This window comes from Oculina patagonica, chromosome 6 (genome assembly GCF_052425735.1).
Source record: "Oculina patagonica isolate OP01 chromosome 6, crgOcupat, whole genome shotgun sequence".
Taxonomy (NCBI): domain Eukaryota; kingdom Metazoa; phylum Cnidaria; class Anthozoa; order Scleractinia; family Oculinidae; genus Oculina; species Oculina patagonica.
In genome coordinates this window covers 36,049,539-36,121,627 of record NC_135763.1, presented here as the reverse complement: position 1 = coordinate 36,121,627, position 72,089 = coordinate 36,049,539, and the positions used below count along the sequence as shown (strand labels likewise).

Here is a 72,089-nt window from a genome sequence, read left to right as displayed (position 1 = left end):
CGCAAAAACGCGCTCTTTCTGTCACTTACTCATGTGGTTCTCAGAATCGTTACCATTTCAACTACTGAACTGTACCATTCCTTTTTGGTAACCGTCAAACAATAAACATTGAACAATAAACATTTCTCTTATTCGTTTTCAGAAGATATTTGGACACAGTCACAAAGTTCAAGGATGTGGCCAAAAAAGACAGAACAGGCAATAGAAAATGCCCGGCTTATGGAGGTAACTAACGAGTTTCTTGTTTTATATAATCACCAAATAATTTTTTTTTCTATGTTTAGACTCAGAACAAGACCATTCCTCTCGAAACGACAACTCGGGAAAGCTTATCTTAGAATAGTCATTTGGATTTTAAGAATTTAGTATTTTTATCCTATTGTAATTTTAAATATTTTTACTTGTAAGGGCATTGAGATTTTTAAAGGAGAAGTTCACTCCAGAATGGCCATTTATTTTCTTTACGCCAATAAAAAGTTTTAAAAAAATATGTTATTCACCAAAATTGCAGCTTCCAACGACGCTAAAACCCTACGAAATCTTTCTCTAAAGTAGCCCAAAATGCGACAACTGAACGCCGCCATCTTGGAGCTAGTAATGTATGCTTGACGTCAAAGAGCTTAGCCTGAAGTTTAAATACTCAAAACTCCTTGTTTTGTTTTGTTTGTCAAAATGCCTGTTTGTGTAGCTCCATGTTTCTCAAACAGAGCTCCAAGAGATACAAAAAACCTTTCACCGTCTTTCAATATCTAAAAGAAAAAATGCTCACGAATGGATTATAAGAATGGGCAGAAACGAAAAATTCCTGGCAAAGCGGACATAAATATTTTTGTGTTCCGAAAACTATACGGAAGACTGTTTGGAAGAAGATCACAGATACAGTCTCCTGAGTGAAAATACCCACAAAAAAGAAAAAGGCAGACGCAATACCAACCAATGTTACGATTATGCTATTTCACTTTTTTACTTTATTTCAGGGAGGATTTTTAATCAACCAGAGAAACTCTCTGTTATTGTTGTTGACTTCGTCGTATTTTCTCGATTAAACGCGGGTCCCCGATTAAACGCCGGCTTCATATAAACGCCGGGTCAAAACTGCTAACTTTTAAATAAATCCTGGGGGCGTTTGATCGAGGTCCCGGCGATTATTTTTGGTCAAGCAAACAAGTAAATATATTCTTTTCAGTAGCACTGCTACGACAAACTGGTACGGTCTGCTACTTTGGTAATTTTTTATAATGTTCAAGGAAACGTCCGGCGTAAAATAACTAGGATGGATGCTGTAAACAAAACGAAACAGCAATGTTCGCGTTCATGTCGTCATGACTGACGCGAACAGTAGAGGAGGACGTTTATTACCGCGAAGGACATTGGCGACATTGCCGTTTATGGACTTATTGGTTGTTTATGTTCTGTTTGTCACAAATCTTGATTGCAACATGCACGTACCGTATGCAATACTGCAACATTGGTAACATGATCATACTCGGAGACCCAGAGACAGATTGTCGAGCGGGACGACGAGAAAAATCGAGGGTCTCGAAGGATAGGTAATAATAGATCAACCTGAAAAAGTTGCAGAAAATTGCACTTCGATAATGAACTCGATCGGACCCCGATTTAACGCCGGAACACACAAATATTTGTGTCCGCTTTTGAGCAATTGTTCTTTAAATATTGAAAGACGGTGAAAACGGAAATACCTCTTTTTGTATTTCTTGGAGCTCTGTTTAAGCAAAATGGAGCTGCACAAACAGGCATTTTGACAAACAAAAGCCACTACAAAGAAACAAGGAGTTTTGAAGTAATTACAATTTTCTCGCTCAACTTCAGGCTGAGCTCTTTGACGTCACGCATACATTAACAGCTCCAAGATGGCGGCGTTCAGTTGTCCAGCAACTACCAGCAACTACCAGTAACTACTAATAACAACCAGCAACTACTAGCAACTACCAGTAACTACTAGTAACAACCAGCAACTACTAGTAACAACCAACAACTACCAGCAACTACCAGCAACTACAAGCAACTACCAGCAAATACTAGTAACAACCAACAACTACCAGCAACTACCAGTAACTACTAATAACAACCAGCAACTACAAGCCACTACCAGTAACTACTAGCAACTACCAGTAACTACTAGTAACAACCAGCAACTACTAGTAAAACCAACAACTACCAGCAACTACTAGCAACTACCAGCAACTACAAGCAACTACCAGCAACTACTAGTAACAACCAACAACTACCAGCAACTACCAGTAACTACTATTAACAACCAGCAACTACAAGCCACTACCAGTAACTACTAGTAACAACCAACAACTACTAGTAACAACCAACAACTACTAGCAACTACCAGCAACTACTAGCAACTACCAGCAACTACTAGTAACAACCAACAACTACCAGCAACTACCAGTAACTACTAATAACAACCAGCAACTACTAGCAACTACCAGTAACTACTAGTAACAACCAGCAACTACTAGTAACAACCAACAACTACCAGCAACTACTAGCAACTACCAGCAACTACTAGCAACTACCAGCAACTACTAGTAACAACCAACAACTACCAGCAACTACCAGTAACTACTAATAACAACCAGCAACTACTAGCAACTACCAGTAACTACTAGTAACAACCAGCAACTACTAGTAACAACCAACAACTACTAGTAACAACCAACAACTACTAGCAACCACCAGTAACTACTAGTAACAACCAGCAACTACTAGTAACAACCAACAACTACTAGTAACAACCAGCAACTACTAGTAACAACCAACAACTACCAGCAACTACCAGTAACTACTAGCAACTACCAGCAACTACCAACAACTACTAGCAACTACCAGCAACTACAAGCAACTACCAGCAACTACTAGTAACAACCAACAACTACTAGCAACTACCAGTAACTACTAATAACAACCAGCAACTACAAGCCACTACCAGTAACTACTAGTAACAACCAACAACTACTAGTAACAACCAACAACTACTAGCAACTACCAGCAACTACTAGCAACTACCAGCAACTACTAGTAACATCCAACAACTACCATCAACTACCAGTAACTACTAATAACAACCAGCAACTACTAGCAACTACCAGTAACTACTAGTAACAACCAGCAACTACTATTAACAACCAACAACTACTAGTAACAACCAACAACTACTAGCAACTACCAGTAACTACTAGTAACAACCAGCAACTACTAGTAACAACCAACAACTACTAGTAACAACCAGCAACTACTAGTAACAACCAACAACTACCAGCAACTACCAGTAACTACTAATAACAACCAGCAACTACTAGCAACTACCAGTAACTACTAGTAACAACCAGCAACTGCTAATAACAAACAACAACTACTAGTAACAACCAACAACTACTAGCAACTACCAGCAACTACTAGCAACAACCAACAACTACTAGTAACAACCAGCAACTGCTAATAACAAACAACAACTACTAGTAAGAACCAACAACTACTAGCAACTACCAGCAACTACTAGTAACAACCAACAACTACCAGCAACTACTAGTAACAACCAGCAACTACTAGCAACTACCAGCAACTACTAGTAACAACCAACAACTACTAGCAACTAGCGGCAACTACTAGTAACAACCAACAACTACCAGCAACTACCAGCAGCTACTTGTAACAACCAAAAACTACTAGCAACTACCAGCACCTACTAGTAACAACAAACAACTACTAGCAACTACCAGCAACTACTAGTAACAACAAACAACTACTAGCAACTACCAGCAACTACTAGTAACAACCAACAACTTCCAGCAACTACCAGCAACTACTTGTAACAACCAACAACTACTAGCAACTACCAGCACCTACTAGTAACAACAAACAACTACTAGCAACTACCAGCAACTACTAGTAACAAACAACAACTACTAGTAAGAACCAACAACTACTAGCAACTACCAGCAACTACTAGTAACAACCAACAACTACCAGCAACTACTAGTAACAACCAGCAACTACTAGCAACTACCAGCAACTACTAGTAACAACCAACAACTACTAGCAACTAGCGGCAACTACTAGTAACTACCAGCAACTACTAGCAACTACCAGCAACTACTAGTAACATCCAACAACTACCAGCAACTACCAGTAACTACTAATAACAACCAGCAACTACTAGCAACTACCAGTAACTACTAGTAACAACCAGCAACTACTAATAACAACCAACAACTACTAGTAACAACCAACAACTACTAGCAACTACCAGTAACTACTAGTAACAACCAGCAACTACTAGTAACAACCAACAACTACTAGTAACAACCAGCAACTACTAGTAACAACCAACAACTACCAGCAACTACCAGTAACTACTAATAACAACCAGCAACTACTAGCAACTACCAGTAACTACTAGTAACAACCAGCAACTGCTAATAACAAACAACAACTACTAGTAACAACCAACAGCTACTAGCAACTACCAGCAACTACTAGCAACAACCAACAACTACTAGTAACAACCAGCAACTGCTAATAACAAACAACAACTACTAGTAAGAACCAACAACTACTAGCAACTACCAGCAACTACTAGTAACAACCAACAACTACCAGCAACTACTAGTAACAACCAGCAACTACTAGCAACTACCAGCAACTACTAGTAACAACCAACAACTACTAGCAACTAGCGGCAACTACTAGTAACAACCAACAACTACCAGCAACTACCAGCAGCTACTTGTAACAACCAACAACTACTAGCAACTACCAACACCTACTAGTAACAACAAAGAACTACTAGCAACTACCAGCAACTACTAGTAACAACAAACAACTACTAGCAACTACCAGCAACTACTAGTAACAACCAACAACTTCCAGCAACTACCAGCAACTACTTGTAACAACCAACAACTACTAGCAACTACCAGCACCTACTAGTAACAACAAACAACTACTAGCAACTACCAGCAACTACTAGTAACAAACAACAACTACTAGTAAGAACCAACAACTACTAGCAACTACCAGCAACTACTATTAACAACCAACAACTACCAGCAACTACTAGTAACAACCAGCAACTACTAGCAACTACCAGCAACTACTAGTATCAACCAACAACTACTAGCAACTAGCGGCAACTACTAGTAACTACCAGCAACTACTAGCAACTACCAGCAACTACTAGTAACATCCAACAACTACCAGCAACTACCAGTAACTACTAATAACAACCAGCAACTACTAGCAACTACCAGTAACTACTAGTAACAACCAGCAACTACTAATAACAACCAACAACTACTAGTAACAACCAACAACTACTAGCAACTACCAGTAACTACTAGTAACAACCAGCAACTACTAGTAACAACCAACAACTACTAGTAACAACCAGCAACTACTAGTAACAACCAACAACTACCAGCAACTACCAGTAACTACTAGCAACTACCAGCAACTACCAACAACTACTAGCAACTACCAGCAACTACAAGCAACTACCAGCAACTACTAGTAACAACCAACAACTACTAGCAACTACCAGTAACTACTAATAACAACCAGCAACTACAAGCCACTACCAGTAACTACTAGTAACAACCAACAACTACTAGTAACAACCAACAACTACTAGCAACTACCAGCAACTACTAGCAACTACCAGCAACTACTAGTAACATCCAACAACTACCAGCAACTACCAGTAACTACTAATAACAACCAGCAACTACTAGCAACTACCAGTAACTACTAGTAACAACCAGCAACTACTATTAACAACCAACAACTACTAGTAACAACCAACAACTACTAGCAACTACCAGTAACTACTAGTAACAACCAGCAACTACTAGTAACAACCAACAACTACTAGTAACAACCAGCAACTACTAGTAACAACCAACAACTACCAGCAACTACCAGTAACTACTAATAACAACCAGCAACTACTAGCAACTACCAGTAACTACTAGTAACAACCAGCAACTGCTAATAACAAACAACAACTACTAGTAACAACCAACAACTACTAGCAACTACCAGCAACTACTAGCAACAACCAACAACTACTAGTAACAACCAGCAACTGCTAATAACAAACAACAACTACTAGTAAGAACCAACAACTACTAGCAACTACCAGCAACTACTAGTAACAACCAACAACTACCAGCAACTACTAGTAACAACCAGCAACTACTAGCAACTACCAGCAACTACTAGTAACAACCAACAACTACTAGCAACTAGCGGCAACTACTAGTAACAACCAACAACTACCAGCAACTACCAGCAGCTACTTGTAACAACCAAAAACTACTAGCAACTACCAGCACCTACTAGTAACAACAAACAACTACTAGCAACTACCAGCAACTACTAGTAACAACAAACAACTACTAGCAACTACCAGCAACTACTAGTAACAACCAACAACTTCCAGCAACTACCAGCAACTACTTGTAACAACCAACAACTACTAGCAACTACCAGCACCTACTAGTAACAACAAACAACTACTAGCAACTACCAGCAACTACTAGTAACAAACAACAACTACTAGTAAGAACCAACAACTACTAGCAACTACCAGCAACTACTAGTAACAACCAACAACTACCAGCAACTACTAGTAACAACCAGCAACTACTAGCAACTACCAGCAACTACTAGTAACAACCAACAACTACTAGCAACTAGCGGCAACTACTAGTAACTACCAGCAACTACTAGCAACTACCAGCAACTACTAGTAACATCCAACAACTACCAGCAACTACCAGTAACTACTAATAACAACCAGCAACTACTAGCAACTACCAGTAACTACTAGTAACAACCAGCAACTACTAATAACAACCAACAACTACTAGTAACAACCAACAACTACTAGCAACTACCAGTAACTACTAGTAACAACCAGCAACTACTAGTAACAACCAACAACTACTAGTAACAACCAGCAACTACTAGTAACAACCAACAACTACCAGCAACTACCAGTAACTACTAATAACAACCAGCAACTACTAGCAACTACCAACAACTACTAGTAACAACCAGCAACTGCTAATAACAAACAACAACTACTAGTAAGAACCAACAACTACTAGCAACTACCAGCAACTACTAGTAACAACCAACAACTACCAGCAACTACTAGTAACAACCAGCAACTACTAGCAACTACCAGCAACTACTAGTAACAACCAACAACTACTAGCAACTAGCGGCAACTACTAGTAACAACCAACAACTACCAGCAACTACCAGCAGCTACTTGTAACAACCAACAACTACTAGCAACTACCAGCACCTACTAGTAACAACAAAGAACTACTAGCAACTACCAGCAACTACTAGTAACAACAAACAACTACTAGCAACTACCAGCAACTACTAGTAACAACCAACAACTTCCAGCAACTACCAGCAACTACTTGTAACAACCAACAACTACTAGCAACTACCAGCACCTACTAGTAACAACAAACAACTACTAGCAACTACCAGCAACTACTAGTAACAAACAACAACTACTAGTAAGAACCAACAACTACTAGCAACTACCAGCAACTACTAGTAACCACCAACAACTACCAGCAACTACTAGTAACAACCAGCAACTACTAGCAACTACCAGCAACTACTAGTATCAACCAACAACTACTAGCAACTAGCGGCAACTACTAGTAACTACCAGCAACTACTAACAACTACTAGCAACTACTAGTAACATCCAACAACTACCAGCAACTACCAGTAACTACTAATAACAACCAGCAACTACTAGCAACTACCAGTAACTACTAGTAACAACCAGCAACTACTAATAACAACCAACAACTACTAGTAACAACCAACAACTACTAGCAACTACCAGTAACTACTAGTAACAACCAGCAACTACTAGTAACAACCAACAACTACTAGTAACAACCAGCAACTACTAGTAACAACCAACAACTACCAGCAACTACCAGTAACTACTAATAACAACCAGCAACTACTAGCAACTACCAGTAACTACTAGTAACAACCAGCAACTGCTAATAACAAACAACAACTACTAGTAACAACCAACAACTACTAGCGACTACCAGCAACTACTAGCAACAACCAACAACTACTAGTAACAACCAGCAACGGCTAATAACAAACAACAACTACTAGTAAGAACCAACAACTACTAGCAACTACCAGCAATTACTAGTAACAACCAACAACTACCAGCAACTACTAGTAACAACCAGCAACTACTAGCAACTACCAGCAACTACTAGTAACAACCAACAACTATTAGCAACTAGCGGCAACTACTAGTAACAACCAACAACTACCAGCAACTACCAGCAGCTACTTGTAACAACCAACAACTACTAGCAACTACCATCACCTACTAGTGACAACAAAAAACTACTAGCAACTACCAGCAACTACTAGTAACAACAAACAACTACTAGCAATTACCAGCAACTACCAGTAACAACCAACAACTTCCAGCAACTACCAGCAACTACTTGTAACAACCAACAACTACTACCAACTACCAGCACCTACTAGTAACAACAAACAACTACTCGCAACTACCAGCAACTACTAGTAACAACCAACAACTACCAGCAACTACCAACAACTACCAGCAACTACTAGTAACAACAAACAACCACTAGCAACTACCAGCAACTACTAGTAACAACCAACAACTTCCAGCAACTACCAGCAACTACTAGTAACAACCAACAACTACCAGCAACTACTAGTAACAACCAACAACTACCAGCAACTACCAACAACTACTAGTAACAACCAACAACTACCAGCAACTACCAGCAACTACTAGTAACAACAAAAAAGTACTAGCAACTACCAGCAACTACTAGTAACAACAAACAACTACTAGCAACTACCAGCAACTACTAGTAACAACCAACAACTTCCAGCAACTACCAGCAACTACTAGTAACAACCAACAACTACTATCAACTACCAGCAAGTACTAGTAACAACAAACAACTACTAGCAACTACCAGCAACTACTAGTAACATCCAACAACTACCAGCAACTACCAACAACTACCAGCAACTACTAGTAACAACAAACAACTACTAGCAACTACCAGCAACTACTAGTAACAACCAACAACTTCCAGCAAATACCAGCAACTACCAGCAACTACTAGTAACAACCAACAACTACTAGCAACTACCAGCAACTACTAGTAACAACCAACAACTTCCAGCAACTACCAGCAACTACTAGTAATAGCCAACAACTACCAGCAACTACCAGCAACTACTAGTAACAACCAACAACTACCAGCAACTACCAGCAACTACTAGTAACAACCAACAACTACCAGCAACTACCAACAACTACTAGTAACAACCAACAACTACCAGCAACTACCAGTAACTACTAACAACAACCAGCAACTACTAGCAACTACCAGTAACTACTAGTAACAACCAGCAACTACTGGTAACAACCAACAACTACCAGCAACTACCAGCAACTACTAGCAACTACCAGCAACTACTAGCAACTACCAGTAACTACTAGTAACAATCAACAACTACTAGTAACGACCAAAAACTACCAGCAACTATTAGTAACATCCAATAACTACTAGTAACGACCAACAACTACTAGAAACAACCAACAACTACTTATAACAACCAACAACTACTAGCAACTACCAACAACTACTAGTAACAACCAACATCTACCAGCAACTACCAGTAACTACTAATAACAACCAGCAACTACTAGTAACAACCAACAACTACTAGCAACTACCAGTAACTACTAGTAACAACCAACAACTACCAGCGACTACCAGTAACTACTAATGACAACCAGCAACTACTAGCAACTACCAGTAACTACTAGTAACAACCAGCAACTACCAGCAACTACCAGTAACTACTAGCAACTACCAGCAACTACTAGCAACTACCGGTAACTACTAGTAACAACCAACAACTACTAGTAACGACCAAAAACTACCAGCAACTACTAGTAACAACCAACAACTACTAGTAACGACCAACAACTACTAGAAACAACCAACAACTACTAATACCAACCAACAACTACTAGCAACTACCAACAACTACTAGTAACAACCAACAACTACCAGCAACTACCAGTAACTACTAATAACAACCAACAACTACTAGTAACAACCAACAACTACCAGCATCTACCAGCAACTACCAGCAACTACTAGCAACAACAAACAACTACTAGCAACTACCAGCAACTACTAATAACAACCAACAACTACTAGTAACAACAAACAACTACTAGCAAATACCAGCAACTACTAATAACAACCAACAACTACTAGCAACAACAAACAACTACTAGCAACTACCGGTAACCACTAATAACAACCATCAACTACTAGTAACAACAAACAACTACTAGCAACTACCAGCAACTACTAGTAACAACAAACAACTACTAGCAACTACCAGCAACTACTAGTAACAACCAACAACTTCCAGCAACTACCAGCAACTACTAGTAACAACCAACAACTACTAGCAACTACCAGCAACTACTAGTAACAACAAACAACTACTAGCAACTACCAGCAACTACTAGTAACAACCAGCAACTACCAGCAACTACCAGTAACTACTAGCAACTACCAGCAACTACTAGCAACTACCGGTAACTACTAGTAACAACCAACAACTACTAGTAACGACCAAAAACTACCAGCAACTACTAGTAACAACCAACAAATACTAGTAACGACCAACAACTACTAGAAACAACCAACAACTACTAATACCGACCAACAACTACTAGCAACTACCAACAACTACTAGTAACAACCAACAACTACCAGCAACTACCAGTAACTACTAATAACAACCAACAACTACTAGTAACAACCAACAACCACCAGCAACTACCAGCAACTACCAGCAACTACTAGCAACAACAAACAACTACTAGCACCTACCAGCAACTACTAATAACAACCAACAACTACTAGTAACAACAAACAACTACTAGCAAATACCAGCAACTACTAATAACAACCAACAACTACTAGCAACAACAAACAACTACTAGCAACTACCAGTAACTACTAGTAACAACAAACAACTACTAGCAACTACCAACAACTACTAGTAACAACCAACAACTACTAGTAACTACCAGTAACTACCAGTAACTACCAGCAACTACTAGTAACAACCAACAACTACCAGCAACTACCAACAACTACTAGTAACAACCAACAACTACTAGTAACAACCAACAACTTCCAGCAACTACCAGCAACTACTAGTAAAAAAACTACTAGCAACTACCAGCAACTACTAGTAACAACAAACAACTTCTAGCAACTACCAGCAACTACTAGTAACAACCAACAACTTCAGCAACTACCAGCAACTACTAGTAACAACCAACAACTACTAGCAACTACCAGCAACTATAAAATACCAACCAACAACACTAGTAACAACCAACAACTACAGAATACCAGCAACTACTAGTAACAACAAAACACAGCAACTACCAGCATACTAGTAACAACAAACAACTACTAGCAACTACCAGCAACTACTAGTAACAACCAACAACTTCAGCAACTACCAGCAACTACTAGTAACAACCAACAACTACTAGCAACTACCAGCACTACTAGTAACAACAAAAACTACTAGCAACTACTAGTAACAACAAACAACTACCAGCACTACCAGTAACTACTAATAACAACCAGCAACTACTAGTTACAACCAACAACTACTAGCAACTACCAGTAACTACTAGTAACAACCAACAACTACTAGTAACAACCAACAACTACCAGCAACTACCATAACTACTATGACAACCAGCAACTACTAGCAACTACCAGTAACTACTAGTAACAACCAGCAACTACCGCAACTACCAGCAACTACCAGTACTACTAATAACAACCAGCAACTACTAGCAACTACCAGTAACTACTGGTAACAACCAGCAACTACTAGTAACAACCAACAACTACCAGCAACTACCAGCAACTACAACAACTACCAGCAAATACTAGTAACAACCAACAACTACCAGCAACTACCATAACTACTAATACAACCAGCAACTACAAGCCACTACCAGTAACTACTAGCAACTACCAGTAACTACTAGTACAACCAGCAACTACTATAACAACCAACAACTACCAGCACTACTAGCAACTACCAGCCTACAAGCCTACCAGCAACTACTAGTAACAACCAACAACTACCAGCAACTACCAGTAACTACTAATAACAACCAGCAACTACAAGCCACTACCAGTAACTACTAGTAACAACCAACAACTACTAGTAACAACCAACAACTACTAGCAACTACCAGCAACTACTAGCAACTACCAGCAACTACTAGTAACAACCAACAATTACCAGCAACTGCCAGTAACTACTAATAACACCAGCAACTACTAGCAACTACCAGTAACTACTAGTAACAACCAGCAACTACTAGTAACAACCAACAATTACCAGCAACTACTAGCAACTACCAGCAACTACTAGCAACTACCAGCAACTACTAGTAACAACCAACAACTACCAGCAACTACCAGTAACTACTAATAACAACCAGCAACTACTAGCAACTACCAGTTACTACTAGTAACAACCAGCAACTACTAGTAACAACCAACAACTACTAGTAACAACCAACAACTACTAGCAACCACCAGTAACTACTAGTAAAAACCAGCAACTACTAGTAACAACCAACAACTACTAGTAACAACCAGCAACTACTAGTAACAACCAACAACTACCAGCAACTACCAGTAACTACTAGCAACTACCAGCAACTAGCAACAACTACTAGCAACTACCAGCAACTACAAGCAACTACCAGCAACTACTAGTAACAACCAACAACTACTAGCAACTACCAGTAACTACTAATAACAACCAGCAACTACTAGTTACAACCAACAACTACTAGCAACTACCAGTAACTACTAGTAACAACCAACAACTACTAGTAACAACCAACAACTACCAGCAACTACCAGTAACTACTAATGACAACCAGCAACTACTAGCAACTACCAGCAACTACCAGTAACTACTAATAACAACCAGCAACTACAAGCAACTACCAGCAACTACTAGTAACAACCAACAACTACCAGCAACTACCAGTAACTACTAATAACAACCAGCAACTACTAGCAACTACCAGTTACTACTAGTAACAACCAGCAACTACTAGTAACAACCAACAACTACTAGTAACAACCAACAACTACTAGCAACCACCAGTAACTACTAGTAAAAACCAGCAACTACTAGTAACAACCAACAACTACTAGTAACAACCAGCAACTACTAGTAACAACCAACAACTACCAGCAACTACCAGTAACTACTAGCAACTACCAGCAACAAGCAACAACTACTAGCAACTACCAGCAACTACAAGCAACTACCAGCAACTACTAGTAACAACCAACAACTACTAGCAACTACCAGTAACTACTAATAACAACCAGCAACTACAAGCCACTACCAGTAACTACTAGTAACAACCAACAACTACTAGTAACAACCAACAACTACTAGCAACTACCAGCAACTACTAGCAACTACCAGCAACTACTAGTAACATCCAACAACTACCAGCAACTACCAGTAACTACTAATAACAACCAGCAACTACTAGCAACTACCAGTAACTACTAGTAACAACCAGCAACTACTATTAACAACCAACAACTACTAGTAACAACCAACAACTACTAGCAACTACCAGTAACTACTAGTAACAACCAGCAACTACTAGTAACAACCAACAACTACTAGTAACAACCAGCAACTACTAGTAACAATCAACGACTACCAGCAACTACCAGTAACTACTAATAACAACCAGCAACTACTAGCAACTACCAGTAACTACTAGTAACAACCAGCAACTGCTAATAACAAACAACAACTACTAGTAACAACCAACAACTACTAGCAACTACCAGCAACTACTAGCAACAACCAACAACTACTAGTAACAACCAGCAACTGCTAATAACAAACAACAACTACTAGTAAGAACCAACAACTACTAGCAACCACCAGCAACTACTAGTAACAACCAACAACTACCAGCAACTACTAGTAACAACCAGCAACTACTAGCAACTACCAGCAACTACTAGTAACAACCAACAACTACTAGCAACTAGCGGCAACTACTAGTAACAACCAACAACTACCAGCAACTACCAGCAACTACCAGCAACTACCAGTAACTACTAATAACAACCAGCAACTACTAGCAACTAGCAGTAACTACTAGTAACAACCAGCAACTACTAGTAACAACCAACAACTACCAGCAACTACCAGCAACTACAAGCAACTACCAGCAAATACTAGTATCAACCAACAACTACCAGCAACTACCAGTAACTACTAATAACAACCAGCAACTACAAGCCACTACCAGTAACTACTAGCAACTACCAGTAACTACTAGTAACAACCAGCAACTACTAGTAACAACCAACAACTACCAGCAACTACTAGCAACTACCAGCAACTACAAGCAACTACCAGCAACTACTAGTAACAACCAACAACTACCAGCAACTACCAGTAACTACTAATAACAACCAGCAACTACTAGTAACAACCAACAACTACTAGCAACTACCAGCAACTACTAGCAACTACCAGCAACTACTAGTAACAACCAACAACTACCAGCAACTACCAGTAACTACTAATAACAACCAGCAACTACTAGCAACTACCAGTAGCTACTAGTAACAACCAGCAACTACTAGTAACAACCAACAACTACCAGCAACTACTAGCAACTACCAGCAACTACTAGCAACTACCAGCAACTACTAGTAACAACCAACAACTACCAGCAACTACCAGTAACTACTAATAACAACCAGCAACTACTAGCAACTACCAGTAACTACTAGTAACAACCAGCAACTACTAGTAACAACCAACAACTACTAGTAACAACCAACAACTACTAGCAACCACCAGTAACTACTAGTAACAACCAGCAACTACTAGTAACAACCAACAACTACTAGTAACAACCAGCAACTACTAGTAACAACCAACAACTACCAGCAACTACCAGTTTTTACTAGCAACTACCAGCAACTACCAACAACTACTAGCAACTACCAGCAACTACAAGCAACTACCAGCAACTACTAGTAACAACCAACAACTACTAGCAACTACCAGTAACTACTAATAACAACCAGCAACTACAAGCCACTACCAGTAACTACTAGTAACAACCAACAACTACTAGTAACAACCAACAACTACTAGCAACTACCAGCAACTACTAGCAACTACCAGCAACTACTAGTAACATCCAACAACTACCAGCAACTACCAGTAACTACTAATAACAACCAGCAACTACTAGCAACTACCAGTAACTACTAGTAACAACCAGCAACTACTATTAACAACCAACAACTACTAGTAACAACCAACAACTACTAGCAACTACCAGTAACTACTAGTAACAACCAGCAACTACTAGTAACAACCAACAACTACTAGTAACAACCAGCAACTACTAGTAACAACCAACAACTACCAGCAACTACCAGTAACTACTAGCAACTACCAGCAACTACCAACAACTACTAGCAACTACCAGCAACTACAAGCAACTACCAGCAACTACTAGTAACAACCAACAACTACTAGCAACTACCAGTAACTACTAATAACAACCAGCAACTACAAGCCACTACCAGTAACTACTAGTAACAACCAACAACTACTAGTAACAACCAACAACTACTAGCAACTACCAGCAACTACTAGCAACTACCAGCAACTACTAGTAACATCCAACAACTACCAGCAACTACCAGTAACTACTAATAACAACCAGCCACTACTAGCAACTACCAGTAACTACTAGTAACAACCAGCAACTACTATTAACAACCAACAACTACTAGTAACAACCAACAACTACTAGCAACTACCAGTAACTACTAGTAACAACCAGCAACTACTAGTAACAACCAACAACTACTAGTAACAACCAGCAACTACTAGTAACATCCAACGACTACCAGCAACTACCAGTAACTACTAATAACAACCAGCAACTACTAGCAACTACCAGTAATCACTAGTAACAACCAGCAACTGCTAATAACAAACAACAACTACTAGTAACAACCAACAACTACTAGCAACTACCAGCAACTACTAGCAACAACCAACAACTACTAGTAACAACCAGCAACTGCTAATAACAAACAACAACTACTAGTAAGAACCAACAACTACTAGCAACTACCAGCAACTACTAGTAACAACCAACAACTACCAGCAACTACTAGTAACAACCAGCAACTACTAGCAACTACCAGCAACTACTAGTAACAACCAACAACTACTGGCAACTAGCGGCAACTACTAGTAACAACCAACAACTACCAGCAACTACCAGCAGCTACTTGTAACAACCAACAACTACTAGCAACTACCAGCACCTACTAGTAACAACAAACAACTACTAGCAACTACCAGCAACTACTAGTAACAACAAACAACTACTAGCAACTACCAGCAACTACTAGTAACAACCAACAACTTCCAGCAACTACCAGCAACTACTTGTAACAACCAACAACTACTAGCAACTACCAGCACCTACTAGTAACAACAAACAACTACTAGCAACTACCAGCAACTACTAGTAACAAACAACAACTACTAGTAAGAACCAACAACTACTAGCAACTACCAGCAACTACTAGTAACAACCAACAACTACCAGCAACTACTAGTAACAACCAGCAACTACTAGCAACTACCAGCAACTACTAGTAACAACCAACAACTACTAGCAACTAGCGGCAACTACTAGTAACTACCAGCAACTACTAGCAACTACCAGCAACTACTAGTAACATCCAACAACTACCAGCAACTACCAGTAACTACTAATAACAACCAGCAACTACTAGCAACTACCAGTAACTACTAGTAACAACCAGCAACTACTAATAACAACCAACAACTACCAGCAACTACCAGTAACTACTAATAACAACCAGCAACTACTAGTAACAACCAACAACTACTAGCAACTACCAGTAACTACTAGTAACAACCAACAACTACCAGCGACTACCAGTAACTACTAATGACAACCAGCAACTACTAGCAACTACCAGTAACTACTAGTAACAACCAGCAACTACCAGCAACTACCAGTAACTACTAGCAACTACCAGCAACTACTAGCAACTACCGGTAACTACTAGTAACAACCAACAACTACTAGTAACGACCAAAAACTACCAGCAACTACTAGTAACAACCAACAACTACTAGTAACGACCAACAACTACTAGAAACAACCAACAACTACTAATACCAACCAACAACTACTAGCAACTACCAACAACTACTAGTAACAACCAACTACTACCAGCAACTACCAGTAACTACTAATTACAACCAACAACTACTAGTAACAACCAACAACTACCAGCAACTACCAGCAACTACCAGCAACTACTAGCAACAACAAACAACTACTAGCAACTACCAGCAACTACTAATAACAACCAACAACTACTAGTAACAACAAACAACTACTAGCAAATACCAGCAACTACTAATAACAACCAACAACTACTAGCAACAACAAACAACTACTAGCAACTACCAGTAACTACTAATAACAACCATCAACTACTAGTAACAACAAACAACTACTAGCAACTACCAGCAACTACTAGTAACAACCAACAACTACTAGCAACTACCAGCAACTACTAGTAACAACAAACAACTACTAGCAACTACCAGCAACTACTAGTAACAACCAGCAACTACCAGCAACTACCAGTAACTACTAGCAACTACCAGCAACTACTAGCAACTACCGGTAACTACTAGTAACAACCAACAACTACTAGTAACGACCAAAAACTACCAGCAACTACTAGTAACAACCAACAACTACTAGTAACGACCAACAACTACTAGAAACAACCAACAACTACTAATACCGACCAACAACTACTAGCAACTACCAACAACTACTAGTAACAACCAACAACTACCAGCAACTACCAGTAACTACTAATAACAACCAACAACTACTAGTAACAACCAACAACTACCAGCAACTACCAGCAACTACCAGCAACTACTAGCAACAACAAACAACTACTAGCACCTACCAGCAACTACTAATAACAACCAACAACTACTAGTAACAACAAACAACTACTAGCAAATACCAGCAACTACTAATAACAACCAACAACTACTAGCAACAACAAACAACTACTAGCAACTACCAGTAACTACTAATAACAACCATCAACTACTAGTAACAACAAACAACTACTAGCAACTACCAGCAACTACTAGTAACAACAAACAACTACTAGCAACTACCAGCAACTACTAGTAACAACCAACAACTTCCAGCAACTACCAGCAACTACTAGTAACAACCAACAACTACTAGCAACTACCAGCAACTACTAGTAACAACAAACAACTACTAGCAACTACCAGCAACTACTAGTAACAACCAGCAACTACCAGCAACTACCAGTAACTACTAGCAACTACCAGCAACTACTAGCAACTACCGGTAACTACTAGTAACAACCAACAACTACTAGTAACGACCAAAAACTACCAGCAACTACTAGTAACAACCAACAACTACTAGTAACGACCAACAACTACTAGAAACAACCAACAACTACTAATACCGACCAACAACTACAGGCAACTACCAACAACTACTAGTAACAACCAACAACTACCAGCAACTACCAGTAACTACTAATAACAACCAACAACTACTAATAACAACCAACAACTACCAGCAACTACCAGCAACTACCAGCAACTACTAGCAACAACAAACAACTACTAGCACCTACCACCAACTACTAATAACAACCAACAACTACTAGTAACAACAAACAACTACTAGCAAATACCAGCAACTACTAATAACAACCAACAACTACTAGCAACAACAAACAACTACTAGCAACTACCAGTAACTACTAATAACAACCAACAACTACTAGTAACAACAAACAACTACTAGCAACTACCAGCAACTACTAGTAACAACAAACAACTACTAGCAACTACCAGCAACTACTAGTAACAACCAACAACTTCCAGCAACTACCAGCAACTACTAGTAACAACCAACAACTACCAGCAACTACCAACAACTACTAGTAACATCCAACAACTACTAGTAACTACCAGTAACTACCAGTAACTACCAGCAACTACTAGTAACAACCAACAACTACCAGCAACTACCAACAACTACTAGTAACAACCAACAACTACTAGTAACAACCAACAACTTCCAGCAACTACCAGCAACTACTAGTAACAACAAAAAACTCTAGCAACTACCAGCAACTACTAGTAACAACAAACAACTTCTAGCAACTACCAGCAACTACTAGTAACAACCAACAACTTCCAGCAACTACCAGCAACTACTAGTAACAACCAAAAACTAGCAACTACCAGCAACTATAAAATACCAACCAAAACTATAGTAACAACCAAAACTACAGCAACTACCAGCAACATAAACAAACTAGAACTACCAAACAGTAACAAACAATACTACAACTCAGCAACTATATAACAAAAAAGGCAACTCCAGCACTATATAACAACAAAATATAGCAACTACCACAATACTAGTAACAAAAAAACATAGCAACTACTAGTAACAAAAAAATACAGCAACTACATAACTACTAATAAACAGCAACTACTAGTAACAACCAACAACTACTAGCAACTACCAGTAACTACTAGTAACAACCAACAATATAGTAACAACCAAAATACTAGCAACTACCAGCAACACTAGTAACAACCAAAATACCAGCACTACCAGTAACTACTAAACAACCAGCAACTACTAGCAACTACCAGTAACTACTAGTAACAACGCAACTACCACAACTACAGCAACTACCAGTAACTACTAATAACACAGCAACTACTAGCAACTACCAGTAACTACTAGTAACAACCAGCAACTACTAGTAACAACCAACAACTACCAGCAACTACCAGCACTACAAGCAACTACCAGCAAATACCAGTAACAACCAAAACTACCAGCAACTACTAGTAACTACTAATAACAACCAGCAACTACAAGCCACTACCAGTAACTACTAGCAACTACCAGTAACTACTAGTAACAACCAGCAACTACTAGTAACAACCAACAACTACCAGCAACTACTAGCAACTACCAGCAACTACAAGCAACTACCAGCAACTACTAGTAACAACCAACAACTACCAGCAACTACAGTACTACTAATAACAACTAGCAACTACAAGCCACTACCAGTAACTACTAGTAACAACCAACAACTACTAGTAACAACCAACAACTACTAGCAACTACCAGCAACTACTAGCAACTACCAGCAACTACTAGTAACAACCAAAACTACAGCAACTACAGTAACTACTAATAACAACCACAACTACAGCAACTACATAACTACTGAACGCAACTACTATAACAACCAAAAAAGACTACTAGAACACAGCAACTACTAGCAATACCAGCACTACTAGTAACAACCAAAATACAGCAACTACATAACTACTAAAACAACCGCAATACTAGCAACTACCAGTAACTACTAATAACAACCAGCAACTACTAGTAACAACCAACAACTACTAGTAACAACCAACAAACTAGAACCACTAGTAACTACTAGTACAACCAGCAACTACTAGTAACAACCAAAACACTAGTACAACCAGCAACTACTATACAACCAAAAACCAGCAACTACAGCAACACTAGTAACAACCAAAATACCAGCAACTACTAGTAACAACCAACAATACCAGCAACTACCAAAACTACTAGTAACAACCAAAACTACAGCAACTAATAACTACTAAAAAACAGCAACTACTAGCAACTACCAGTAACTACTAGTAACAACCAGCAACTACTAGTAACAACCAACAACTACCAGCAACTACCAGCAACTACTAGCAACTACCAGCAACTACTAGCAACTACCAGTAACTACTAGTAACAATCAACAACTACTAGTAACGACCAAAAACCAGCAACTATTAGTAACAACCAACAACTACTAGTAACACCAACAACACTAGAAAAACCAACAACACTATAAAACCAACAACTACTAGCAACTACCAACAACTACTAGTAACAACCAACAACTACCAGCAACTACCAGTAACTACTAATAACAACCAGCAACTACTAGTAACAACCAAAATACTAGCAACTACCATAACTACTAGTAACAACCAACAACTACCAGCACTACCAGTAACTACTAATGACAACCAGCAACTACTAGCAACTACCAGTAACTACTAGTAACAACCAGCAACTACCAGCAACTACCAGTAACTACTAGCAACTACCAGCAACTACTAGCAACTACCGGTAACTACTAGTAACAACCAACAACTACTAGTAACGACCAAAACTACCAGCAACTACTAGTACAACCAACAACTACTAGTAACGACCAACAACTACTAGAAAAACCAACAACTACTAATACCAACCAACAACTACTAGCAACTACCAACAACTACTAGTAACAACCAACAACTACCAGCAACTACCAGTAACTACTAATAACAACCAACAACTACTAGTAACAACCAACAACTACAGCAACTACCAGCAACTACCAGCAACTACTAGCAACAACAACAACTACTAGCAACTACCAGCAACTACTAATAACAACCAAAACTACTAGTAACAACAAACAACTACTAGCAAATACCAGCAACTACTAATAACAACCAACAACTACTAGCAACAACAAACAACTACTAGCAACTACCAGTAACTACTAATAACAACCAACAACTACTAGTAACAACAAACAACTACTAGCAACTACCAGCAACTACTAGTAACAACAAACAACTACTAGCAACTACAGCAACTACTAGTAACAACCAACAACTTCCAGCAACTACCAGCAACTACTAGTAACAACCAACAACTACCAGCAACTACCAACAACTACTAGTAACAACCAACAACTACTAGTAACTACCAGTAACTACCAGTAACTACCAGCAACTACTAGTAACAACCAACAACTACCAGCAACTACCAACAACTACTAGTAACAACCAACAACTACTAGTAACAACCAACAACTTCCAGCAACTACCAGCAACTACTAGTAACAACAAAAAACACTAGCAACTACCAGCAACTACTAGTAACAACAAACAACTTCTAGCAACTACCAGCAACTACTAGTAACAACCAACAACCAGCAACTACCAGAACTACTAGTAACAACCAACAACTACTAGCAACTACCAGCAACTATAAAATACCAACCAACAACTACTAGTAACAACCAACAACTACTAGCAACTACCAGCAACTACTAGTAACAACAAAAACTACTAGCAACTACCAGCAACTACTAGTAACAACCAACAACTACTAGCAACTACCAGCAACTATAAAATACCAACCAATAACTACTAGTAACAACCAACAACTACCAGCAACTACCAACAACTACTAGTAACAACCAACAACTACTAGTAACAACCAACAACTTCCAGCAACTACCAGCAACTACTAGTAACAACAAAAACTACTAGCAACTACCAGCAACTACTAGTAACAACAAACAACTTCTAGCAACTACCAGCAACTACTAGTAACAACCAACAACTTTCAGCAACTACCAGCAACTACTAGTAACAACCAACAACTACTAGCAACTACCAGCAACTATAAAATACCAACCAACAACTACTAGTAACAACCAACAACTACTAGCAACTACCAGCAACTACTAGTAACAACAAAAAACTACTAGCAACTACCAGCACTACTAGTAACAACCAACAACTTCAGCACTACAGAACTACTAGTAACAACCAACAACTACTAGCAACTACCAGCCACTACTAGTACAACAAACAACTACTAGCAACTACTAGTAACAACAAAAACTACCAGCAACTACCAGTAACTACTAATACAACCAGCAACTACTAGTAACAACCAACAACTACTAGCAACTACCAGTAACTACTAGTAACAACCAACAACTACTAGTAACAACCAAAACTACTAGCAACTACCAGCAACTACTAGTAACAACCAACAACTACCAGCACTACCAGTAACTACTAATGACACCAGCAACTACTAGCAACTACCAGTAACTACTAGTAACAACCGCAACTACCAGCAACTACCAGTAACTACTAGCAACACCAGCAACTACTAGCAACTACCGGTAACTACTAGTAACAACCAACAACTACTAGTAACGACCAAACCAGCCACTAGTAACAACCAACAACTACTAGTAACACCAACAACTACTAGAAACAACCAACAACTACTAATACCAACCAAAACTACTAGCAACTACCAACAACTACTAGTAACAACCAACAACTACCAGCAACTACCAGTAACTACTAGTAACAATCAACAACTACTAGTAACAACCAGCAACTACTAGTACAACCAAAACTACCAGAACTACTAGCAACTACTAGCAACTACCGGTAACTACTAGTAACAACCAACAACTACTAGTAACGACCAAAACTCCAGCAACTACTAGTAACAACCAACAACTACTAGTAACGACCAACAACACTAGAAAAACCAACAACTACTAATACCAACCAAAACTACTAGCAACTACCAAAACTACTAGTAACAACCAACAACTACTAGCAACTACCAGTAACTACTAGTAACAACCAACAACTACTAGTAACAACCAACAATACTAGCAATACCAGCAACTACTGGTAACAACCAGCAACTACCAGTAACAACCAACAACTACTAGCAACTACCAGCAATACTGGTAACAACCAAGTAACAACCAACAACTACTAGTAACAACCAAAACTTCCAGCAACTACCAGAAACTACTAGTAAAAAAAAAACTACTAGCAACTACCAGCAACTACTAGTAACAACAAACAACTTCTAGCAACTACCAGCAACTACTAGTAACAACCAACAACTTCCAGCAACTACCAGCAACTACTAGTAACAACCAACAACTACTAGCAACTACCAGCAACTATAAAATACCAACCAACGACTACTAGTAACAACCAACAACTACCAGCAACTACCAGCAACTACTAGTAACAACAAAAAACTACTAGCAACTACCAGCAATACTACTAACAAAAACAACTACTAGCAACTACCAGCAACTACTAGTAACAACCAACAACTTCAGCAACTACCAGCAACTACTAGTAACAACCAACAACTACTAGCAACTACCAGCAACTACTAGTAACAACAAACAACTACTAGCAACTACTAGTAACAACAAACAACTACCAGCAACTACCAGTAACTACTAATAACAACCAGCAACTACTAGTAACAACCAACAACTACTAGCAACTACCAGTAACTACTAGTAACAACCAACAACTACCAGCGACTACCAGTAAATACTAATGACACCAGCAACTACTAGCAACTACCAGTAACTACTAGTAACAACCAGCAACTACCAGCAACTACCAGTAACTACTAGCAACTACCAGCAACTACTAGCAACTACCGGTAACTACTAGTAACAACCAACAACTACTAGTAACGACCAACAACTACTAGAAACAACCAACAACTACTAATACCAACCAACAACTACTAGCAACTACCAACAACTACTAGTAACAACCAACAACTACCAGCAACTACCAGTAACTACTAGTAACAACCAACAACTACTAGTAACAACCAGCAACTACTAGTAACAACCAACAACTACCAGCAACTACTAGCAACTACTAGCAACTACCGGTAACTACTAGTAACAACCAACAACTACTAGTAACGACCAAAAACTACCAGCAACTACTAGTAACAACCAACAACTACTAGTAACGACCAACAACTACTAGAAACAACCAACAACTACTAATACCAACCAACAACTACGAGCAACTACCAACAACTACTAGTAATAACCAACAACTACTAGCAACTACCAGTAACTACTAGTAACAACCAACAACTACTAGTAACAACCAACAACTACTAGCAACTACCAGCAACTACTGGTAACAACCAGCAACTACCAGTAACAACCAACAACTACTAGCAACTACCAGCAACTACTGGTAACAACCAAGTAACAACCAACAACTACTAGTAACAACCAACAACTTCCAGCAACTACCAGCAACTACTAGTAACAACAAAAAACTACTAGCAACTACCAGCAACTACTAGTAACAACAAACAACTTCTAGCAACTACCAGCAACTACTAGTAACAACCAACAACTTCCAGCAACTACCAGCAACTACTAGTAACAACCAACAACTACTAGCAACTACCAGCAACTATAAAATACCAACCAACAACTACTAGTAACAACCAACAACTACAAGCAACTACCAGCAACTACTAGTAACAAAAAAAACTACTAGCAACTACCAGCAATTACTACTAAACAACAACTACTAGCAACTACCAGCAACTACTAGTAACAACCAACAACTTCCAGCAACTACCAGCAACACTAGTAACAACCAAAATACTAGCAACTACCAGCAACTACTAGTAACAAAAACAACTACTAGCAACTATATAACAAAAAATACAGCAAAATAACTACAATAAAACCACAACTACTAGTAACAACCAACAATATAGCAACTACCAGTAACTACTAGTAACAACCAACAACTACCGCACTACCAGTAAATACTAATGACACCAGCACTACTAGCAACTACCAGTAACTACTAGTAACAACCAGCAATACAGCAATACCAGTAACTACTAGAATACAGAATACTAGCAACTACCGGTAACTACTAGTAACAACCAACAACTACTAGTACACCAACAACTACTAGAAACAACCAAAACTACTAATACCAACCAACAACTACTAGCAACTACCAAAACTACTAGTAACAACCAACAACTACAGCAACTACCATAACTACTAGTAACAACCAACAATACTAGTACAACCAGCAACACTAGTAACAACCAAAACTACCAGCAATACTACAACTACTAGCAACTACCGGTAACTACTAGTAACAACCAACAACTACTAGTAACGACCAAAAACTACCACAACTACTAGTAACAACCAACAACTACTAGTAACGACCAACAACTACTAGAAACAACCAACAACTACTAATACCAACCAACAACTACGAGCAACTACCAAAACTACTAGTATAACCAACAACTACTAGCAACTACCAGTAACTACTAGTAACAACCAACAACTACTAGTAACAACCAACAACTACTAGCAACTACCAGCAACTACTGGTAACAACCAGCAACTACCAGTAACAACCAACAACTACTAGCAACTACCAGCAACTACTGGTAACAACCAAGTAACAACCAACAACTACTAGTAACAACCAACAACTTCAGCAACTACCAGCAACTACTAGTAACAACAAAAAACTACTAGCAACTACCAGCAACTACTAGTAACAACAAACAACTTCTAGCAACTACCAGCAACTACTAGTAACAACCAACAACTTCACAATACAGCAACTACTAGTAACAACCAACAACTACTAGCAACTACCAGCAACTATAAAATACCAACCAACAACTACTAGTAACAACCAAAACTAAAGCAACTACCAGCAACTATAGTAACAAAAATACTAGCACTACCACAATACTACTAAAAAAACAACTACTAGCAACTACCAGCAACTACTAGTAACAACCAACAATTCCAGCAACTACAGCAACTACTATAACAACCAAAAACTAACTACCAGCAACACTAGTAACAAAAAACACTAGCAACTACTAGTAACAACAAAACACCACCAACTACCATAACTACTAATAACAACCACAACTACTAGTAACAACCAACAACTACTAGCAACTACCATAACTACTAGTCAACCAACAACTACAGCAACTACTAGTAACAACCAGCAACTACTAGCAACTACCAGCAACTACTAGTAACAACCAACAACTATAGCAACTAGCGGCAACTACTAGTAACAACCAACAATACCACAACACCGCACTATTTAAAACCAACAACTACTAGCAACTACCAGCACCATAGTGACAAAAAAATACAGAACACCAGCAACACTAGTAACAACAAAACTACAGCTACAGCAACTAAATAACAACCAACAATACTAGCAACTACCAGCACCTATAGTAACAACAAAAACTACTCGCAACTACCAGCAACTACTAGTAACAACCAAAATACCAGCAACTACCAAAACTACCAGCAACTACTAGTAACAAAAAAACCACTAGCAACTACCAGCAACTACTAGTAACAACCAACAATTCAGCAATACCAGCAACACTAGTAACAAATACTAGCAACTACCAGCAACTACTAGTAACAACAAACAACTACTAGCAACTACCAGCAACTACTAGTAACAACCAACAATTCAGCAACTACCAGCTCCTACTAGTAACAACCAAAATACTATCAACTACCAGCAAATACTAGTAACAACAAACAACTACTAGCAACTACCAGCAACTACTAGTAACAACCATCAACTACCGCACTACCAGTAACTACTAAGACACCAGCAACTACTAGCAACTACCAGTAACTACTAGTAACAACCAGTAACTACCAGCAACTACCAGTAACTACTAGCAACTACCAGCAACTACTAGCAACTACCGTAACTACTAGTAACAACCAACAACTACTAGTACACCAACCAGCAACTACTAGTACAACCAAAACTATATAACACCAAAATACTAGAAACAACCAACAACTACTAATACCAACCAAAACTACTAGCAACTACCAAAACTACTAGTAACCAAAATAGCACTACCATAACTACTAGTAACACCAAAACATAGTACACCAGCAACACTAGTACACCAAAACTACAGCAACAATAGCAACACTACAACTACCGTAACTACTAGTAACAACCAACAACTACTAGTAACGACCAAACCAACAACTACTAGTAACAACCAAAACTACTAGTACCCAACAACTACTAGAAACAACCAAAATACTAACCAACCAAAACTACTAGCAACTACCAAAACTACTAGTAACAACCAAAACTACTAGTAACAACCAAAATACTAGAAACCAGCAACTACTGGTAACAACTAAACTACCATAACAACCAACAAAACAGCAACTACCATAACTACTAGTAACAACCAACAACTACTAGTAACAACCAGCAACTACTAGTAACAACCAACAACTACCAGCAACTACTAGCAACTACTAGCAACTACCGGTAACTACTAGTAACAACCAACAACTACTAGTAACGACCAAAAACTACCAGCAACTACTAGTAACAACCAACAACTACTAGTAACGACCAACAACTACTAGAAACAACCAACAACTACTAATACCAACCAACAACTACGAGCAACTACCAACAACTACTAGTAATAACCAACAACTACTAGCAACTACCAGTAACTACTAGTAACAACCAACAACTACTAGTAACAACCAACAACTACTAGCAACTACCAGCAACTACTGGTAACAACCAGCAACTACCAGTAACAACCAACAACTACTAGCAACTACCAGCAACTACTGGTAACAACCAAGTAACAACCAACAACTTCTAGTAACAACCAACAACTTCCAGGAACTACCAGCAACTACTAGTAACAACAAAAAACTACTAGCAACTACCAGCAACTACTAGTAACAACCAGCAACTGCTAATAACAAACAACAACTACTAGTAAGAACCAACAACTACTAGCAACTACCAGCAACTACTAGTAACAACCAACAACTACCAGCAACTACTAGTAACAACCAGCAACTACTAGCAAATACCAGCAACTACTAGTAACAACCAACAACTATTAGCAAGTAGCGGCAACTACTAGTAACAACCAACAACTACCAGCAACTACCAGCAGCTACTTGTAACAACCAACAACTACTAGCAACTACCAGCACCTACTAGTGACAACAAAAAACTACTACCAACTACCAGCAACTACTAGTAACAACAAACAACTACTAGCAACTACCAGCAACTACAAGTAACAACCAACAACTTCCAGCAACTACCAGCAACTACTTGTAACAACCAACAACTACTAGCAACTACCAGCACCTACTAGTAACAACAAACAACTACTCGCAACTACCAGCAACTACTAGTAACAACCAACAACTACCAGCAACTACCAACAACTACCAGCAACTACTAGTAACAACAAACAACCACTAGCAACTACCAGCAACTACTAGTAACAACCAACAACTTCCAGCAACTACCAGCAACTACTAGTAACAACCAACAACTACCAGCAACTACTAGTAACAACCAACAACTACCAGCAACTACCAACAACTACTAGTAACAACCAACAACTACCAGCAACTACCAGCAACTACTAGTAACAACAAAAAAGTACTAGCAACTACCAGCAACTACTAGTAACAACAAACAACTACTAGCAACTACCAGCAACTACTAGTAACAACCAACAACTTCCAGCAACTACCAGCAACTACTAGTAACAACCAACAACTACTATCAACTACCAGCAAATACTAGTAACAACCAACAACTACTAGTAACAACCAGCAACTACTAGTAACAACCAACAACTACCAGCAACTACTAGCAACTACTAGCAACTACCGGTAACTACTAGTAACAACCAACAACTACTAGTAACGACCAAAAACTACCAGCAACTACTAGTAACAACCAACAACTACTAGTAACGACCAACAACTACTAGAAACAACCAACAACTACTAATACCAACCAACAACTACTAGCAACTACCAACAACTACTAGTAACAACCAACAACTACTAGCAACTACCAGTAACTACTAGTAACAACCAACAACTACTAGTAACAACCAACAACTACTAGCAACTACCAGCAACTACTGGTAACAACCAGCAACTACCAGTAACAACCAACAACTACTAGCAACTACCAGCAACTACTGGTAACAACCAAGTAACAACCAAAAACTACTAGTAACAACCAACAACTTCCAGCAACTACCAGCAACTACTAGTAACAACAAAAAACTACTAGCAACTACCAGCAACTACTAGTAACAACCAGCAACTGCTAATAACAAACAACAACTACTAGTAAGAACCAACAACTACTAGCAACTACCAGCAACTACTAGTAACAACCAACAACTACCAGCAACTACTAGTAACAACCAGCAACTACTAGCAACTACCAGCAACTACTAGTAACAACCAACAACTGTTAGCAACTAGCGGCAACTACTAGTAACAACCAACAACTACCAGCAACTACCAGCAGCTACTTGTAACAACCAACAACTACTAGCAACTACCAGCACCTACTAGTGACAACAAAAAACTACTAGCAACTACCAGCAACTACTAGTAACAACAAACAACTACTAGCAACTACCAGCAACTACAAGTAACAACCAACAAGTACTAGCAACTACCAGCACCTACTAGTAACAACAAACAACTACTCGCAACTACCAGCAACTACTAGTAACAACCAACAACTACAAGCAACTACCAACAACTACCAGCAACTACTAGTAACAACAAACAACCACTAGCAACTACCAGCAACTACTAGTAACAACCAACAACTTCCAGCAACTACCAGCAACTACTAGTAACAACAAAAAAGTACTAGCAACTACCAGCAACTACTAGTAACAACAAACAACTACTAGCAACTACCAGCAACTACTAGTAACAACCAACAACTTCCAGCAACTACCAGCAACTACTAGTAACAACCAACAACTACTATCAACTACCAGCAAATACTAGTAACAACAAACAACTACTAGCAACTACCAGCAACTACTAGTAACAACCAACAAATACCAGCAACTACCAACAACTACCAGCAACTACTAGTAACAACAAACAACTACTAGCAACTACCAGCAACTACTAGTAACAACCAACAACTTCCAGCAAATACCAGCAACTACCAGCAACTACTAGTAACAACCAACAACTACTAGCAACTACCAGCAACTACTAGTAACAACCAACAACTTCCAGCAACTACCAGCAACTACTAGTAATAGCCAACAACTACCAGCAACTACCAGCAACTACCAGCAACTACTAGTAATAGCCAACAACTACCAGCAACTACCAGCAACTACTAGTAACAACCAACAACTACCAGCAACTACCAGCAACTACTAGTAACAACCAACAACTACCAGCAACTACCAACAACTACTAGTAACAACCAACAACTACCAGCAACTACCAGTAACTACTAACAACAACCAGCAACTACTAGCAACTACCAGTAACTACTAGTAACAACCAGCAACTACTAGTAACAACCAACAACTACCAGCAACTACCAGCAACTACTAGCAACTACCAGCAATTACTAGCAACTACTAGCAACTACCAGTAACTACTAGTAACAATCAACAACTACTAGTAACGACCAAAAACTACCAGCAACTATTAGAAACAACCAACAACTACTAGTAACGACCAACAACTACTAGAAACAACCAACAACTACTTATAACAACCAACAACTACTAGCAACTACCAACAACTACTAGTAACAACCAACAACTACCAGCAACTACCAGTAACTACTAATAACAACCAGCAACTACTAGTAACAACCAACAACTACTAGCAACTACTAGTAACTACTAGTAACAACCAACAACTACTAGTAACAACCAACAACTACTAGCAACTACCAGCAACTACTAGTAACAACCAACAACTACCAGCGACTACCAGTAACTACTAATGACAACCAGCAACTACTAGCAACTACCAGTAACTACTAGTAACAACCAGCAACTACCAGCAACTACCAGTAACTACTAGCAACTACCAGCAACTACTAGCAACTACCGGTAACTACTAGTAACAACCAACAACTACTAGTAACGACCAAAAACTACCAGCAACTACTAGTAACAACCAACAACTACTAGTAACGACCAACAACTACTAGAAACAACCAACAACTACTAATACCAACCAACAACTACTAGCAACTACCAACAACTACTAGTAACAACCAACAACTACCAGCAACTACCAGTAACTACTAATAACAACCAACAACTACTAGTAACAACCAACAACTACCAGCAACTACCAGCAACTACCAGCAACTACTAGCAACAACAAACAACTACTAGCAACTACCAGCAACTACTAATAACAACCAACAACTACTAGTAACAACAAACAACTACTAGCAAATACCAGCAACTACTAATAACAACCAACAACTACTAGCAACAACAAACAACTACTAGCAACTACCAGTAACTACTAATAACAACCAACAACTACTAGTAACAACAAACAACTACTAGCAACTACCAGCAACTACTAGTAACAACCAACAACTTCCAGCAACTACCAGCAACTACTAGTAACAACCAACAACTACTAGCAACTACCAGCAACTACTAGTAACAACAAACAACTACTAGCAACTACCAGCAACTACTAGTAACAACCAGCAACTACCAGCAACTACCAGTAACTACTAGCAACTACCAGCAACTACTAGCAACTACCGGTAACTACTAGTAACAACCAACAACTACTAGTAACGACCAAAAACTACCAGCAACTACTAGTAACAACCAACAACTACTAGTAACGACCAACAACTACTAGAAACAACCAACAACTACTAATACCAACCAACAACTACTAGCAACTACCAACAACTACTAGTAACAACCAACAACTACCAGCAACTACCAGTAACTACTAATAACAACCAACAACTACTAGTAACAACCAACAACTACTAGCAACTACCAGCAACTACCAGCAACTACCAGCAACAGTTTTCAAAAAAGGATTTCGTAGGGTTTAAGCGCTCGTTAGAAGCTGAAATTTTGGTGAATAACATAACTTTGCATAAACTTTTTATTGGCGTAAAAAAATTAATGGCCATTCTGGAGTGAACTTCTCCTTTAATGTAATGCACTAGAAATAAATTAATATTATAATAGCGCCAGCAAAAAACGATATTTCTACCCTTCAAGGGGGTTATTTGTGTGGTTCTCACTGAATCTTCAGCATGCAGCTACTCATGAACTGAACCATTTCAAATTGGTAGCCGGTCATTTTTGGTTTACAATAGACATTTATCTTATTTATTTTTCAGACGATTTATGAATACAGTGACCAAGTTAAAGAATGTGGCCACAGACAAGAGAGGAAAGGCAATGGAAAATTAAACCCCCGGCTAATGGAGGTAACGCACGAGTTTCTTGTGTAATGTAATCACCAAATAGATTTTCATTTTATTATAAGACTTTAAAACAGGACTATTTCTCAACATTTTAACGTCTCTAAACAACAACTCGGTAAAGCTGATCTCAGAATAAGTTAAAAAAGTAACCAGGGCTCTACAGTAATTCAAAGCGCCAGCAAAAATCCGATCTTTTCTCAGTTAGAGATTAATCAAACAGCAATTTTTTGATACTTGAAAAAAAAAAAATCCTTTGATTCGATGGAAGACTGTTACTTCACGTCCCGGGGGGGGCACTCCCATACATGAGCTATATAGGTATGTGCCGCTGTGAAGGGTATGGTTTTCAAGCAGTTTAGTCTGGGATAGGGTATAGAAATCAGAGAGTTTTGGTCTAGAAAAGGGTAGCATTTGCCTGGAAACCGATCGACGGTATGACGAATATAGTCCAGAAACTCGGAAGAGATAGAGGCTTTCCTAAACGTAAATAAAATCATCGCGGCATCGTTGTTCACAGATGGTTTTCCATTAAAACACTGATAATGATACAGTTCTAACAAAATGCAAGTATGGGATAGGGTAGAGATTTTCAGTGTCTAGTCTAGTATAGGGTTGCAAAAATCAGCTGAACATGGTCTGGTATAGGGTAAGGGCTTCAAATTCCCAGCGGCACACCCCCATCCAAAAATATACCGGGTGCCCCCCCCCGGGCTTCACGTCTCCCGGTAGATGAGTTACGCGCATGCACTTTGTCTTGTATTTTTCCTAACAGTATTTTACTTATCATGAAAGAACAATTGCGACAAACCACGGCAAGACCAAAGACCAAACGTTTCCCTTTCCAATTTACTGAATTAATGCCGATTATTTTCTTTATCTCAGAACTTAAAAGAAAAACTGGTTGCAAAACTGATTTACCCTGACATCAATCCGACTGGATGGATAGTTTCTGCTGCTCAGGTAACAACTCGTTTCCCGTAAAAATCCTAGATCATTCCAAAACAAGCTCAAAAATCTTTCTGCTTGAAATCGGAGCTGGCTACATGAACGTAATCCCAAGCTGGGTGCAGGGTTTCGCGCGTTCCACTTGGTGCTTGTCTACTTGCATCGCTCCCGAGGATCGGTTGCAGTTAGAGGGGGCGAGCTGCTATGCGCCTACTGGAATTCCATGGCTCTGCCATTGCACGTAGGAAAAATGAGTGCCTTAGTCAACTCAGAAAGTAATATGTTCTGAGTAGCAGAGAGGTGGTTAAGCACGTAATTTTTCAGTAGGTGTCTGATCATGCAGATACCTACCGGCTGTAATCCCCAGAGGACTGCCTGTATTCAAGCAGGGATTACATCTTCTGCATCCAAATATCTGAAAGAAATTAATGATCTAGGGTTTTCGGGAACGGGTTGTACATTGTACTTTCTAGTAGAAAAGATAGGCTAGCCATAAGCCTTGATATCCAGTTGGGATTCAAACCCACGACCATTCGGGTTACAGGTCTACTGCTCTACCATCTGAGCTACAGAGCCACGATGGGAACAGCGCGCGAGTGAATTCCATTCGATTCACTCATATATATGCCTGACGATTATTCTTATAAATCAAAATGCTACGTTAAAAAAAAAAAACAAATGCTCAGGTGGGATTCGAACCGACTACCTTTCGGGTTACAGACTTACTGCTCTACCATCTGAGCTACAGAGCCATGATGGGAACAGCGCGTGAGTGAATCTATTTGATTCACTCCGTATATGCCTGAGGATGACTATAAACTAAATTACACGGAAATCCAGACCACTGAAGAAAAAAAAAAAACAGTTGCTCAGGTGGGATTCGTACCCACTACTATTCGGGTTATAGGTCCACTGCTCTACCATCTGAGCTACAGTGCCAAGATGGGAACAGCGCGTGAGTGAATCCGAGTTGACTCACTCATTTATGTGCCTGGGATTATTCTATCAAAAACTTCCGTCCACTTGAACAAAACAGGGGCTATAGGTGGGATTCAAACCCACTGTAACCTTCAGGTATAACAGGCTAGGTCTACTGCTCTACCATCTGTGCTACCGAGTCATGATGGGAACAGCGCGTGAGTGATTCACAGTTGTTTTACTCATTTATAGGCCTGTGGGTGATTCTAAATAAACACAAACAATAAATACAACAAACAAGAGAAATTGCATAACTTTGAAATGATTGTTCATAATAAGAACATGATATGTATATATGTAGAACAATTATTCCACTCACGCTAGTTGTTGGTTATAAAGTTACCATGATAGCCGGTCATCTTATATTCAACAGTTTGTGCGTTTGTGGAATAATTGTTAAGTATACTAACTTCTCAGTTATGAATCGCATTAGACAGGAAGAAGACCGTTGATGCCCACCGGACTATTATGTAGGGTAAAGTATGATTATATAAATAGATAAGTAGTTGGGCTGAGTTTGTTGTTTGGTTCTCGCCTTGCTCCGAGGGATTTTTCTCCAGGCACTTCGGGTTTCCTTCCTTCTAAAAAACAAAATGAAATTTAAATTCAAATTCGATCTGGAAATAAGACCCACATGAAAACCAGCTATGGCTGATGTGGCTTCCTCTCTAAATATTGCGGCCTTTGTTTCTTCCGTCTGACCTTATGACACAGAGCCAGTGCCAGTGTGACTGCCATGCGAGTGCTTGCGAAGACATGAACCCCTGCCAGTGCTAACGCACGAACCTGAGCGTGTGCCTGTGTCCATTTGGTCAGAGAACGAACTGGCTTTATGTCAGTTGGACTGAAATATCAAAATTTAAACAAAATTACTAGGTATAGTTTAATAGGGTATGAAAATGATATCATTTTTTTACAATTTTTACAATGTCCGGATCGTTTCGAAAAAGAGTTGTGCTTTCTAGTATGCGAGAAAGGTAGGGATTCAAACCCATAACCTTTATTTACGTGCCTGGGGATTATTCGAAACTATAACATGTATAAAAAGTATGCCCCCTTAAACAAAAAGGGGCTTAGGTGGGATTCGAACCCACAACCTTCGGGTTACAGGTCCACTGCTCTACCATCTGAGCCACAGAGCCATGATGGGAACAGCGCGTGAGTGACTCCTAGTTGATTCACTCATTGATGTGCCAGAGGATCATTTTAAAATGTCAAAAATATACTGTAAATCAATCCTGATCACTGAAACAGTCGTGTGGCCTAGAGGGCCACAAGAACAAATAAAACGGACTTTAATTTCATGTGATATACCTCCTAGAAATTCGAGAAAGAACAACATGCATATATGCATCGTTAAAAACTGTGGCATTACCGCATTTTCATAGCTTTAACCGTGCTTTAGTTAAACAATTATTCCACCCGCGCTTGTTGGATATGCGATGATAGCCGGCCATCTCATATTCAACAATTTGCACGTTTGTGGAATAATTGTTAAGTCTACTAACCTGTTAGTTATGTTTCACATAAGACAGGAAAAAGACCATGACTGCCCGCCAGACTGACTACGAATGATTACTACATAAGGCTTTGTTGACTGACAAAGGATGGCTATGTAAGGCCTTAATTGTAGGGCTAGAACTGTATCTAATTAATGGTCATGTAAGATTATGTAGGTCCATGTATCACAATGTATGGCTAGGTAAGATCATGTAAGGCAACAAGATGATCATGTATCAATCTGTACATGTAAGATTATTTTTGGGCAATGTATGTACATGTAAGAACAAATAATGCAACTAGCACTATATAACTAGTGTATTGTTATTATATTTTAATACATGGTGACGTATAATTGTAAATTCATATAACACAATGTATGATAATATAGATCATCGTACATGCGTTTTCTTCTTCTTTGTTTCCTTCTCGTTTCCTCTTTCTTTTCGATATTTTTCAGGTCTGCCTCTGGAAACTGGTATCCTTTCTTCTTCTCAGTGCTATTGTTATATTGTTAAATACATACTTGTATACAACCTTTATTTATACACGATCATTATTTAATTAAAAGTTTAATGAACGAAAGTGTGTATAGATAAGATGCCCATTTGTTATTGCTGCTGTTGTTGTTGTTTGAGTTTTGTTAACTAACAAAACATCTTAATGTTCACTCTTCAAAGGGAGGAAAACATGTTATAAAATTTATTCTCAGTCCACTCAATGGTAGATAAAAAAATATTTTTCCTCCCCCCATATATTAAATATTTGTTTTTACGAATTCGAAGAAATCGTTCATTTACCGACATACAACGGACATGCACAGTTGCTGAATTATAATGTCTGTCATGCGCTGTCTCGATCAGAAACCCAGCAGTTTGTTTATTCGATTCAATCGTAATCCCATGAATTATCAAATCCGTCAAACCTAGTAAAATGCATTGTGGGACTGGGCACTAAGCCCAAGGCAGTCTTCGGAAAGCTTCCGACATCTTCGGCTGCGTCAAATCATCGTATTCCGAACATCTTCGGGCATCGCAGAGTATGTTCGAAAAACGTCGGGAACGCCTTCGAAATTCACTCACTCATTCTTTCTCGCTCATAGTTGAACTTTCGGCTTTCGGCTTTCGCGTCAAAAAGCTTCGGCCACTTTCAGAAATGGCAAGGTGGACGTCTTCGTCATTTTCGACAATTTTCGGAAGTCGGAATTGTGGACTTTATACATGTTTGTAGGAGCGCACACGGCTTCTGTTTGTACTCCGGACTTATTTTTTCAGGACAAAAACTCTTATAAATATTTTTTGTCGGCTTGCAGAATCGCCATGGAAGAGAAAACCCTGGGAACGAATTAGAGTCTCTTGAGCCGACAGTACAAATAGATGTTCAGCAGTTTTTCTGTCAAATTCAAGATGGCGGACGGTAAGTTAGGATGTCCAATGTTCTTTTTAAATCAACATGCGCAGTTTGTTAACCCACTTTTCTTTAAAAAAAAACATACCAGGCAGAATATTTATCAGTTCGTTGAAGCTTTTCAAACACACACTTTCAGTTTCTTCTTTGGAATCCGGCTGGTAAATGTGCCCAAATACTTCCGCTTCTAGGCTCTAGTAGCCAGTATTAAACTCCATGTTGCGTTTTAATCCCTGGCCAAAGACTGAAGGCTTGTGTTAATTTACGAATTTGACTAGAAATGAATGCAGTCTAATCCAGCTTATGCAGAATGCGTTCAGGAATGGCAGTGATTGCTAATTCTCAAGGAGCTACGACATATAATATGTTCATATATGTATAACAAGCTTATATTTGATTATTTTTTCAGGTTTATCGGTGAAGTGTTAAAGCCTTCCTACCACATGAGCCTTATTTTGTTTGGCAAAGGAAAAGTTGGCAAAAGTGCGATTGATAAAAAGATTTCATGGACTTGCAATTATGTTACAAGGAAAAATGGTAAGCCATAGGCAGCGCAACAGAACGGGGTTGGGGCGAGGGGGAGGGGGGGGGGGGGCAGGAGGGGGAGGTGCACAATAAATACCCCAGAAAAGTACCAGTATTATGTCTGGAAGGAAACAATAAGCCTGAACTGTAAGTGTAAAATAAAAAAAAAAAAAAAATAATTCGAGGTTAAGTGTTCTCAAGAATGTAATTGTTACAGTGAAACAACTTGGATACACTTATAAAATGGTTACACTGCAATGTACTTTCTTTGATCCTCCAGGCTGGGACAATTGATGTTGACTGATGTTGGCCAAGTATGGGAAAGGACATATTTCACCAGTACTCTTCTAGGTTAGTAAAGTTATAGTGAAATAAATTAATATATAGTATGGATAGTAACATGATCTTTGAATGTTTTTGTCTTCATAATTTATTTTGTCGATTTCTGAGCTTGCTAATAATTATCCTGAGTTTGCATTTTCTAATGGTACATATTAACTAGTCATTTACTTTCTTTATTCTTTTAGTTGGATTCCAGTCAATACAGACACCAAATCAACTAACTTACTGTTGTGTCAATTGGTTCCTTACTAAGTAGCAGAGATGGTGCTTTGTTACGAAGAAAGAGGACCTTAGAAAAATGGTATTTACTATTAAAATATATACTTCTTTTATATACATCTTTGAACATGAGAGGGCATGTTGTAGGAACATGTCAAAACAACGTGTAGCTGAGAACAAAGGATAGCGACCTTTTTTATCACCAAATATGGACTGAATTCCGTAAGATACTGGTGGGGTGACAGGCCTTTCGCAATGCTATGCGCAGCTAGATACCGGTAGTCTCTTTTAATCATTTTAACACTTATTTAATGTTTTTCCAAGTGACCCCATTCAAGTAGTTGCACTTATCTGTAAATGACTCAATTTCCATCTAGAAGATTCACCTAGCCATCTCTTTCTCGCAAATCTTCAGTTATTTTTTTTCTTTTTGTCTTCGCAGGCTCTGTTTCACAGGATCCTATCCCAGTCCAAAACAATTCTTAGAAGAAGACAGAGCCTTAATTTTTTTTTCTGAACTCACCATCACTTAATGCAGCAAATACTTTCAAATTCATAACATTGCAAATCAAAAGCTTGCAGTGAAGATCAACGTCTAAAAGAACATGCATGTAGCTTTGTCTGTGGTCCAGTCAAGATTCCTGTCGTCACTGACAAGCATGACAGAGAAGATCAAGTGATCAACAACTGGTTTCTCTTTACATTATTAATCCACTTTTCATCAGTCAAGTGATGAGAACAAAGACAATCATCAACTAGAGAATATTGTCTCGATGTACCGCTAAATTCTCCGAACTAACATTTAAAGAAATGTATGTGAAATAGTAAGGAGAATTGATATATATAGAAAAGAAAGCATAGCTAAACAGCATCTTAAATAGGGGAGTCCTTGTTGGCATTCACTTTCAACACACATTTAGGCAAAATATGTGGCTACAAAACCAGTTTCATCTCTGACCTCTTTAGTTGGTTGCCAAAAATAGATTTCAATCTGGGATTTCCACATGTAACCATGTATGGAAAGTAAAACTTAAAATAGGTTCCAAATGACAATATTTTTGAATAATACTGAACCAACAGAAACATATAAAATAGCAATAAAATAGTATAATTTTAATACTTCAGTTGAACGATGAGCAACAAAATTACATAATAAATCAATGACGGCATGCCATACATTTACATTTGAAAATTTTACAAATGTAAATGTGCCTGAGGTTTTATCGCTCATTGAAACCTTATGTAGTTAGGTGGCTCATCTTAATCTCAATGTATTTACTGAATTCTTAAGTTGCTAAAAATATTAACTACATAAGCTTTAAATAAAATAAAAATGGAATGCTCAATAAATAAAAATACCGGTAGTAAATAAAGATAGTTTGGAACTTAATATCTGGTATATATTTCAAATGTGCTTACATGATGTCAACTCAGATGCAAATGACTCTGATTACATGGCAACCAATTGGAGAGGTCAAGGACTAAACTAGCTTTGCAGTTGCATTTATCATGTGAATGTGTTGCGATATTATATGCATGTATACAGTCTTTTCTGATCGAGGTATTTATAAATCAGATTTTTACTAAAATGTTTTTATGACCAATCTGTGATTCAGAAAACTCAGAATTTTTTACAGATGAAAGTATTTCATTCATCGAGTGGAAATAAACGCAATTTGTACTCTTATTGTGGTTTTCAAAAACATGCGAACTCTGAAATCTAAACCTCAACAAACGGTTTGTGCTTTTTGCTGCTGTCAATCATCTCAGTGAACCTCTCGGGAAACAAGGGTTCACTTCAACCAGGTCGGAAGACCATGTCGGTCAGTTTTAATTGGTATTTTTTAATCCATTTTGTTTGTTTCTGTTTTTCAAGGTTCATTGGTTGTCACAATTGTGATTGACAGCAACAAAAACACAATCATTAGTTGGGTTTTACCTTCAGAGTTCACGTGTTTTTGAAAAGCGCAAAAAAGCTGTCTTGTATTTGTCTGAGTTATATTTTTAAGGGATGACGATTGATTAAAAGGGGGTCGGCTGGATCCGTTATTCTGTTGCGCGCGATCCATCCATCAATATAAATATTACATTAACAAAACTAAACGCTAATAAGAAACTGTGAAAAACATGAAGCGAAAGACTCCTGGAAAGTTAGAAAGGACTGACGCAAAGTTTAAATGAAAAAGAAATATTACTTGTTTGAATTCGAGGGGTATAACTAACATGGTCCTTAAAATAAAATGAGTCTCGGCCAATTCAAGTGGAATCTTCAAATCTCGGGCCCACAAATTTAACTAGTGTCTCGGTATCTTGTGCAAAAAGTAAAGTTGGTCTCAGAATCTGAAATCTTGCAATTTCAATTTCGGAATCTTGCAAGCCAAGCAACATACAATCTGCAGTGGAGGTGCAATCCCAACAATTTACAGTGAGTGTTCTTCAATCCTTGGACAGAAAACCAAAATTGGAAAAACTTAATTAACAAAAAGAGACAGCATAATATTACAATTGTTTAAAAATAAAAAAAATTTTTTAAAAAAAAAAAAAAAAAAAAAAAAAAAAAAAAAAAAAAAAAAAAAAGGAAAAAAAAAAAAAAAAAAAAAAAAAAAAAAGACGGGGGAGGGGAGGGGAGTTGGGGAACAGAATTTTTTCTTTGTTCTATGCTCGTGTCATTGTTGAAAAATACTTCTTTATTAAATTTTGCAAAGTTGTTAATGACAACTAGTACATAAAAAATGAAATATAAAGAGGGGTTCACCATGCTCGTTTTTGCATTTTAGAGCTTCAGTTTATAAGTACTTTGTCAGTTTGCATAAGCAGTATTAAAAAGCCTAGCCTTAGTTGAGAGGCGCTCATTGCATGCAGAATGTTTTTGCCAGATGTAGAATATGAGTATTGTCCTTAAGTGACACAACAATGTTAGGGCAAAACGCCAACATTTTGCCGAAAGAAGCAAACGTTATGGAATTATAGGGCTATTGACATATTGAAGCAACTATACGCTTCTACTGAAACAACGTAAAAACGGATTTTTACAAAGATTCCATGAGAATATTTCAAAGAATATTCCAAAATCGACGAAAAATTTACACAACTGAACGGTAGTTTCTGTTTTTTTTTTATGGCCAGGTCTTGTGCAAAGTGATGATGCTCTTACAAAATATATCCCCTCTCGTGTCCGTTGAGAGCCTGGTACTAATCGCAGTGGATCGATTTGGAGCTGTGGTTTTTCTCCTTCGTCCTCCGCTCATCAGTTCAAAGCTGAGTCGCTTCCTTGTCCTCGCTACTTGATTAGTTGCAGTTGCCTTGTCCTTCCCGCTCATCCTTCCCGCTCATCAGTTCAAAGCTGAGTCGCTTCCTTGTCCTCGCTACTTGATTAGTTGCAGTTGCCTTGTCCTTCCCGAGTCTTTGTACAAGCAGGAAATTTTAGATGCAGCTGGCAATGGGGGGAAAAACCCTGTCGGATATTATAGTCAATTTATATGCATAGTTTTTTTCTCTTATCACTTTCGCCTTAATCGATATTCATCCTTTACTCTGTAATCCTTTTCAAACTCAAGTCGCAGAAGATTCCAGGCGAGCCGATCGGCCAACGCTGAGGAACAACGCGTGAGAAGACACAGAAACGTGCCCCGTGAAGATGGCGGTTGCCACTGTGTCCGGGTTTGTCCTATGCTGGGGGCCAGTCTTATCTGGCGCTTTTCTGAATGTCTTTGGAAATGTATTGGACAACACCGCTAGATTGTCTTGCGGCATCATATCCTACAAGTTTATAGTCGTATTTATATCTCACGCAAACGCTGCTTTAAACCCTTGCATCTGTTTCACATTCAGTGGAAATTATCGTCAAGGCCTGAAAGGTCTCCTTGGATGCCATGGAACATTGCAGAGATAATTTCTGAAAAACCAACTCATTCTCAGAAAGCCTTGGAGAATTGTAGTTAATGATCTCTGCTTTGGCATGACCAACAGCGTAACATTAATAAGTGAAGAAATCATCTTTACACGAACTGGGAACGAACAATTTGTTATCTTTTTGATGAATAATCTAATTGGCAGGAATAACATTAAGGAACAGTGTGGAACTCGGAGTGATTTGCTAATAACTGGACATCCTCGCTTGTCAATCATTGATGAAGCAATTCTTGGCAAGGTGGAGTGAACTGATAATGATCCTGAAAACTGCATGTAAATAACATTTTTTCAAAAAACTGTTTTTAAAAATCATTATAATAACGCACGCGGAGCAATATTTTAGGAATGAGCAAGATATCGAATGAAACAAAATAAGGTCAAACAACCCGAAAGGAGTTAAAGATACTTCAAAAGTTCCAAAACTTTTTAGTTTGAAACATGTCAATCGATTGTGAAGAACCCAAAAATTGCTTTTATGAAGAGCTATAAAATGGGTGTCAGAAATTGTAAATAGTCGCTGTGAAATAAGTACGTTTTAGCCTTTACAGATTTGATAGTCTTTTTTAAAGAATACAAGAAAAATGCAGCTTTTAATTTGTCTCTAGTTGCCACTGGTTGATGAAAGCAGACACTCCGCTTTGAGTGCGGCACAAATCTAATACAGTGTTTCCCGCACCCGCTCAAAACGAACCTTTTATAAACTACTTTTTTAGCTCTATCTAGTTACTTTCAAACGACAGAGCAGTGGGTAAAGTTAAACTCCGTTGACACTTAAATGAAGTCTTACTACTATTTACTACTCAATACTATGTCAAGTAGAACGTGCAGCTAATAGCAAATAAAATCATGTAAAGACCATCGTGGTGCTGAAATTAATTAACTTTTAGTCAATGTACGTAGACTTGACAGCATGTTTGAAAGGACACAGCATGCAGTTGGATGGTAAGTAATTATTGTACCGGCTAAGAGCGGTAACTTATAAGTGCAGCACATATAAACTGGTGCTTTCTTATAAACAAGCCAGATGGACAGTTAGTTTTGCTCGTAAAACTAAGAAATCCCAGAATGTCCGCAAGCTTGAACTCAACGGCAAATGGAACTCAACAACAAAGCTGTGCTAGTCCCCTCGCAGCAGACAAAGTCGGTAAAATCTTTACTTACTGCCTTATTCTTCTTGTTTCGCTAGCCGGGAATACCTTGATCGGAATAATTGTCTACAAGACGAAAACCATGCGAAGAACCATCAACTACTTCATCGTAAACATGGCCATGTCCGATCTGCTGTATCCAATCTTTGTATTTCCGACCTTGATTATAACAGAGCTGAACGTTAGCTCCTGGTTTTTGAATGGCCAGGCCTTGTGCAAAGTGGTGAGTCCCTTACAATACTTATCCTCTGTCGTCTCTGCTGAGAGCCTGGTCCTGATCGTAGTGGATCGATTTGGAGCTGTGGTTTTTCCCCTTCGTCCTCCGCTTATCAGTTCAAAGCTATGTCCCTTCTTCATTCTCACCACTTGGATAGTTGCAATTGCCTTGTTCTTCCCAATTTTCTTCGCCTACAACGCTATTGAATTCACAGGAAAATTAAGGTGCAGCTGGCAATGGAAAGAAACCCCTTTCACATATTATAGTGATGGAATGCGTATAGTTTTCGCTGCCATCTCTTTCCCCTTGATAATCATTCTATACTCTATAATCCTTTTCAAACTCAAGTCGCAAAATATTCCAGGTGAGCAATCGAACAACGCTGAGAAACAATGCGTGAGAAGGCACAGAAAAGTGGTGAAGATGGCGGTTGCTATTGTGTCAGGTTCTGCCTTATGCTGGGGGCCACTTATAATCTACTCCTTTCTGATTGTCTTTGTATGGGATAACACCACTATATTGTCTTGTGGCATCAAAACCTACTGGTATATAGTCGTGTATATGGCTCACGCAAACTGTGCTTTAAACCCGGGGGGGGGGGGGGGGGGGGGGGGTTTTATATAAAGAAAAATTTTTTTATAAAACACTTTTAAAAAAAAAAAAAAAAAAAAAAAAAAAAAAAATTATTTTTTTTTTAAAAAAAAAAAAAAAAAAAAAGAAAAAAAAAAAAAAAAAAAAAGAAAAAAAAAAAAAAAAGAGAAGGGAAGGAGACCGACCCAAAAAAAAAAAAAAAAAAAACACCCCCCCCCCCCCCCCCGGGGTTTAAACCCTTGTATCTGTTTCACATTCAGTGGAAATTATCGTCAAGTTATGCCTGAAAGATCTCTTTGGATGTTAAGAAACATTGCAGGGTTAATCTCGGGGCAATATCAAACCATACTCTACCGATTAATTAAAAGGTAAAGTCTGCGTATGAGCCTGGCGACCCATCAGGCAGGAGCTTATTCCGGTTACCATAGCATGAAGCGACTAGGAGTATTTCTATTCCTTCCAGATGGGATGCTAGTTCATCGCATGGTTACCCCTTGTATAAGTTCGCCGGTACCCATTTAAACACCTGGGCGAAGAGAGGCACTGTGAGAGTGTGAGTGTCTTGCCCAAGAACACAACGCAGCGCCCCGGCCAGGGCTCGAACCCGGACCGTTCAATTCGGTGTCCAGTGCTCTAGCTGTTTGTCCACCGCGCCTGTCATACTCTACCGCTTAGGAAACAAGCAATGGTCTTTGCTTTGAAAGACTCAACGGCAGGAAATTTTAAAAATAGTGAAAGGTCTATAAGTAGCGTAATTTTAATTTTAGTGTACAGTTACATTCGCAGAAGTACTTTTAATATTATTAAGGAGATAATGTGGAACTCGAGATATCCCAGTTTCTTATTTGCTCAGAATTACAACAACCTTGGTGACCAGTTCTCTTACGAATTTCAACGTTTGTTTTGAGGTTTAAGTCATATAATATAATTCTGTCTTATTGAATCGAAGAACTTGTAAAATGTTTTCAATTCAGTTTTAAAAAAAAAATAGAAAATATCATTTCTACAATATTTCCTTAGACATAGCTTTGGAACAGAAGGAACTTCTACGTAACGAAAAGTAGGCGAAAAGATTCCTGACCAAACGTTTTTAGGCGTTAAATTCATCAATAGGGCCCATGAATGGCCTTCAAGAAAAGCCAAAATAGCAGCAGGAGGCAAACTTAAATAGCTGCCGAAAGATACATTATATTTTAGCTTAAAATAATTTTCATGATTTGACAGTATGTTGGAAAAGCACGACGGACAATAGACAACCGTGGGCTGATTGGTCAAAATCGCACAACAGAGACTATCCGTAGGTCATTAGTTTGCAATTAGTAGAAGATGAATAGCATGAAAAAGAAATCACTAAAGCACCAGAATATAAGCGAACAAAAGGAACAAACGGTGAATGGAGCACAAGGTTCGTTCTGGTTGCTTTAGTCCAAGTAACTTATATTTTCACGTTTAGTCAGGTACAAGGTTAACTGTGTTTAACCTCCAGCAACCTGTTTTTATTTTGGAAACAAAAAGAGCATTTTTTATGGCAGACGCCATCAAGTTTTTCCATTACTCTCACAGCGCGATCAATTATCTTAGTAGAAATTGACTTCATTGCTTACACTAATCTTGTTAAAATCTAACATACTAGTTCAACATTCTGCCGAGAAATTGGATCTCGCTCGTTTTCAAGCTTTGATGTATTTTGTACCATATACGACAAATCCGGCAATCACCCACATGCAGAGCTGAAATAGAGCTTGAAGCAGGTGTAAAGATTTCAACAAGTCGACTTAAAAGCAATTACTGATTCTCAGAAAACTTCAACGTTACTGATTTGACAGCATATTTCAACGTCACAAGAAATAGGTAGTTAATAGTTTGCTGTGGTAATCGCTTAGTACACCGTCCGAAAAACGGCGCTTTCAAAAAAAGAAGCCTGATGGAGAATAATTAATTGAAGTTTAAGCCGTCAAAGACAGACCAGAATGAGGGTAAACTTTAACACGACGGTGAACGAAACTCAGCCACCAAACTGCTCCAGTTTGGGTAACCTCACAGCGGAAAGAATCGGAAAAATCTTTGCTTACTGCCTGATTCTTATTGTTTCGCTAGCCGGGAATACCTTGATCGGAATAATTGTCTACAAGACAAAATCCATGCGAAAAACTATCAACTACTTCATCGTTAACATGGCTATGTCCGATATGCTGGTACCAATTTTTGTTATTCCGAAGAGAATTATAGATTTGTACCCGCAGTTGTGGTCTAACGGTCACGATCTATTTTGGCAGGTCTTTTGTAAGGCGAACCCTCTCATGAGTTATATTTCTTGTTTTGTGTCGACTGAGTGCCTGATCCTGATAGCTGTGGATCGATTTGGAGCCGTGGTGTACCCATTTCGTCGTCCGCTCATCAACTCAAAGCTGTGCCCCTACTTAATTCTCGCCACTTGGATTTTTGCAGTAGTCTTGAGCTTCCCATATGTGTTCGCATTCAAACTTGTCGAATACGAAGGGAAGTGGATGTGTATGGCGCGCTTTAGCGACGCTTATTTCGGAGAGGTATACCTTCTAGTTCTACCCCTACTACTATATGTTATCTCTTTCGCATCGATGCTCGGACTTTACTCTATCGTCGTTTTCAGGCTCGCATCACAGAAGATCCCAGGCGAGTCATCAAGCAACGCCGAGGAGCAACGCGTTAGAAGGCACAGAAACGTGTTGCAGATGACAGTTGCTATTGTGTCAGGATTTGTCTTTTGCTGGGCACCGGTGAACACGTATCTTTTTCTTTCGTACTTTGTTTGGGACAATACCACTAGATTATCCTGTGGCATCACGCAGTTCCAGTTTTTTGCTCTTTTTCTGGCTAGCGCAAATTCTGCCATTAACCCTTGCATCTGTTTCACATTCAGTGGATATTATCGTCAAGGCCTGAAGAGTCTCCTTAGACGTAATAGCCCGCTGACGCAGAGGTAACTTTGACAAAATGGGACCTTACTTTACAAGTTACTTTGCAGGCTGTGATGGATTTTTTCCTTGGCAGAAACAGTCTAATTGGTGGATGCTACTATATTTGCGGTCAATTCAACGAAACCGTTTGCGAAAACACAAAACGAAAGTGATCCATTGTCTTGAATTAACACAACTCAGCCAGGTGTCGCTGAACTAGTAACTATATAGAAAATTAACAAAAGGGGCCAACTAAAGAGTTAATATTTCTACATCTGGACCTCACGTTTGGTCAATAAAGAGTGGCCCCTGGTAAATGCAATATAGCTAAAAGACTAATTAAGAAGCCCTAGAAACTTGATTTCCTTCCTGAATAAATACATCTGAACAAATAGACTTTCGTTCAATGCAGATATTTATTAGATACCCCAAACTGGGGTCTCCTTCTTCCGTACACAGCGAGTAGCGTGAACTGTGATGTAGAAAGTTTAAATGGGCTCTCTACTACTCAATAAAAACGACAGAGTAAAGAAAGTTCTTAAGATCTACCTGTTTGCGTGCTCAAAATTCTGCAGAGAAATTGGAACCAAGCCTGTTTCAAACTAGTTTGATGATTACCATACCACGAAGCCTAATAAAATCAAAATCTTGTTCTCCCTTAAATTTTTTGCTTCTAAATGAAAACGGGATAGAATTTACGTCCCGTAGAACCAAATTGCAGGAGTAAAGATATCAAAAAATTCATAGTAACAATAAAATTAATTAAAGTTCAAGCCAATGTCCACCTTGCTCATTTGGCAGCATGTTTTAAAGGATGGTAAGAAATAATTATACCACCTCATAGCGACAAAAGATAAGTGCAGCACATATAAAGCGGTGATTTCAAGTAAACAATCCAGATGGGCATTAACTTTTGGTTGTAAAACTGAGAAATCCTAAAATGTCAGCAAACTTGAGCACAACGGCGAATGGAACTCAATCACCAAGCTGCGTTACGCCGGATAACCTTACAACAGAAAAAGTCGGTAAAACATTTGCTTACTGTTTGATTCTAGTTGTTGCGCTAGCCGGGAATACCTTGATCGTAATAATTGTCTACAAGACGAAACCATGCGAAGAACAATCACTACTTCATCGTACATGGCAGTCCGTCTTCTGTTTCCAATCTTTGTGTTTCCGTCGTCCTCCAGACCTGTATGATGGCTTCTGGTTTTTCGGCTTCCTCGTCGGCTTTTGTGTGCGTGTGTTGCTCTTCTCCGCTTTTGTCTCCTCGGTCCCTCGTTTGGGCTGTAGTAGTTTTCCCCTTCGCCTCCGCTTCACTGTCCTTGTTCTCTCGTCCTGGGTTGTTGCTTCCTCTTCCCCACTTTTTTGCGGCTTTTTTTGCCTCCCCCGTGTTCTCTGGCTGGAGATTCATCTCGGACACTTACTCTTTTGCTTCTTTGCTTTCCTTCTCTCTCTCTGTGATTTACTCTTTGTCATTTTCAGCTCAGTCCCAAAATTCCGGCGAGCAATCGAACACGCCGAGGAGCAACGGAAAAAGAACAGAAAAGTAGTAAAGATGGCGGTTGCTATCCTGACAGGGTTTGCCTTATGCTGGGGGCCTATGAATGTTTTCACCGTTCTCAATGTCTTCGTATGGGATAACACCACTAGATTGTCTTGTGGCATCTCGACCTACTGGTATGTAGCCTTGTTTATAGCTCACACAACTGTGCTTTAAACCCTTGCATCTGTTTCACATTCAGTGGAAATTATCGACAAGGCGCAAAAAAAAAAAAAAAAAAAAACCAAATTATCGCAAGGCCTGAAAGATATCTTTGGACGCCATGGAACATTGCAGAGATAATTTCTGCAGCGTCAAGCTAACCATTTTCAGAAATCCTAGGATAATTTGACACTAAATGATCTTTGCTTTGGCATAACCAACAGCGAAACATTAATCAGAGAAGAAATCATCTTTGCACGAAGTGGCAACGAACAATTTGTTATTTTTTTGATGAACAATCCCATTGGCAGAAATAACATTAGGGAACAGTGTTTAACTCGGCCCGAGTTCCACACTGAGTGATTTGCTTATAACCGGACATCCTCGGTTGTCAATCATTGATGAAGCAATTCTTGGCAAGGCGAAGTGAACTGATAATGATTCTGAAAACTGTTTTTAAATAACATTTTTTCTACACACTTTTTTTTAAATCATTATAATAACGCACGCGGAGCAATATTAGGAAAGCTTAGGAATTAGGAAGATGTCGGATGAAACAAAAAAGTCTTGCGAGACAAAAGTAGTCAAAGATATTCCAAAAGATCCAAAACGTTATAGTTTGAAACATGTCAATCGATTGTGAAGAACCAAGAGAGGATGAGAACCCATGGATTGCTTTAATGAAGAGCCAGAAAAATGGTGTCAGAAATTGTAAATAAATGTGGTTTTTAGTTTTTTTAAAGAACACATGACAAAAATGCAGCTGTTAATTTGTCTCTAGTTGCCATTGGTTGATAAAGCTATGGTTTTGTCATTTGGATCCATAGGACATGTAGGAGTAATTTGTCTGCAAACTTTAATTTTCATAGCAAGTATTTCAATAAACAGTACGAACTTGCAATCATTGTCACTCCGTGCAGATCCTTCACAAGTTCTTTTGTCGTCCACACTCCCATGATTGGAACCCTTGCCTTAGGTTATTTTACCTTTTAGTTGGCGTTTGCTTTTATATATCTTATATATAGCTGTTGCTTAATGCTACCATTCCTTTTATAAAGGAAAGCTAGTCTTTTACATTGTAACTTAAACTTTTGTCTTATTATACTTAGCTTTATCGCAATTGTTATTTGATATTAAAGGTTAGTGGCAGGGAAATGCACCCATTCGCTGCACCTTATAAAGCTCTAGCGCACTGGAGACAGGTTCGGAGAAATACCCATTTCAGGGTGGCTACCCTCGGTACCACCTGATCTGTACTCCCCCAGGAGGCTCCCCCTCCTGGTTCCCACAATCCCTCGGGACTGTATGATATAGGCCTCACCCCTGGAGGCAGGTCTGGAACATTAAGCCCAGGGTGGCTACCCCAGGTACCACCTAATCTGTACTTCCCCCAAGAGGGCCTCCTCCTGGGACCCTAGTCCCAAGTCGCGCTTCCCTGCCACCCAAATTTTACCCAAAACCACAGTGTCATTGTCACTTATGTATTACTTTAGCAGCAACTCAACCAGCCCTCGAAAAGGGGATCATTAACTAAGAATAATTGTCCATCTGCCTTGTTTACTTGGAAGCACCACTTCATACGCGCTGCACTTATCTATTGTCGCTATTATCCGGTATAACAATTACTAGCCATCTGCTGTGTCCTTTCAAACATGCTGCCAAATGAGCGAAGTAGACAGTGGCTAAAACGTAATTTATTTTACTACCACGAAGTTCTTTACATTATTTCACTTGCCATTTGCCATTAGGTTCTACGTAACATAAATCCATCTAGCTTTTATTGAGAAGTAAGAAGTAGTAAGACTTAAATTGATTGCCAACGGTGTTTCATTTAGAAAAAAAAAATAACCGTTACCTACTATTCCATATGGCTGTGTTGTTTAGAAGCAGTTAAAAAAGTAGTTAATAAAACCTTTCTATTTCGGCGGGTGAGGAAATGCTGTATTAGTTTTGTGTCGTATTGAAAGCAGAATATCTGTGCAATCTGTTTAGGCTAAAAAATATTTATTTCACAGCGAAATATTTACAATTTCTGACGCCCATTTTTCTAGCTCTTCATAAAAACAATTTGTGGTCATGGGGTCTTCACAATTGACATGTTTCAAACTAACGTTTTGGATCTTTTGGAATATCTTTGACTACTTCTGTCTCGCAAGACCTTTTTTGTTTCGTCCGACATCTTCCGGCTAATTCCTGATATTGCTCCGCGTGCGTTATCATAATGATTTTTAAAAAAGTGTGTAGAAAAAAATGTTATTTACATGCAGTTTTCAGAATCATTATCAGTTCACTCCGCCTTGCCAAGAATTGCTTCATCAATAATTGACAAGCGAAGATGTCCAGTTATTGACAAATCGCTCCGACTTTCACACTGTTCCCTTAAAATGTTATTCCTGCCAATGGGATTGTTCATCAAAAGGTAACAAATTGTTCGTTTCCACTTCGTGCAAAGATGATTTTTACACTAATTGATGTTTCGCTGTTGGTTATGCCAAGGCAAAGATCATTTAGTGCAGTTATCCCAGGATTTCTGAAAGTGGTCAGTTTGCATTGGCGCTGCAGAACTGAGAAATTATCTCTGCAATGTTCCATGGCATCCAAGGAGACCTTTCAGGCCTTGACGATAATTTCCACTGAATGTGAAACAGATGCAAGGGTTTAAAGCACAGTTTGTGTGAGCTATAAACAAGGCTACATACCAGTAGGTTGAGATGCCACAAGACAATCTAGTGCTGTTATCCCATACTAAGACATTCAGGACAGTGAAAACATTCATAGGCCCCCAGCATAAGGCAAACCCTGTCAGGATAGCAACCCCCATCTTTACTACTTTTCTGTGCCTTCTCACGCGTTGCTCCTCGGCGTTGTTCGATTGCTCGCCCGGAATCTTTTGTGACTTGAGCTTGAAAATGACAATAGAGTAAAATATAACCATCATGATGAAAGAGATAAAAGCGAAAGCAAAAGGTATAGCAAAAGAGTAAGTGTCTCTGAGAAAAGATTCTTTCCAAAACCAGAAGCAGTTTACTTTCCCTGTGTTTTCTACTGGTTTTTAGGCATAAAAAGCGGGGAATGACAAAGCAATTGCAACAACCCAAGTACCGAGACTGAACAAGGGGCATAGTTTTGGACTTATAAGCGGAGGGCGAAGGGGAAATACTACAGCTCCAAAACGATCCACAGCGATCAACACCAGACCCTCGACGGAGACAAAAGCGGAGACGTATTGTAGCAACTTCATCGCACTACAAAAGGCCTGACCGAGTTGATAGCCGAAAAACCCGAAGCCGTCATGCAGGTCTGTGAGGACCGACGGAAATACTAAGATTGGAAACAGAAGATCGGACATTGCCATGTTTACGATGAAGTAGTTGATTGTTCTTCGCATGGTTTTCGTCTTGTAGACAATTATTACGATCGAGGTATTCCCGGCTAGCGAAACAACAAGAATCAGGCAGTAAGCAAAGGCTTTACCGACATTTTCTGTTGCATTGGTATCCGGCGTAGTGCCGCTTGGTGGTTGAGTTCCATTCGCCGTTGCGTTTAAGTTTGCAGACATTCTGGGAGTTCTCAGTTTTACAACCAAAAGTTAATATCCATCTGGCTTGTTTACTTGAAAGCACCACTTTATATGCGCTGCACTTATCTTTTGTCGCTATGAGGTAGTATAATTATTTCTTACCACCCTTCCAAACATGCTGCTAAATGAGCAAAGTGGACATTGGCAAGGAATTTATATAATTTTATTCCTACTATGAACTTTTTGAAATTTTACTCTTGCAATCTGGTTCCACGGGACAAAAATTCTATCCCGTTTTAAATAAGAAGCAAAAATGTTGGGGAAAACAAAAGGTTGATTTTATTAGGCCAGCGAAACAACAAGAATCAGGCAGTAAGCAAAGGTTTTACTGACTTTTTCTGCTGCGACGGGATTAGCGCAGCTTAGGCCTACTCTTGGACCCAAAATCGCCGAAAGTCGCCAAAGTCCCCAACGCCCAAAATCGCCCGTTTTTTTGGACAAAATAAGCTAAAATCGACTAAAGTCGCCTTAAGTCGCCCCCAAGGCCTCGGGACCCAAAATTCCCAAACGCCTAAAACGCCAAAAAGCCGAAAATTTTAAAAAAAAAAAAAAAAAACGCCTAAAATCGCCTTAAGTCGCCCAAAAATACGGCGACTTTAGGCAGCTTGGTGGTTGAGTTCCATTCGCGGTTAAGTTTATTGCGGACATTCTGGAAGTTTTCAGTTTACGACGAACAATTATTGTCCATCTGGCGTGTTACTTGAAAGCACAGCTATTATATGTACCGCATTTATTTGCTGCCATGTAGCAATTACTAAATAGCCATCTGCTGTGTCCTATTAAACATGCTGTCAAATCAGTAAAGTGGGCATTGGCTAAAACTTTTTATTTCTTTTCTACAAGCGTTTTGACATCTTTACCCTTCCAATTTGGTGCTAGAATTTCATTTCTTAACCTTCGTGGTATGGTACAAAGTCATCAAATTAGCTTGAAACACTGTGGGTCCCAATTTCTCTGCCGAATGTTGAAAAAGCAAGCCTTTAGATTTCAAGAACTTTTTTCTCCGTCCTTTTTATTGAGTAGTAGAGAGCCAATTATAGTTTCCTATACGTCACTGTTTGCGCTTCGCGCCACTCGCTGCGTACGGAATAAGAAGACCTTCGCGGTATCTAATTATCGGCCTAGAACAAAACTCAATTTGTTCAGATGTATTCATTTAGGAGAAAGAAAAAAAAGAAAAAAGACGGAAATCAACTTTCTTGGTCTTTTTAATTAGACTTTTTAAAAAGTATCTTGTCCCCAAGAATCCGTTCTAGCAACTTTTTATGTATTGAGCAGTTTCTAGACCGAAGATTTCCGAAGATTCTCCGATTGTTGTGTGAAGGCCATACTAACGTTTCCGATCATTTTTCGAATGTTTTCGAAGATAAACGAGGTTTCCCGAAGACTTTGAGATGTTTCAAAGATGTTTGAACTTTCGATCGTTCAGCATTAAAAAACTCGTCAACAGGCAGACATGACTTCATCGGTTTCATCATGATTGTTCTCAGTGAAAGAAGTCTATTTAATTTAACGAGTTTTAGTCTTAAATTGTTTTAATGACAGTTCAGACAATCCTACTTCATAGTGCCTTTCTTGGGTAGCTTTTTTGTCGTCGGAGGGCAAAAAATGTAGACTCTGAAGTCGCCAATGTCAAAGATAACGTCAAAAACGATCTAAACAGCTTTTGGACCTCTATTAGTGGCGTTCTGAAGAGAGGAGGTTTGTTGAAGGTCCTACAACATATGACTTCACCAAATGCTAACCTGTTAAAACGATTTGTGAGAAGATCACGAGACGGAATATCTTGACAAACCAATTTTACGCTTCGCTCGCGATATTTTCGGCTTCAAAACGTGGGGGGATGCTTAGGGCCCCCCCCCCAAAAAAAAATTGTATATTCGCTGTTTGGGGGACTCAAAATATCTATTTGTATAAATGCAGCAAATGAGTTTTTTAATAATTGACGGTAACCTCAAGTTGTGGTTAGGGTGAAAGAAGGCTGATAACGAAAATTTATTTCGAGTTATTAAAATTAATCAAGCAGATTTATTTGTCAATGACACGCGACGTTCTGGTCGCGGCTCAAGTGCGAGACCAAAGCACGCTGGAATCGATGCCATTTGTAGATTCCTACGCAAAGGGCAGCGTCAATGGTTATTTACCAGAAGAAGCTCTTTCATTCATCAGATACTGTATATGAGTTGTAAATATAACTTGAGAAGAAAGATATAAAATGAATATTTTACCTTAGGAGTGAGATTAAACAAAGTTTGATCGTGTAAGACTTGCTTTTTTTTTTTAAAAAAAAAAAAAAAGGAAACACGTAAATACAACTTTATTTTCCACTCAGGCAAGGAATTAAATTGCGATTTTTATAATCCGCGTTGTATTAAAGTCTCTCCAAATCTTGTCCATCCTTGATTATTTATGACTATCTGTTATCTCTTTGGTAATAATTTTGCCTTAAAAAACTGTTATTTTGAGTCTTTGTGGATTCGAAGAGATTTTATGCATAGCAAAATCACTCCAAAGTAATCGATGTGACGCCTCTAAAAACAATGAGGGATATCTTATGATTTTTCAGTTTGACACAGCACGAAAATATAACAGCTAGTGCCCTGGTCACCACAGCAAGGGCTTTAACTGGGAGAATACATTTGTAAAGTAAGTAGATTTAGTAAACCTAACGGTACATAATACAACAAATGTAAAAAGAATTCTCCGAAAGTCAACACTCCTTTTGTCTCCTCTTGGGCTGCATGGGTTGTCTCCCCTTATTTTCTCTTGCTTCTTTTTCATATGCCTTTGCAGGTGGAGCTGTTTAATATTAAAAAGAGGCCTACTCTGTATGCAACCGTATGTATTTTCATTAAGACTTTACATGTTTTGCATGGCAGGGTTTTGTTTTTTATTGTAATAAAGTACGCTACATTTAAAAGAAAGCTAAAAGTAACGATAAAACTTATAAAAATTATCTCAAGTAAAATTATATTTGATTCCAACCAATCGCCCGCTTTCAACAGAAAAATGGATTTAATTTGTACCAACGGTTGCGAGGGTCGCGAGTTCTTTTTATTCAATTTTATTTTGGCGGGGGTTAGTGATTGTCCTTTCGCTTTAACCTAATGTTTTTGCATGCACAAGTTTGTTTATATTACATTTTTATCATTTTATCTCGGTATTTTCATTACGTCTGGCCTGATACATAAAATTGATATTGCTATGTAAATATGGTGCAACGCTCGCTATTCCTAATGGAAAGCTTGCGGTAGTCTTGTGATAATAATCGACTTGAAAATTGGAAACAACGTTTAGCTTCACATTTGTTCCGGTATTAGATTTATGCTTCCTGAGCAAGATGTTTAACAATCTCGACTTTTTATCCCAAGAGCGAGGAGTAAAAATATGTTATTTTATTGAACTATAACTGTTATGAATTGGGCCTGCTTGGTCTGATTCCTTTATTTGATTAACAACGCTGTACAAATTGTCAAGAAAGGCTTAAATATTTGACTATATCTGCTCAAGAAATTTAATTTTTAGTAAACTAAATGTCATAAAAAAAGTTTAGCTTTCAAGTGATAATATTATAGTAATCTCGCCAGCCAAAAAATTGTGCTTTGGGCAAAGAGTTTCAATCGCAAGAAAATGCAAAAGAAAAAATTGATTGTATGGTTGAATATAAATATTAACATATTCATTTGAAAACAGAAATGGCTATTTAAAACCCAGCTTGGTTTCTTGATTTTATCATGTCCAAACCTGTCTCAGCAGTGTGCTTATTGTTTAGCTTGTTATTAAAACTTTCAAATGCAGACATTGTTTTCGGATTAAAATTCAAATTCACTCCAAGAGGCTGGTTTTGCGTGACCCACGAAAAAATATTCGCAATTAGTAACAGCCCACATAAATCATTTTAGCCTTATAAATTTAGCTTAATTGTCCATAAATACTTATCATCGCATGATCTATGATCAAGGAGCCACATTTTCGGTGTTTTGAAGACTACTGTGTATTGTTACATCAAGCTTGTCTTGATATGTAAATTGTCAAGACTTTGCAGACCCTTATAAATATGGATTATTTACCAGAAAGTCAAGAATAAATGAGATTGATTTGAGAGTTGCCCGGCAGATAACCCAGAACGTCGCGTGATGACAAGCCTTCTGATCTTTAAATCAAAAGCAAAAAATATTTTTTGTCTTCCGGGTGGAGGAACTAAGAAATAACTGAACATATTTTTGTAACGGGCCTGAGAAATGGATTATAGCCCTCGGAGTGCGTTGTGTGCAAGACACGGACAATTATTTCCCTGTGTTGGGTAAGAAAATCTATCTCCATGTTTAGGTTCTATTTTTAGATTATATTTGTAATCACTCGACGTTTGCTTTTGTAGATCGTTCTCATAGAAAAAAATGACAAGCCATCCGCAGAACGCCTACCAAAACAAATTTTGAAAATGAATTTATATTATGAGTGTCAACATCGCCGAAAATAAACGAAAACTGAACCCATTTATACGACCTGGTCAGTTCAAATTTCCGCGTTAACAAGATTTATTTCGCTTTTATCGTTCTTCAGTCCAGACCTATATCAAAGCTGTTTTTTTAGCTATTCATTTCCTCTGGACCTTCAATTCTTCCGTAATACTCTAAGAATATTTTCCCAGTCACTGAACTGAATAAATAAACTAAAGCTAGCAAGCACCAAATCAGGATTTTAGAAATGATGACAATTTATTTCTTCCTGTGATAACCAACAGTGACGCCTTATGATAGATTTTGGAATTAATTGATCAAATTATTTCCTTGCAACAGTTTCTTATTCCTTCACGGAAGTTGCAAAGTTGGTTATTGTTATGTCTAAAACGACTTGGCTTTCCGTATATGAGATTTATGTCTTCCGGCTAATTGATATTGAGGGGTATTTACACTTTTTATGGCCTGGGAGTCGAAGAAATGGCGGAATGTTTTCACCTAGAGGTTTTCGTTGTTCGGTAGAAGGCGACTCTTTGACTCGCCGTCAGTATAAATATCGGTTTATTAAGATCGCATCGGAGGAATCAAGCCTCTTTGTGGTCTACGTGCGTAGAAGTACATTCTTTGCGCCAGATTCGTCTCTCGCCTTTAAATATATTGAGCCTGTAGAGGTGTCAAGTGTGAGTAAACACTGTCTACCTGCGCGCCCAATTCTTCCCTAGCTCCAGGGTCGTCTGAAAGTAGCTGTTGGCAAGAAGCTCTTCGGAGCCTATAATTTCTTTCGCTCCCTGTGGCACGAAGCTCTATTGTTTTCAGGGCTTGGGTCACTGTTCTGTTGTTTGTCTATTGTTTTCTTAGCCAATCCTGTTAAATCTTTCGAGGAGCTTCGTGGTGCGAAATTAGACCTAAAAAATTCCACACTGATGACGTAGCATTGCAATGTATCCGTCATGATTGGTCGCTCTTTGCGGTGTAAGGGCTTCCACTTCTGCTTACAGATAAGGCTTCAGATCATTTTCAAATAGTTAAAAAGCTCAATTTAGAAGTCAGATTTACTGTAGAAATGCAACAAGAACAAAGTTAGAGGGCAAGAAGTCAGTAATTTGGAAGCTTCCCACTACGAATTCGAAATTTCGTTTAGAAAGTTTTTACATGTCGGCAGTTTTTGTATTTACGAATCATATATGACATATAGAGTAAGAAATCTAACTTGGAATGGATTACATACCCACGGAAACTTGTTAACCAAAATACAGTTTCAGCCTTAACTACATTGGCAGAAAAAACGGGATTGTTTGAAACAATCTCGTTCCCAGGGCGTCTAGGAGCAGCAGTTGAATATTAATTGTTTAGATATAAATAATTCCAGAGCCTTTCACTTTCTGCAGCTGAACAATAGGATCGGAGGCTCCGGCTTGCCTTGACCAAACACTGATTAGGGTTTCTACAACCAAGCTCTCGCAACCTTACCACGCCATGGGTAGTACAAACTTTGGGTGAGATTATTTTTCTTATATGTTTTTAATTATTATTCTGTTCAGTCTTTGCCTCCTCTTCTCAGAAGCCATTTTTTGTTTTGGAGAGAAACAAACTCGTAAAGGTCAGACAGCAGTTTCACCATTTGACTTCAAAAAGCGTAAACAAAATTATTTTAAACCAAAAAAATTGGAAGGGGGGGGAAACGGGGGGGGGGGGAAAATTTTTTGGCCAAAATTTAAAAAAACAGAGCTAGTCTTCTTCAGGGCCAGTACTATAATATAAGGAAAAAGAACAAAAGCTATGTGAACAATTTTATAAGAGAATCAGTGTAAGAAAAAATACCAAATTTGTGCGGTTACTTGGAAGGAAGTAGAGACAAATTCCATCGAAAACAGATATTTATAATTTAGAAGTAAAGAATTTATCGTTAAAAAACGTCCAAATGATAAATATTAATAGTTATAAAAAGACACTTTTAAGAGTAATTTAACATGCTTAACATTGTGGTAACGTGGTACTCGTGTAACATTAGAGAAACGCCTTATTTTTGCTTGTTATAATTTCCTAGGGGTACATTTGCACTTTACGTTTAGCTTTTATCCCACGCAGGTGTTCAAATTTATTTAGCTTATGGTATTTAAATAGACTGAATTTGTCCGCGTGTAAATCAACACAAATCCACATTCAAGTTATTTGAGTTTTGGTCCAAATTAACACAGTTTTGAGGTGGTATTTTTAGTTTTAGATGAATTTCTTTCCGAAAAGATTATCAAATGCAGCCATGCTGGTGAATAACTGAACATATTTTTCAAGTATTGCATGATCAGACGATACCACAAAGGAAGTTCTTGTATTAGTAACGGTTTAGTGGTTAATTTTGCCACACCAGTAAAAACTAAAAAGAAAATTCTAAAATAGAAAATTCTGTGACATAAAGATGTGTTGTTAGTTTTTTTCCATTAATACAGTTTTTCTTCCTTTGTCTTCCTGAGGCAATGGCCTTAAATTTGTAAGTTGCTAATGATAGCCCTGTTTTTTCGCATCAGAAAAGGCAATTCTGACATCTGTTTATTAGGCCTCAATTTATCTATTTTTACTTTTACCGTACGTAAAAATGTTTAAAAATATTACAATGTGTTCTTGAATTTTCTGGCTAGGGAAGTTTTAGAAAGCTGGTCTTTAGGAAGTTGCACTAACAAAACAAAGGGAAGATTACGCAAGATAAGAGAGCTATATAGTTTCCCCAAGAAGTTTCATATAAATAAGATAGCAAGCGCTGTACGTAATTCGGCCATCTTGAATATATTATTTACGATAGCCTTGGGAAGTAGTATGTCAATAAATATTTATAAGATTTTATTTCGGAATATTTAAATAAGTAAACGTAAAAGACCTGAAAAAAATGGTACCATTTTGGATCGCCACATTTGTAGTAAATATTTTCAGTTTTTCACCCGTGACTTTAATTTCGCCTGTTGGGAGGGGTCACGAAAATTTACATTGAGCAACTGAAATACAATAGACTTCAATATGTCAAGATCCTTAAAAAGATCATTTCGTCTTATTAGAGGGGAAAATACATAAAGTTGCAAGGCAAATAAGGTTTCAGGTTTCAACACCATTCTAAATGCTTCTGAGCGAACTCAAACTTGAAGCTATTGAAAGATCAAAATTCGAAAGTGCGCATTATACCAGAGAAACTACGGCAACCTCCCGCTAAAATTTCTTCGAAATTGTTTGTTCGTGACAAAAAAAATATCAATTGTATGTTCTAAGACGCCGCAGAGGCGCGTTTTCTTAAATTGCTCTTGATGAAAAACATGACTGCGTAGCAGAACGATTTTTTTGTTCACATTTAAGGAAATATGAAAGCCTGAATCCATAATTACGCACGTGGCTTCGATGATTAAATGAATAAATTAGGTTTGTTTTAAGCGGAACTCTTTTCCGAGGCGGCTTGTCTTAAAATCTATGTGTTTTCAGCTGAAACACGTACACATTCGTACTGATAAAAAATACTGATAAATTCCATCTAAAAAAATCCCCATTTTCCAATGAAATAAACCCATTTTAGTATGAAAAAAGATCGAAGCATTAAAACCATCGACTGCATGGTTTATTTTCCTCTTCTCAAATTGCAGACGAATACTAAACTCCCAAGAAATAAAATACCCTTTAAAATAGAAACTTATTCGTAGAATCAGATATGAACGCGCGTCTGTCTAATTTGCTGTCATATACTATGTTCGCTAAGTTTCCGGCTCAGATATAACTAAAAAGAACTAGCTGAGATTCCTTCCTTACCAAATGACACTCGAAATTGAAAGAAAAATTGGTAGAATTTTCCACGAAAGAATAAAGCTAGCATCATGCAAATACCAGATGTCCCAGACGTTTACAATGTTTGACACTTTTGGAAAAACAACAGAACACTCAATCCATCACAAAGTGTGACAATGCCAAAAGATTGTGCGCTAAATTTGTCACGGATGACGTCACGCGTCCATCAAAGTGTTTTGCATTTTATGGGCTTAAATTGAGCTGCAAAAAAAGACCAATTCAAATAAAAGCTGACTCCTCAGGTAAAAGGTCGCAGCACAACTTCCTAAAATCCTAAATTCGGAAGACCCTCGTGGTTATTTGCAAACTGAGAAAGATGGTTCTTCGTTTTAGTCCATTCAGGTAAGATATTTTGCGCATGTAATTGTTTTGGAATTTTTTAGAAGAAAGCTCGCTCTAGGCGTAAAGCCTTTGAAATGCCCGTTGACCCACGGTTGCAATATTTTTTCGTCTCACATTGCAAATTTGATTGAGACTGCGAATCATTGAATTTCTTTATAGGTTGTCATTTTTTTATATTCTATGTATCAAGGCGAAAAATTTCACTACATTGAAGTAAACAATAAATTTAATCGTTTCACTCGAAATTTTCAACAGCACAAAAAAATCCATCGAGCTAAACCACATAGCGTAAAGAGATTATTAAAATTTAATTGAGTTGTGAATATTCTCAGTGGCACGTTCATAAAAGCAAGCTTTGATTACGCGAAAATTCACAAGACAGAAAAACCGGAGGTCGTGGACAAAACGATATTTCCTTTTAACTTAGAATAGTTAATGTAACAAGTTTTTGCCTGCGAACAGCATGTTTCTAATCTGTTTTAATTAAAATTCAGCACGTTCGCGCCGCGCACATGTTAAAAGTCCAATTTCATTTTAGCCCACAGAAATTTTGTCAGATTTTTTTTTTTCTTTTTTTTTACGCAAATCTTTGATCCATTAAAAATTTACTTAATTTTTCCCATCGGAAATGATGCCGTTTTATGCAGTTTTCAAGGGACAAACAGACCCGATATTTTGACCTGGCGATGAATACTATGCACACAATTGACCGTTTAAAAATAGAATACAATTTCAAAGCTTTAGTGGAAATAAAATCATCCTACGCGATCGAGCGTTAACTGGAAAGAATTTATTAAGTATCAAGTAGAAATTTATGAGGCAGAGTTAAAACGTGCTCGCTTGCAAGGAAACATTAATTATTCAGCGTTAAATTGTACTGAGAGTTCGCACAATTATATTAATCAAACTGATCTGAACGAAAAACACATCGATTAAAACTCGGTGTTATTTTCATTTGGCTCCGTGACGCACTTATGACGTCAAAGCAGTTGACATTGTTGATATTCGCGTGCGCCTACGTGCAACAAAAACTTGTATTAACTGTCTCTTTATCAAAGCTATTAATATAACACGATGATTTATGGCTGATTTTCGTTAATCGTGCAGTGCTTTGTCATCGAAGATCGACTGACTACTTTTATGTTTATGAAACGAGCTAGATTAGCTTTTCGCATAACGCTGTTTAATAGGCGCTAAGCTCCATAATTTCAGTACCTTTGTTTTTCATTAGGTATATCCTGGGTTACCCTTTGTCCCCGATCTCACAAAGTAATATTTACCAACTACTTCGCATATTTTAAACGATTTCTCTGGATCAATTGCGCCTCTCAGCGCGTTGTATTTTTCCCGGTTTCGTGACGAAACCAAACAAAGTGCTTTTGTATCTTCAAACAATACCGAACTGAATCGAATTACTAATTTCGATCTTCTTCCGATCTGTTCTGTCGTAGTCCCGTCTTACTATAATAGACCGCTCTCACGGTGACGCCAGCTCAAAGGAACTAGGACAATTCACTGAGTTTTTCCTTTGTTAAAATCCACAATGCGTTGGACAAATGTTGGATCTGAACAGACAATAGTGGGATTTAGTAATTATAGAAGTTGAACATGTGACGGTCGCGCGCATTGTAATAATAATAATAATGACATAGACCAAGCATCGGGTTCTACGACACGGAAAAGGCGGCCTGCCTTTGATTTTGTTTACTTCCCGTTTTCATGTGATTTTCTTGCTTGGTCAATGCATACATCTATTTTTAAAGAAACGGGAAAAATTTGTAGGCTCAGATCAAACGACGAGGTTAAAACTTCCCACTTTTATGTAAAAGTGGCAGACTGAAACGTGGGGTCTTTTGCCATATGCGGAAAAATTAAAATAAACAAAAAAGCGATCTCAAGTCACTCTGTTGACAGAGAAGGACTATGTTTACTAAATAATGTTTTCCTCTAGATAAAACGTGTCCAAGAAAACGTTGTCCTTTTTTTAAGTTGGACAACATTTATTAAATCGCTTATCTTTGGCAAACATATATGCTTTCAGATGTGCTTTCAGATGTGCTTTCAGATGATCTAACTTAAAAGGACTGATTGATATCGATTATTTTTTTTTTCCCCTGTTCCGTCTTCCTCGTTTAATACTTTTTGACTTAATGTGCCAAAAATTGATTAAATGCCCAAAAGAATCGATTAAGGCCAAATTCGTCAATGGGCTCAAACATGATTTTTTGGCTGAAAACTTGTACTAATTAAAAGTTGTGCTAAACCAAAATGTTTTTTTTTTCGAGAAAGATAAAACAACAGCGCGGCAACTAAAGACGACAACATATCCCGACGTGGCATCGTTTCAAAATTGCGTGTGGGTTTTCTTTCTTTCGCAGAGGCACAGGGTCCCCAAATAAAAGTCCTTTGTGGGTCCCTGCGAAAACGCTTTAGATAAGCTCCTAGCCGTGACTAATGTTTTTTTCTTTTGTCTTTTCTTTTAAGATTTCCTAGCTGGTCATTCGCCGACTGGGCGCAGTTTGAGCTCGATACTTTAGAAGATATTTTCAAGAGATCGGACTGGCAAGAAACAGCACTGAAACCTGCTTTGTCCTCGATTCTCGCCCCAGCTCTCTGCGCCGTTTATGGTAAGCAGTTGCGAAAGGAGTGGGAATAGTAGTCCTCGATTCTCCATCGAGCTAAAAGATTTTTATTTTATTTTGCATCAATGTTTAATCAGAGCCAATTTGTAAATTTCTGAAATTTTGAGGTGGGGTTATACGTGTAGATTTTGAGAAAAACGCCATTGAAACTATTAGTGCCCAGTCCTCTCTTAAGCACCCGGTCGTTCATTTTGGCTGTTTATTGATTGTTTATTAGCATTTTTATTGTTCAAATGCCGTATATGATGGTTGTACGCTGTAAAAAAACGGCAGTAAGAGAAAGATAAAACATTTCTGAACATTTTAAAAGAGAGTTAAAAGTTTAACTCATTTACCCCCTCAAAACTGCAGTAAGCCACCTTAATTTATTGGCTATATCCAAAATTTGTTCTAGAAATCCTGCCAATTGCAACCGCCATTATATCAAGTATAATGTACATCAAAATCTTCCCACGCTGCTGAAAACGTATTTAATTCTACTGCTTATTTATTAAGTCTAGTACAGATTGTGCCAGCCACTTGCTCCATCAGCTAAGGTCTTTCAACTAACATGATGTACAAAACTTTGAAACGTGTTTTCTTTCTAAATTCACATCCTGAGTTTTATTTTCTTGATAAAAGAGCCATTTAAATGATTATGCATCCATTTTCCTCTTCAGCAACTTATGACGATAAGTCAATCTCTAATCTAGAAGATGATGGCGTCATTTGGGATCAGCATTACACACTCAAGGTGGGTATTGAGCAGTTTTCAATTGTGTCTTAAAACCAAAACCAAAGTAATCACTCTAGCGAATCACTAAGAAGACAGGCAATTCAAATAACCAATCAAAACTCGAAACAAATTTATGAAGCCGACACGAAGCGCCGGAAAACGTGCGCATGCGAGTCACGATTGGTTTGAGTTTTACTTCTGATTGGCCTAGAAAGTGGCGCGAGAGTTTTAAACCAATCACCAAGCGTAGTATAAAACCAATGCAAACTCGATTAACTTTGGCCACTCAAAGTGAAAACCGCATTAAACATTCCCTTCCAAGGAAAAATCTTGCGCGTGGTCCGAAAACAGTCACCCCACAGCATTAACGTTTATATGGTGCCTAACGAAAACCGCAGCTTATTTCAATTTCCTAGAACATGAAGTCGCTTAGAACTAGTAGTTGTCTCCCTACTAAGTTTGAAAGCTCAATCTCCTCGTTGACGTTTTCTGTTATTTAGATTAAGAGTGAAGTGTTTGCGGCCATCTAGTAAAAGTCGCAATAGCCTCATCCTCGGAGACTCAGGGGGCAGTTAGTGGGGCGAAACGATCCCACCCCCCAGAAAACCAAAATGACTAAAATCGCGCCAGTGAGGTATTATTACCATATTGGGCCCAGAGTCCTTTACTTTTCACCATGCATAGCAAATTAAACTTGTGGGGGAGACCAGGGAACGAGTTGTGACAAAGTACCACTCCAGGGTTCGGCAAAAAGTGCCGTCCGGTCGTCCGTCGGGCAAGAAATTATTAATTCTCATTTGCCCGATGGACAAGGGCTCAGGCAAGTCATGATCATGTGCGAACATAATGATACTGGAAAGTTAACTAAGACAATGGCCCCGGCCAAGCAAACTTTGATAGCTGCTCGACCGAAGGGCAAGCTGGAATTGAAGTTTTTTTCTTCCTAGCCCTACCACTCTCATTCCACAACCAAGAGTATGTTATTTTGATGTAAAATCGTGTTTTTTTTTCGTCCACAGGATTTGTCTAGCATTGAAGTTAAGATACAGAGAGCGGACAGTCCCACGTCCCCAAGAGACAGTTTTTTCCTCCCGATTGCTGATGACCGAGAGAGGCCTCGGTCACCTGAATTACTGTATCCGCCCATTGCCAACATAGCTGAGGTAATCAGATGCATATGTTTGAAATTGACAATTACCGTAAATGATCTAATAAACGCCCACTCTCAAATAAACGCCTCGTAACCAATTAACGCTCCCCCTGAGGTGTAAAGTTTGTATTAGACGCCCCCCTCTTATAAACACCCCGTGTGTAATAGACGCCCCCTCCAAGGATCGCCTCAAAAACGAAGGTAACAACATACACTCCCTAAGAGTAATTTCATGTAATTTATCTAGTTTCTTGCTTGATTCGAAGATGAAAACATCAATAGCAAACTATGAACGACATCTTTAGGCTTAGCATTTGCGCAGTTTAGGATACTCTCCTCTATACCAACTCTGTTTTCTATCTTACTCCGCGAGCAAACTTTGTGTCTTATTTGTTCTGATCTGTTGACATGGTTTCAGTTAAAGTTAAATAAACGCCTCTCTCTTATAAACGCCTCATATCTATTTCACGCCCCCTGTGGGACCCCTAAAATTCAATAGACGCCCCGGGCGTTTATTAGATCATTTACGGTAAACAAACAACAGACCTACTTAACGAAAAGGGAGTCCTTCAATCATTGCCCTCTTCTGCTTATTTAGTCACTGTATTATTTTTTGCTCAAAAATAAACAGTGCTAAAATAATCCAAGCACGTTCGAATTCGCGAAGACGTTGTTTTTTTTGTAATTCATCTCACACATGCACCTAAACTTGACATTTGAGCCTTAAATGTTTCAAGGAAGTTGCCCGAAGCAAACAAAAATCTTTCTCGCGACTAACCAACAACATTTCAAAGTAAATATTTAATTTACACCAAAAATTCAGTGTAGGAATGTAAATAAGATCGAATACAATATGATTTTTCTCCTTTTGGTAGACAAAAGAAAAGCTTCCACCGCCGTGCGATTCCGGAAGATCTTCGCCAATCTTCGTGTCAGGATACGAAGCCGAGCGACAAAGAAACGATATCAAGCAATTTGGGAGAGAGGTAGCGTCTAAACTCGCCGAGAGAAGGGCTGAATACGCCAAACGAAGAATGAATCAACTTCAGGAAGAAAGTGAAATAATTGAGGTGAGAATTATACACTTAGTACCGCGTTTTTCCCAAGGTGGTAAAATCTGCATACAACGGAATTCAACTAAAACAAATCACCTTTCCTGGGCATCTGTGGACGAATTTACTTTAGTGGTAAAGGTTAAGTCTGCTATCGAGCTTAGTGGCCCATCAGGCCGGAGCTTATCCCATTTCCGTAGCATGAAGAGACTAGGAGTATTTCTACTCCCCCTGGATGGGTTGCTAGTCTATCGTAGGGTTACCCCCAGCAGTTAATTCGCCGGTACCCATTTATACACCTGGGCGTATGGGAGTACAGGTGTCCTGTCCAAGAACACAACACAATGACCCCATGCAGCCAGCGCTCGAATCCGGACCGCTCGATCCGGGGTCCAGCGCATAAACCATATTAGGCCGCCGCGCCTCTCACATGGGCGAATTTGTTTTAATGGGAAACTTCATTTATTTTCGATATTTTAGCGCAACATAGAGGATGCAGTCAAGAGCAAAGTAAAGCAGCTTCAAATGGCGGACACTTTAGAGAAAGACGGAACATTCTTAAAGGACAGGAGAGCAAAGCTATGGAGACGATGCGCAAACATGGCTGAAATCCTGGCCAAGGAGGAGACAGAGGCGACATTATGGCAGAAGAGATACAAAGAAGCCATTTCAGTTGTATCCGGGAACTGCTCGTTTTTCTGATCACGCGTCATTCTGCCCGAAGAGACAAGAACGAAGCTAGTCATAAGGACGAGGTTGTCCATGAGAACGTCCATGGTCACGTGAACGAAACAAGCCGCGAGAACGAGGCTGGTGGAGTAAATTCGAACCCAGACCATCGCAGCTCCTGGTCCCCGAAAAGTAAAATGAGGAGAAAAGGAAAAAAATTCTTAAGTCTCATTTTGTACATTCTTTGACGAATTTATATACAATTAGATCTTAGTGAAAGATCTCTACGGAAAGCACTGAGCCGTAAAAGAGCTCATCTTATATTGAACAGACTATTTATTGTATATATACATTTGATAAAAACGGACTAGTTCCGAAAAATATTTCACTGCGAGTACGGTATCTTCCTTTTTTGAAATCTTTCTCAAGCACAGAAAACAAACAAGGATTGATGTACTTTGCATGACGATGGTAGACAAAGCCTACCGAAAAAGAAAATTAAGAAACATTTTTTTAAAAAAATTCTTAACAAAAAATTCAATATCAAGTCATTTATAATAATTTATATTTCTTTGCGCAGTACTGATCAGGATGAGGATTTGACAGCATAGGAAAATAAAACTTTTTTCACGTGAAGTCTGTTAAGTTTTTGGGAACAATTTTTTAATATTGAAAAATAATGTTAATTTAATCTAATTGTTTTTCTTAACACAGTATATCTTATTCGCATATGAAATAAATCAGAGCTCTGAACTGCGAGAATAGAATTTAAGCGAAGCATGATCTATGTCGGTAGCGCAGAAAAAACACTTTCACAAGATCCACATTCTGGCTGTGACAAGACTTGCAATTGACAATGTGTGTCACTAGTTAAATTTATTCAGTTTGTAATCAATAAATAGCTAGTTGACAGACCTACTATTATGAACCTTCAGCAGGTGACCTTCGCCTCCGCTTTTATGAAATTAAACCCAGTTAAAAAGTTTATTTAAAAGACGTGTTAGATAAATAAAGATCCACGATTCAGGAAACATGCGATCAGGTTTTTTTTTTCTTCCGTGCTCTGATGTGCTCTCAGTAGCGAGTCGCGCGAAAAGTTAAAATTAAAAACAAAATTTTCGCAAGCCTGATTTACCGGTTAGGATTCTGGTTGTTAACACAATAAAGCTGCTTTATTCTTTGAATAGTTTACTGTTGTATTTGTATTCTTAAAAATATTCCTCACTGTTTTGCGACGATCTCCGCTAACAAAGGTATGTTCGTGTAAACTACGCGATCAACACGCGCGGAAGCATTTTCCCCCGCGCGCGCAAAATAAAGTTCAGGGCGCAACTAAATTAAACTGAAACAAAACTTTCTTTCACATTCTCCTTACAAAGAAGATTAAAATCACCGAAGTTTGTGATAGCCTGCGAATAGGCTAAGTTTGTGAATATGTAAATAACAATTGACTTCTAAAAAAAATTATGATATTCATAAACATGAAAACTTTTTATTTAGTTGAACTCGGAAGCGAGATCGATAAGCAGTTAGTTTAAAATAAAACTTATTCTTTTAATTCAGTTTTTTATTGTGATAAGCAATTTTACTAAGCAATTAATTTCCGCAATTTCATTGAGAAAAAATCGCCTTCAAAAGAAGTCAAAGAAGAAGACTCAACTGCGCATGCGTATAACCACAGTTAAACAAAAATTATTGCAATGCAATTATTTTACTCGTTTCGACAATTCTTTTCACAGTTCGCATTTGAAGCTCGCGATTTATTGACATTTTGTTAGAAACTGAATGAATTCTAAGGATTTTAATGTTGCGAATCCCACAAGTGTTAACCTGCACTTGAAGGTCAATAGGCTTAGGGGCACTTTCAAAACCTTTATCATCAGTTAGGGTGATCCTTACCTGTAGCCCTTCGGGGCACAGTGAGGAACGTGATGAGAGAGAGGAAATGATTCCATGTGAGTTAAACCTCTCGGTCCTGGTGGCTACAACACCCATCAGGAACCACCCTCTGACCCCCTACTGATGATGTGCCTTGAGAAAAATCGAAATAAGCGCCTTCAGGAGAACTTCATTCTACCGGATGCATAGTTTGCCATCGAAAAGCTACCAATAAAAAAATCCATAAAATAAACAATTCTAACTCAAACCAGTCTGCTTGCCTGAGAAAACGGATCTTTCACGAACCACTTCCGGTTTTCGTGGCCACCGGAAGTGGGGCGGGAAACGTCTTTCATTGCATTTTGCGGTTATATCGTGCAAGGGGCATTATACAAATCATGCTTCTGAGTCTTCGTTTATTTCAAAGAGCAAATGAACCTTCATTAAAACAGCCAGCCAGATAACGTTGCCAGATTTTAAAGAGTTTTGTCTTTTCACTTATTGCATCAAACAACTTTGAACCCCATCACAATAAACTTTCAAGACTTACAATAAACTCGTGATGAAATATGAGAGGAAGGTATTTCTTTGGATTGATGTTGATTTTATTCCCAATTTCTAAAGAAAATGTCTTTTTGACATAATAAATACTATGTACAACTTTTTTTAACATCTTCATATAAACTAATATTATTGATAAAAATATATATTTACATATATTCACAATTATTATTCAACAGATGCGCGCGCTGCCCATATATGGTCAAAATGTTACGATATCTGTCATCCGTACATAACAGATATCCTGCGATATTCGTGTTGCGAATTCGTCCGAAATCTTGTGTGCTGCACATCAGTTTTTAATGTGCAAAATGTGTTCCGTTGACAATTTGTTGAATAATAAAACAATTCCGCTCATCTTGCGGAATTCGTCTGATTACGACTCGGCCTCGGCCCTCGGCTAAGTTCGGCGATTTCTCCAGGATAATTGTTAAATGTCTCGTATATTTATAAAATATTTTCAGAAGTCCCATCTTGCAGAAAAAAGTTCATAGAAAATCAATTTTTATGTAATCTGTGATTCCGTTGATTCACTAGATCCAAAAATGTTCCACCAGATACAAAACCTCTCAAAGACATTTGAATTGCCGTGCTTGACATTATTTTTTGTATCATTTGGAATACTCTATTCAGATTTATGAGAAATAATTATCTTGATTCAAGTATAAAACAAAACAAATCATAATTTAAATAATCCATTTTTTTATGCAAAATCAATTTAGACAATCCTTTTTCTTTTGACCAAAATGATTGGCCAGCTGGTGTAGTTTGGTGGTCGCTTTCACAAAATGGCACAACTCCTTTATCCAATCAACAGAAAAGTGTGGGATAGTCTCAATCAGCTGATCACAATGTTCCGCACACTATCTCTCCATCTGAAAGCTTTCTGATCACAGGTGCTTGTCGCATCAGGACATCAGTACTTGGGATCACAGGATAACCCATCTGATTTCTGGATGACAGGAATCTTATCTGTATCGTTATCAGAGGACACCCAATGTTTCCTGTTGCTATGACACAATACACGTCTTTGCATTGACTACTGCATCTGCTGAATCACTGTCTAGTCTTGGGATTCCATCAAGAAGCTGGAGGTTTGGTAAAATTCTGAAAACTCTGCAAGAATAAAGAAAGAGGATTCTGTTAATTGATTTACTCAACCAACAAAGAGATACAGTCATGTTGAAAATAAGGCGTAATCGTTTATTGATTAACTACTGAGTAACTAGCAGTTCACATGATCATACAAATAATGCTTGTAAAAAGATTGATCTGTAAATCAGTCGACAGAGATCGTGTTCGGTGATGGGAGTTACTTGTTTGTGAGCTGTTTTAGAGAATTAACATGATTTGAAATAGCAAAATTGTTGCGGACTACAGAA

General features: G+C 38.4%; 4 protein-coding genes, 1 long non-coding RNA gene, 1 other non-coding gene and 1 pseudogene across 8 annotated transcripts in view; 5 read left to right on the top strand and 2 right to left on the bottom strand.

The window, feature by feature from the left end:
• The first annotated feature begins 34,287 nt into the window (after nt 1–34,287).
• Nucleotides 34,288–41,372, top strand: LOC144657730 (uncharacterized). The gene is made up of 8 exons (XR_013571612.1): nt 34,288–34,374; nt 35,771–35,817; nt 36,873–36,952; nt 38,150–38,253; nt 38,654–38,781; nt 39,050–39,120; nt 39,297–39,412; nt 39,773–41,372. It is a non-coding gene; the product is annotated as an uncharacterized LOC144657730 (long non-coding RNA).
• Nucleotides 41,373–47,168: 5,796 nt separating this feature from the next.
• On the top strand, nt 47,169–48,646 carry LOC144658925 (RYamide receptor-like). Its single transcript, XM_078519428.1, has one exon. It carries the CDS (start codon nt 47,169–47,171, stop codon nt 48,159–48,161), a length of 993 nt encoding a protein of 330 aa, XP_078375554.1. The 3' UTR covers nt 48,162–48,646.
• A 3,765-nt stretch (nt 48,647–52,411) lies between these two features.
• LOC144658067 (substance-K receptor-like) lies at nt 52,412–53,425 on the bottom strand (annotated as a pseudogene).
• Nucleotides 53,426–57,558: 4,133 nt separating this feature from the next.
• LOC144657273 (uncharacterized) lies at nt 57,559–69,446 on the top strand. 3 transcript variants are annotated; one of them, XM_078517596.1, is made up of 7 exons: nt 57,689–57,722; nt 59,268–59,375; nt 64,525–64,667; nt 65,342–65,415; nt 66,417–66,560; nt 67,423–67,617; nt 68,080–69,446. In XM_078517596.1, the coding sequence occupies exons 2-7, from the start codon at nt 59,356–59,358 to the stop codon at nt 68,299–68,301; spliced, it is 798 nt and encodes a 265-aa protein (XP_078373722.1). In that variant the 5' UTR covers nt 57,689–57,722; nt 59,268–59,355; the 3' UTR covers nt 68,302–69,446. The 3 variants fall into 3 exon arrangements, with proteins under 3 accessions (XP_078373720.1, XP_078373722.1, XP_078373721.1); XM_078517594.1 differs by lacking the exon at nt 59,268–59,375 and having other exon boundaries at nt 57,559–57,722; XM_078517595.1 differs by lacking the exons at nt 57,689–57,722; nt 59,268–59,375 and adding an exon at nt 61,747–62,040.
• LOC144657274 (large ribosomal subunit protein bL9-like) overlaps nt 60,884–72,089 on the top strand; it is a 79,310-nt gene continuing 68,104 nt past the window's right edge. Inside the window, exon 1 of the mRNA XM_078517597.1 lies at nt 60,884–60,890. The gene's annotated coding sequence lies outside the window, so the exon portion shown is untranslated. The remainder of the gene's footprint in view (nt 60,891–72,089) is intronic.
• Nucleotides 70,145–70,281, top strand: LOC144659034 (U8 small nucleolar RNA). The gene has a single exon (XR_013571845.1). It is a non-coding gene; the product is annotated as a U8 small nucleolar RNA (small nucleolar RNA).
• Nucleotides 71,146–72,089, bottom strand: part of LOC144657272 (uncharacterized) — a 5,472-nt gene continuing 4,528 nt past the window's right edge. The window contains exon 8 of the mRNA XM_078517593.1: nt 71,146–71,823. Coding sequence (XP_078373719.1) covers nt 71,718–71,823 — 106 coding nt within the window. The 3' untranslated portion in view covers nt 71,146–71,717. The remainder of the gene's footprint in view (nt 71,824–72,089) is intronic.

Excerpts from the sequence above, each read along its gene's own strand:
- LOC144658925 (XM_078519428.1), top strand. The coding sequence starts at position 47,169 with ATGAGGGTAAACTTTAACACGACGGTGAACGAAACTCAGCCACCAAAC.
- LOC144657273 (XM_078517594.1), top strand. The coding sequence starts at position 57,661 with ATGGATTATAGCCCTCGGAGTGCGTTGTGTGCAAGACACGGACAATTA. Across the intron at positions 57,723-64,524 it reads CAATTATTTCCCTGTGTTGG|ATTTCCTAGCTGGTCATTCG; the intron begins GTAAGAAAATCT and ends TTTTCTTTTAAG. Across the intron at positions 65,416-66,416 it reads ATCAGCATTACACACTCAAG|GATTTGTCTAGCATTGAAGT; the intron begins GTGGGTATTGAG and ends TTTCGTCCACAG.